Genomic DNA, 72,089 nt, shown 5'->3' on the forward strand with positions numbered 1-72,089 from the left:
TTTTTGTTCTCTCATGCATCTTGTCAACGCTTTTTCTTTTTCTTTTGTTCAGCAATAAATCATTCTATATCGTTTTCCACTTAAAACACTGGGTATAATCATTACGGACACCTGACCAACCGACGAGCTTTATCCGGTCCGCTCCCGAAGTTCCCGCACCGCACCGAACCGACCGAAACCGCGTATCGTTACACAAGTATTGAATTTAAAAAGTTATGATAAAAATTTCAATTTTATATGAAATTTTAGTACAGTTCTGAGCTTAATCGTTTTGTAAATAAATAAATAAATTTTATCTATTTATAGAACAGCATTAATCTCTGTATCACAACAAAACTTCATCGAAGTCATCTTGAATACAAAAGTACTTTCATAGAAACATTTAGATTTTTGTCATTAATACATTTCTAAAGTACGTTTCTAATTCTATTAAAATAATTTTTTATTCATCCGAAACTACAAAATTACAAAAAATCAGGAAGGAGGCTTTCTAGTAACCCGTGAAATGAAAGTAGCCTCCTAATAGCGTTTTCGATTGGGAAAAAGTTAGTGCGCACCAGTGCTCACTCAGTTCACGCCAACACTGGATAAGTTCCATGAGTTGCACTGAATAGTGCAAATGCAAAAGAACACGCCCAAATTTTCAGTGCAAGTGTCACTTGAGTTAATTATAATAAATCACGCAAAAAAGAAAAAAGTAACATTGAAAAAGTAATCTCGTGCTCAGTAAGTAATGATTTTTACTATATGTAATTAAATAGTATATAATCATTAAAAAAATGCTATTATATTACATCAAGTAATTAATTATATTTTAAAAAAGGTATAAAATTGATGTACTTGTATAAAAGATATAACACTTACAGTGTTATTATCCATTTTTTTCACACATGCTACAAAATTTACAGTTTTTGGAATTATTCTTCTAGTTCGGAAGATTGCAATTACTTCTTCTTCCTCGCTTGAACTAGAAGATTCCAAAAATGTCTCCAAAATATTAAAAAGATCCAAATCCGGATTGCTCATTTTTTCAAATTTGAAACTTCGTTCGTTATTGCTTACAATAATGCACTGATGCTTGCACGCATCCAGTGCACTGAACTGGCACGGTCAAAATAGGCTTGTTTTCTATTCCTGCACTAGACTGCACTGGAACGTTCCTTCTTGCTTTCGCTAACTTTGAAACATCTATCTATTTCATTTCAAGTGTACACTTATTTAGAGAGTTCAGGAACAGAAAACAAACGGAATATCTCGTGCCACTTAGTGCACACTATGCGAGTGTCGTGCGTTCAAACGAACACGTAACACTAGCCAAGTGCGCATTGCCAACCGAACACGCGCCTGAGACTGAGTGCAGCCAGTGCATCCCAATCGAAAACGCTATAAGATGGCTGCCAAATCATTAAGCACCATTGTTTGAACCTCTATTCTCGTGACCTCTACACGAGATTTATATGTAGTAATATTTAACATGTAAAGTTTAATATTGCATTTTCTTAGATAATTAATTCATACATATATACTTTTGCAAAACATAATATTTAAGGCTCTTTTACTTCTGAGATAAGCTATCAGAAATTACTAAATAGCAATTATTCTATATTGTGAAATAAATAACCAAAAAATATATAATTTTTGTAAAATATATTGAAATACGTTTCAATAAAACAATGCTAACAATTGATTTATTGTCAATAAACTTTATAATATAAGTATAGGCTATAGAAATGAAGTTATGAATAACTATTGCAAAGGCAATCGGCAATCTAGAAACAAAAAATCCCCCTATTTACTGAAGTTACTAGAAGGCTTCTTCCATTTCAAGCGTAACCATGAAATTCTTGCCAAATGCTCCTCCTGATTTTTTTACTTTTTTGGAAAAAAGTGTGTGTGTGTGTGTGTGTGTGTGTGTGTGCGTGCGTGTGTATGTACACCCAAGGACTTTGATTCTGTCCATGGGGAAATTTTCCAAACTGAGAAGTCACCATCCTTCTACATACTCGCAATTCATGATTAACGTAACGTCAGGCTTACGATCGATCCCGGCCGCTTACGACCGCATTTGACACAATTTGACATGAGGTTAAGTAATTTGACATGAGGTTAAATAATTTGAGATTTGCGACTTGAATTCACTGGGCAAGAAGATACTGACGAAATCTCAGATCTGGCTGCAGTGCAACAAGTGTAAATACACCACGCATCATGATTCCTTTATGATGCATCGCATGAAAGATCATAACGAGGAAAGGGCAGCTGACGAACACATCTTCGAGAGCTAGGAGGAAAGTGAAAGACATAGTTACAACAAAGTGAATGACTTGGAGAACAAGGAGAATGAAACAGGTTGAGTAGCGTTAAATCCAAGAGAAATTGTTCAGATGCATTCTTGCTATCTGTTACAATTTTTATAATTATAAGTGACACTGTTGATACGTTACAAATAATTCTGACATCGTTATCAAGGATGATAAAGCGATGGAGGTAACACTTTTGGAGCCGATTCAGTCAGTTTTTCCTATTACTCAATCCACCCCACTACCACTGTTGGATTTATCAAATTGTTATCAAATCATCTATATGCTTCCGCTACATTACCAGCGAGTAGGTATTATTTACTGATTAGTTAATACATTATTGTAAATCTGTCTTAAAAAGGAATTTTTTCTTACGAAAGGTGTTTCCACGTTGTCCCCAGAACAAATGTATGTTCTGCAGCCGATTGACACGGCTAATATTGAAAACTTGAGGAAGATGATAAGATTGGACTTGGATCTTGAGCAGAAAATGGAAGTGAAGAGCGAAAGTAGAAAATGGATAACCTTGAAAGAGGATGGAAGTCTAGAACTGGTAGAGATGCCTTGGAACGAGACAGAAGGATCGAATATTGACGATGGTGTTTGATTAACTGTGCAAAAATCAAAGACACTTTTGTATTACATTTGATTGCTTTAACTTGAGATGTTACTAATTTCAGACATTACGCCATACATATATCAAGATACTAATTACTATCAAGAAAAATGATTTTACCTAACAATATTGGTGACTGGGTGGAATTTATTCTGATGCTAGAAATATGGATGTTTTTCTTCGCCAATAAATATACCGGCAATTTATATTAAAGAAATAATGCTTTATTTATTATTCTCTTAATTGTTGAAGCTTCAAAAATGGCAAGTGTTATGCCTATTATATTTTTATATTAACAATAAATAAATTTATAAGAAATGACATAATATGATAAAAAATATTATAATATTAAAATTTACTACAACTTTTAATTAGAATACTATATCGAAGATTATAAAATTAATATTGTAAAACATTATGCATGAAATGTTAAAAGATAAGAATAAATATACATAGTCAAAATTACATAACTCTTTTCTCTTAGTTTCATTTAGAAACTTGTTATAATTTAATTATATAGTAATTAAATTATTTTCTTTATATCATCTTAATTTAACAATTAATAAATTAAAAAATTTATTGTAAAGTTATTTTTTATATATAAATAATTTAGCTTTATTTAGAATCAACGGATAAATTTATTATAACAAATTTTTCTATTTAACAAAATTAATTCATTAACAATGGATATAATTATTTATTAATTACAAATTATATTTTTCAGAAAATATGACATCACCAACGAACAACACACTGGATACTGGTCCGTGCCGGTGCCTGGTTTGATTAACTGTGCAAAAATCAAAGGCACTTTAGTATTACATTTGGTTGCTTTAACTGTTGAAAAACTCAATGTAATATACAGAAATTTATTATAATTCTAATGTTATAAATGAAGTAACTTTATTCGTCATACTTGAATTTCCGCATGACACTCGCAATGATGTTTATTTTGCTGATCAAAGCTGTGTCATGTTGACAATACATCGATGTCAATTGACTCACTGTTGGAAAAATCGCAGTTTCGCTCTTTCAATTTTATTTATATTGCTAATTGTTATTCCTTTTAATCGTATGTTACTTCGTAAACAACCGTCGTTGTTTGAATAATGCATACTTTCATTAAATGTAATTTAAGGAAAAGAATTATAATAAAAAAATTGCATCATAAAGGAATCATGATGCGTGGTGTATTTACACTTGTTGCACTGCAGCCAGATCTGAGATTTCGTCAGTATCTTCTTGCCCAGTGAATTCAAGTCGCAAATCTCAAATTATTTAACCTCATGTCAAATTACTTAACCTTATGTCAAATTGTGTCAAATGCGGTCGTAAGCGGCCGGGATCGATCGTAAGCCTGACGTTACGTTAATCATGAATTGCGAGTATGTAGAAGGATGGTGACTTCTTAGTTTGGAAAATTTCCCCATGGACAGAATCAAAGTCGCTGGGTGTACATATATGTATGTATAAACCTAAAGAAATCACATCCTATTCAAAACGATACGAAATGATAAAACCTGGTCAGAAATTTCTTATTATAATATATTAATCCCAAATTGTTCTCGTTGTTTGATTAAATCTAACCAAATCTAATAGCTTTTTATTTAGTTATTTCAGTTAGATTAATTATATATCATGAATATAGAATTTTATTGAAATTGGTATGATATTAAATGGAATTGGACTTTTTCAACAGGGCGGCCAGGCAACCTCGTGGTACACTTTGAGTTATGCTAGATATATTTTAGAGTTATGAGAAGAGAAGATTTTGGTCTTTAACTGTTTTTATTTCGTAAAAACGTATCACTGTCTTCTGAACGGTGGATTTAGAAATAAAATTGTGATCAGGATATGTAGCATTGAATTGTAGATCAGTTATCTCTTCGTATGATCTAATACGGTGCACTTTGGATTATACTAACCCTTAAACACATAAGTGGGTCTGAGAGACTCCATATGAAGTTTCAAACGCTTGTTGTGTGAAGACGGAATGAGATAGAAGGCTCGGACCAGGACGTAAAAAAAGTTTAAAATCTCTTTCGATTGATATGGTTGATCAACTTTTCGGTCAATTAGAATTCGAACAACAAGGCAGCAAAGTTTTGTTAAGGTAAATGCGATCCATATAGTGAATGAACGAAACTTTTTTGTGAGTAATCTTATGTAAAAAAAACTGGACAAAACACGTTCAAACAGGTCCATTCGCGTATATTACTCTGTCTAAAATTAAAATACTATAGTGCCGTGAGAGAGAAGATTTTTGCGTAGGGTCCAAAATATATTATGAAACACATCAATTTTCAATTTTAGACACCAGTTTATGAAAAATACCTCATATTTACCTTGTTACGTAAATATATTTTTTAATAGAAATAGCAGTGACATAATTTTTTAGAAAGTATGACACTTTAAAAGTTGTTTGTTGCAAAAATGATTTTTTTTAAAAAAAGTGGATTTTTAGACACCCAAAAATACCTCATATTCTTCTTGTTATATAATTCTACTTTTCAAAAGGAATGACAATATCATTTTTTTTTGAAAGTATGACTTTTTAGCTTTAAAATGCCATATTTTGAAGTCCTTAAAGTTTTTTATTGCGGAGATATGATTTTTTAAAAGTGGATTTTTGAACAATTTCTAATTTTTTCTTAATGGTTTTTCTTTTATAACTTAACAATAAGTCATTTTTCGACAATATCAATTATGCAGTCACATTTTTGAGATTCTGAATTTTTATATAAAAAAAAAAAAAATGAAAAATGTTGATTAGAACCAAAGTTATAACTTCTCAAAGTTGAAAAAGTCTCCCAGATCCAAAAATGTGTTTATGTATTTTACGGAATCGGTGTGTTTAAGGGCTAATGCTGGCGGTACTGTAACTTTCAAGTCTTGTAACTCGAAAAATACATAACAAAAAAGCATTTAGTTATAGTGTTCTAGAAAAGTCTCAAAATAAGCTACAAGAATATGCAATAAAAAATAGGCAGTTCCATTTAAAAAATTGAAAGTGACCTTCACGTGACCTTCAAGCAACTATTCAAAGTCAAATTAATGACACCATCTTATGTCCCCCTCAAAACCCCTCATACAACTTTTATCTGAAACACGTTTTGCTAAAAATGCTTCATTAAAGAATTATCGAGGTCCGTTTTTTTAAATAGGACACCCTGTATATGTATAGTGTTACGCTCGGTCCGGCGCGTGGATAGCTGGCTTTCCGAGTATCGATGGTCGACGATCGGTGGTCGTCATCCGTTGTCTTGGTTCTGTGTTCATGTTTCTTGTTTTACACGGTGTTTGACGCTTAATTAATAAGACCGTTACTTTTTTAAAAGCAAGCTATTTATTAGACGTGCCCGAGCGCGCATGCAAACAAGCTAACTTTCCCTCATAACATTATATATATTTTTAGTAACTTTTCTTTTTCAAAGTATCCAGAAATATATACATACATACACTGCACATGTTAATGAAAATGTATGCACCAATCAGAATACATCAATGTAAGGTAAAGTCGCCAATTATGGGATAGGTTCCTAATATGAGGTAGCGAGGTTTCTGCTGCATTAATAAACGCATACAGTTGGTACCATCATAAACTTATTACTCTTAGGGTAAAATCTATTTAATAGCAAATTCATTATTAGATCATGCGTGCAGTCGTTAAAAAAATTTTTTTAATTGGGTGTTGTCAAGTTTTATTGAGATAAATCTTTAAACCTTGTTTATTATAAAACAAATATTTGACAATAAATTCTGCATGCAGTGATAGAGTAAAATCGTATTAATAGAAAAATTCGGAATGTAATGATTTGCTTAATTATAAATATTAGATTTAGTGATCGTAAAACCGCAAAGCGTGGAACTCGTAATATGAGACACTTAAAAATCCTTATTTATTATTGCATATTCTGACTTCGAGAGCTTCCCAAAATGCTATAACAAAGTTTTTTTTATTGAGGCCTTTTGAATTATGAGATTTAAAAGTTATGGTTTTCAGCATTAGCACTGAGACTTTAAAATATCTCTAATAAAATTGATTTTGGAGAAAAATATTATGTACAAAAGTATTTGAGTATTGAAAGAGCTATCCGATTGTGTTAAGAATCCAATATAATGTATCATTAACGGAAATTTCTCGTTCACGTTGATGACTTGTTATCATACACGCTAGATTCACGCGTTTTGCTTCATAACAATACGCCTTGTTGATCGTAATAATATTATTGTAAGGTTTGCCCATTATTGAAACTTTCGGTATTATTCTTCGTTTACATTCCTCGTTAAATTCAGACAAGCTTATTCGTATTCAAAAGCTGCTCGTTCGCATGATTTACTCAAAAATAAGCGCGAACATTTTCACGTTATTTCCGAGTAGACATCACCAGCCCATAGGCTATCGCCTCTCTCAAAAGGCAGATTCAGGAGCTCCGCAGCTTTCCATCGCTGCCGATTTTCAGATTCGGTCGAGAGTTCATGCGAGCAAAACGCAATTAAAAGAGTTGTAAACTACGCGGAAGCGTTTAGAGATTTTGTAAGTTAACGCGAGTGACCAGCAAATTCCGTGCCGTGAATGCTAGTTAACAGCGAAAGAACAGACATTTGTTCGCTTGCCTGCTCCGAAGTGCACGTGAAGCAGTCGTAGCTGCATTAAATAAATTGTGCTCGCGAAGTATTTGCCGTTGTATTGAGGCAACAATCTAGTTGCATCGAGAACTTATTGACATTGTGTGTACAATTGTTTATAATAAATACGACTTTAACTCAACCTCATTAAACTCTCAGTAGAAATTAATCAAACTCGCCTGCTCCTACACTCATATCGTTCTCTCGCTTCCACTCTCTTACTTCTTCGTCGCTCTCGCTTTTTCACATGCATGACTCCCATTCGTCCACGCACTCTCAAGATACCTCACGCATTCTCGCGCGGTCGTCTCCACTCTTTCCGATAACAATCAAACAAGGGAACTCATTTGCGCATCGCGAACCACGCACTCTCTCTGAGTGATACTGGCGCTCTGTTCAACCAATCTCGGTTCTCGAACAGATTGGTTAACTAGATTTTAAGTCTGGAGTCTACTATGAACCTAATAATATCCAAGTCAATAAGACCAATTTTATATAAAAATAACCTTTATGTCTCATATTAGAAATGCTTTTTTTAAATCACCAAAATCGGTAATTTTGACAAAAAATTTCATATACAACAAAATGTAATTATTATTGATTGCTAACTTTTGGTGATGAAACTTAAATATATTTACTATAATTTGGTTATAAAAACAGAAGTTAATGGTATAAATTAAATAAATTATAAGCCTTTAAGAAAAGGTATCTCATAGGCAACTTTACCCTATATGTGAAATAAACTTCTGGACACTTGTAGAGAGATAAGTACGTATCTATCAATTTACTTGTATTATCAAAATTTAAAAGATTTATGGTATATTCTTAGAGTATTTAATAGTCCAACATGTATTAAGCTTTTTTTATCATGTTTGGTCTCTTAACATAACTACATAAAGGGGGTTTCACATTTCAGGGTCAATTTTGGGAATTTTTAGACTCTCTCCTTTAAATAAAGAAAGAAAAATATTCCTTTACGGAATAAACAACTTCTCAATCTTTTCTATTTTTCCATAAAAATTGTAGTTAGATTTCATTTTGACTTATCTAGATGCATGCCTCGTTTTAACACTAGAACCGCGGCCGCGGTCAAAATGACCGTTTCAGTAGTAGTTATATAAACGATTAAATAAAGGTAATTTATTATTTTTAATGTCCGTTTAATATCTGGGCATGTACCTGATAATTATTGTTAAAATTATAGTTTAAACGCTAATTTTTAATGAGCGATAAAGTTGACCTCTGCCGCGGTTTTAGATAGAGTTTACCGCGGTTCTAGCGTTAAAAATAATTAGTTAGAAAACTGATAACCAGATAAGTCTTTTTGATTCAAATTTACAGAATATGTGAATTTGATGGCATATGGCATATACAAAACAAATATAAAGCGAATTAGTGGTGCGATTTTAATAAGAATACCAAAGATGATGACAACATGGAAGAATTTTATGTTTCAATTTATTCGAATAATTAATCTTAATATTCATAAACAATTAAAAAGTAAATTAATGCCTTCATGAATATATTTATTTAACAAAAGCTTCGTTGAAAATTGATATCGACATCAATCGATTTAAAAGAATAACAAAATAAAATTTGTTTGATACAACTTTCATATAAAACAGATAAATGATGTGTATATATGCTCTTGCAACCATCTCGCGCGTAATATATTCTGAAGAGCAGTAGGCAAATTATCTTGTCTTGTGCAGTCCTGCCCAAGGCTTTTACAAATGTAACATTCGCTCTAGTTCAAGAATCTTTCGGCTATGCTGATTCATTTGTTGATTCAAACTCTTACTCTCTAGTAGTCAGCATCTCAATACTTAAATGTCACTAAAAGACATGGTAATAAGTAGTATTTATTCAGATACTTCATCTTCATCGCTTCCTTCCACGGCAATACAGCGTACGCCGTTTCTCAGCAAAGGCGTACCCTTGCCTTTTGCTAAAACACGTGCATTCAGCACAATTTTCAATGGAGTACCCAACGGACAACACATCACTTCGACATCCTCCTTTAATATTTTCTCCTTATATGCCAATAGCTCTACTTTTAACCTAATGAAAAAATTAATTACTTTAATAGCTGGATTAAGCTAAAAAGAAAATGATATACTCTTGATCAAATGTAAAAAATACTAAAAAATATATTGTGTTATTCACAAGTCTCAATAAATGCTATTTTTGCAAAAAATATGAACTTGCTAAATTGTTTACCAAATGCATGTATCTATTGACGTTTTTATATTTTAACTACAGAAATGTTAACGTACTATATTTTTATTTAGTTTCTATACATAGTAGTCAAATAAACGCTCTATGTTCCAAAACTCTATTGTGTTAACTCTGAAGAACTCATAGTGTGAAGATTAGAGATATAGAGGATCAGAATAGCGAAATTGATTACTTATGTTACACCAGACTAGTGCACACTAAAAACTACTATATATGAAGTTAGAAATGTTAAATGTAAAAACAGATACATATTTTAAGTAATTAAATACCTAATAATGATATTGTCACATCATTTAACAGAATATACATGTAGTATCATTATCAAAGTTGATTACATTTAAATTATAAGAATGACTATACTAATCCAAAGTAGATCTTAATACTCAATAAAATACTAGGTGATTTTACAAAGATTTACAAGATTCTCTAAACTGCAACCGGTATAGCCATTTTCGTTATTTTAATATTGATACTTCCTAATCATATTAGGATTTAGTTTATAAAGATAATTACATTATGCCATTGTATTTAAATATTTTATATGTAGTAGCCTTTATATTAATCCAATGTAGTGCAAATAAACAAATTCATTAAAAATACTACACCAAGTAAAGAAAAATTTTGAAAATTCTGATTTTTGCTCCTCTATGAAATCTCAATAAACCAAAAAATTATTTAGAACTCACATGAAATAGTGAAAACAATTTATAAATTTATCCCAAAAATACGAGAAAAGTAGATTTTTGAAATATTATATTGAATCTTCTTTTATAAATGAAATTTTCGTATATCTAGAACTTATCATGAATTGCAAAAGTTTCTCATAATAAATACTTAACCTTCAGTTGACAATTATATGGATTCGACATTTTGCCACACATGTACGTTACCCGACTATTTTCAATTGCGTATATCTCTGTACCTAATGCATAGAATGTTTTGAACAATTTTTTTTAATCAATACGTCAGAAAGTCAAAGGAAAAGACTAAACAGGTGCAAAAATTAAGAAGTTGAATATATTTGAAATATTCAGAAGAGAACGAGTAAACGATTTATAAATGTAAAGTATTTTTGTAAAATAGCCAGGGTGTACGATATCCTGTATGTCAACTGAGGTTTTAAGAATCGCTGTTCATATAAAAATCTATTCTTAAAAATGGCAAATTATGAAAATAGGGGAACCCCTGAAAATGTTGCCTTAACATCCCAGATAACAATTCGTGAGTTCACGTTATTTTCACGACGTGATAATCACGCTGTGAGTGCAAAAGTGCATCACAGTGTCCTCACAATGTAATGGGCGCACACGTGTACGCGTAAAAGGTCGCATGGTGCAATCACGCGTGATGGGAACATTTCACGGTGTGAGGGTAACGTGATAATTCCGCCGAGCGCACAAGAATGTATCACGCTGTCCTCACGGTGTGATGGGGGCTGTGGTCAATCGCAATGTAATCAAACAAGACCCTCCCGTATATTATATTAAATTAACAAATTTACAAAAAATATTGTAAATAATAATATTATTAATCTTTAATTATAAATCATAAAAAAATAAAAACATTGATATATAATATAATTAAAAGTACCCCAATCAGCACACAATATTTAAAAAATTGTTTTTAATATTTATTTAATATTAATTTTTCATTGTACAATTTATTATAACAAAAATATTTATTAAACATTTATTAAATATTTATTTAACATTAATTAAATATTCAAAATAATGATTTAGAGAAAATATTCATTTAATACTTATTTAACGTTTATTTAATGTTTATGTAACGTTTATTTCACGTTTATTTAATATTTATTTCACATTAATTTTTTATTTAAAAAAACATTTTTTAAAAACATTAATTCAACATTTATTTAACATTAATTTAATATTTATTTTACATTAATTTTTCATTTGAAACAATTTCAAAAACATTAATTTAACATTTATTAAATATTAATTTAATATTTTTTTTTTAATGTTTTTTAAATGTTTATTTAATATTGTTTTACTATTTATTTTTAATGAATTATTTAATTTAAAAAATGGTTTCACTAAGCATTTTTAAATGTTTATTTAATATTATTTTATTTATTTTTCATCTCTATAAAATTTTATTTATTTATTATTTATTTAACATTTAAGCTACTTATTTTTTAATTATTATTGATTTTAAAATTCGTTTAAAAAATGTCTCAATAACATCTATAAAAATCAGTAAAAAATTAACTTAATTACATATATTTATATAAATAATATACTTTAATTATATATATTTCGTCTTTTCGATAACATATTGTATATTGACTTGATTTATCAGTAATGTACATGTATTAGCATAAAGTGTTTACAGGTGATCACGAGGGATCAATTCGCAGTGATCACAGAGATCAAGCAACATTCACCGGGGTCGCAACTTGGATGGGTGATCGCGTAGAAATTTCAGAAAAAAAACTTTTAAAAAAACCTCAATATTAAAAAAAATTTTGTTTAATGTAGAAAGGGGCATGAATCCATTAATTTTAACGTTTTTAAAAACATTTTTTAAATATTGTGTGCTGATTGGGACGTGAAAAAAATGGACAATGATTAGAATTTTTGAGTGCTGTATGCATGCATGCTAGCAATATGAGTCTCATTTGGAGAACGCATTTGAGGTTCATATCGCTCGCATGCATGAGTACCGCACGCGTGCGACTGATATGATTCTCATATGATGACGCATCTGTCGGATACTGTGAGCTGACACCGTGCGAATAATTCGCACGGTATGCGCGCTCCGTGAACTCACTATGCGCGCATTTTGTTATCTGGGATGTGGCTTTATACATAAGGTTACAGTAATCGAACTTTTTATCAAAATAAATCTGCGCTTTAAGACACGCCAATTACAAATCCATTATATGGAAAAATCAATGATAGCGGATTCAAAATGGTCGATCCAAAATATTTGTGCCCGATTAAAGTCACATTTAATATATTTCATACTAAAAAAAATAAATACACTATCATTCGAGGTCTTCTATTATACATTGCTAAAATAGGATTGACAAAAAATTCAAATTAAAACAAATTTCAAAAAATGGTGAATACTAAGTGGATACTATATGTAAGTTTAATTGTTTGCTTCAGCCGATGAAAAGGATCTATTTGATCACTCTCAGTGGCCCAATTTACACCGAGCACTTGATACACGTACTAACTAGTAACTTTGTATTAAATTATCTTAATTTCGGCAATGAATTTAAAGAGTAGTATACTAAGCCGGTACAATATGAATCAAGATAATTAAATATATGTATCATGTATATACGCATCGTCAAAAGTAAGATAATTTAATAGAAAATTACGAGTTAGTACGCGTATCAAGATGCTCGATGTAAACTAGGCCAGTCAAATCCAAAGACTATAGCAAGAACGTGATAGTCACTACCTCTATTCTATTCTTTAGATTTTTTTCTTTTTTAATATTTTTCTATTCTTATTTTTACATTTTATATATCTTTTATTCATGAATTTTTTTCAATTTATATTTAATTTATAATATATTAACAGGTTTTTTTTTAAGTTTTTTCATTGCCTATTTATTATCTGTAGGATCATCAACGGATGATAATTCAATTAAAAAAAATAATGGCGACAATAATCATTCTCGCTGTTGTTTTTGAATGTGATAAAGAGTGATCAAGTAATTTTAGATCCTCTATTTTTATAATTTGGCATTTTTAATGACAGATTCGATGATCCTTAAAACTTTTAAGCATCAATTATCATAAGAAATTTTTTCATTAAAGTTCTATCGTGGTAGGTATTCGAAAAATCGATTTGTAAAGAAAGACACAATATAACATTTAAAGAATCTAATTTTCTTGCAAACTTTTGGAATATAAAACTAATTGCTTTATTTAATGTAAGTCCCAAACAATTTTATAGCTCACTAAGATTCCGTAGAAAGGCCAAAAAATTGGACTTTTTTAAGATCCTCCTTTAAAAAGAATTACAGTAATGAACACTCTCTTAGTATAAAATATAATTATGTAAGAAAGATAAAATTACAATCTTAAGCTTTAGATCAATCGATTGCAGATTGATACTTATAACATTTTATAATAAAAACGAGAGAAAAAATGCCATAAGAACTAACACCGGATGTTGGTGTGTAATTAAAATATGTATTAACAATCAATTATTAACAATTACAATGACGTTTCAATCTGCAATTTGGATCATCTTCAGTATAATTTTACAAAATTATTGTTAGCCAGCAAAAATTAAACAGGTGTAGCACAGTTACAAGTGTTTAGTATGTCCAGGGACGAAATGCCAATATACAAAATAACATTTCTGAAAAATTTAAAAAACTTTTCAAGCATGACTCAAATGTTCGCATGTCTTATACGAGCTTAAATAAATTAAACAAATTCATCAAAATTCAAAAAGACCAATTCCCAAACAGCTCTCAATCTAGGGTTGTTTATAAAATTAACTGTAAAGACTGTGAATCCTCATATGTAGGGCAAACAGGCAGGATTTTTAAATACCAGAGTCTTATAACATATGAATCACATTACTAAAAACACGACTCAACATTTGGTCATTACAGACCATAGAATTAGCTTGTCACACAAATTTGACTGGAACAATGTGGAAATCTCAGAGAAAAAGTTTCGAATAAAAGGTTAACATAAAATAATGATTTTTATATGAAAACAAAAACAGCCACTAAATTTACAGACTAATACTGATTTTTTAGACTCTTTATGTACTAATCTGTTTACTAATGGTTGACGTTTCCACCTCTCACCTAGTTTTCACTGTTATTATACATCTTCTGTCAGCATCATTATACCGTTTAGTTTTCTAAAATCAATCTTACCATTCACATACTGTTATTCTCAACTTTTACTTATTTAACAACGCTCATTCTCTTACGTAAACCAATCCATTTCTTCCAAAAAAATTTCTTATCTTTCTTTTATTATTTCTTATTACATTCCTTTCTTTTATTATTTCTTTTTTATACACTATTGTTCTATACATATAGTGTTATTCAGATAATCTTTGTACATAATTTTAGTATGAATGTTCAAAATCTTTATCATTCAACGAAACGGACTATATATGTCAACACAATTTCATGGCATTTTCGTCTGGGCATACTAAGGACTTGTAACTACGCTACACATGTTTAATCTCCGCTGGCTAACAATATTTCCGTAAAATTATACTGAAGATCCAAATTGGGAATCGAGACGTCTATTGTAATTGTTAATAATTGATTTTCAATACATATTTTAATTACACACGAACATTTAATGTTGACTCTTATGGCATTTTTTCTCTCATTTTGATTTACGTCTTCAGAACCTTTCAGTGTTAATTTTATAATAACTAACATAATTGTAATAAGTATTATTGTACATTAAAACTATGTGAGTGTAAATGCTAGTACTAATACTGACGAAATTTAGAGATCAATTCTGTAATCCTAACGATGTTGTTATGGCACTGTTGCGCAGCTATTATATGATACAAAAAACCTATGCACCAATCCACCAATACCGACATCGTTAAGGTTAAGGTTGCAGAATTGACCACTTAATAGAAAGATTTCGTGTATCACCAAGAGTGTAATTAATTTTTGTAGCTTATTAGTTATTTAATCTAAGAATATTATAAATATTAAAATATAAATATAAAAAATAAAATAAAGTATGTTAATATAATAAATAAAAAAATACTTGTCTAAATAATAAAATTTTACTAATAATATATCATATTTAAAAAAATATTATTTATCATATTTATACATTTCAATAAAAACCATTTATATATTTATATAATTATGTTTAAATCGCATAAATCAGTATAAATATATAAAATTAAATATTACTTTTCTTATTCATTATTCAAACAATTTTCTTTAATTGGAGAACCATTGCACATATAATTATTAAAACGTAAACCCTTTCGTCAATCAGCTTAGTTGAATTTATTATAAAATGCCCTTAAAATCAATTAAAAATTACAAAAATTTCTAAAACTTCAAATTTACATGATTTTTCTAAAATTTATTCTTTTAACCAATCTTGATTACATTCAAAAACATTATCCAGATCAATCCAAATTTGCTATTATCATTTTATCTTTGTTTAACATTTGATAAACAACAAGGATAAAATGATAATTCTGTTTCTGAATGCAGCTTTTGATAGCAAGGTTGTGAGATTTGATTCTCTACATTTACAAGTTTTGGAATGAATAGGCTCTGCTCATATAGTATGTTACTTCACATTTTAAAACACAATCATGAATTAACTCTAGGTTTGTTTTCTGTTCCTGCACTAGTTGCACTAATTCAAGAAATGTACACTAAAGCGTTTTCTGTTCCTGAAATGACGTCAACAATCCATTTGTTTTCTGTTCCTGAACTCCCTGAATTAGTGTGCACTTAAAATGAAATAGATATATATTTGAAAGTTAGTGAAAGCAAGAAAGAACGTTCCAGTGCAGTTTAGTGCAGGAATTGAAAACAAGCCTATAGATATATATTTGAAGCAAGAAGAAACGTTCCATTGCAGGCTAGTGCAGGAATAGAAAACAAGTCTATATATTTGAAAATTAGTGAAAGCAAGAAAGAACGTTTCAGTGCAATCTAGTGCAGGAATAGAAAACAAGCCTATTAAATTCAGACACAAAACCATGGTTCATGTTCGGACATGTTATCAAACTATTCAAAAATAAACTCAAATTCACTCATTCACAAAAAATATCTTAAAATAGTATGTAGAAGCAACCATTAGCATTAGCATTAAAAATAACATAAAATTGATTAAATTTTTTAAATAATCAGAATTATGAAACATTAAATTTGTAAGGTTAGAAAATGTCATAAGCATAATTAATAGTAAAATATTAAGTATATTTATTATTATATTTATTATATTCTAATGAATTATATTAACATTTTCATCTTCATTGAATGAATCTATCATTTCACCGTTAAGATAAATATTAGACGCCATTTTAACTTGCACTGACTTGCGCTAAAACGTTTTCTATTCCTTGACTGCACGTTTACACTCGTCAGTTCTGACTTACACTAGTTCAGTTCAGTTCAGTTCTAACGCAATTCTCTTATGCCTATTTCCACCAACGCAGATTACCTTTGATCTCAGTTTAACTTAATCTTTATCTTTCTTTAGTTCTAAGAATTGGAAAAAGATAAGGAGTAAGTTAAACTGAGATCAAAGTTAATCTACATTGGTGAAAATGGGCATTACAGGAACAAAAAACAAACCTTCTCTTAGAGTAAAGTTTTGAATCCTTGATGAATGTACTAGCATTAGTTAAATTCATTGTAATTGATACAATCTAAGACATTGTCCAAGAAAATTATTTTATTTTTTGAAAATTATAAAAAAAATATTAATTTCAGCTAATATATATTTAATACAAAATGTGAAAATAATGTTTCTGTTTCATCTATTTATTCTACAAATTTTGTTATTAAAACTTTTGATGATATTGTCTACATGATAAATTTTATACCTTAAACCATCTTTTTCTTGCACAAAATCGACAATGTGACAATTTGCATTGTGATTTCCTGCAATTACTGCTGGAGCAACTGTTTTCTCTTCTGGATGAATACATGTGTCCCATGGCACTAAAAGTTCTATGTGATATCTGAAATAAATATAAAGAATATTTAATGTATTTATTTCTTTTCTTTATATATATTTTTGTATATATAATACATATTTTAATTAATATTTTCAATGATATTATTACTAAAAATTAAAGTCTATTTTAACATTGATAATAGTAACTATTGGATTTAGGGGACAAAATATCATATTGCTAAATTTTATGTAGCAAATAACCTGTGATACAATTGCAAAAACCCTAAATAAGCATCTATGTGACCATGTCGCTGTGGTTGTATCATAATATTGTTATCTTTTCCAAACCCACTTCCGCTAAAGTGAACATGATGTTCTAAAAATATAGTTTACTTATATTCCACAATACATAAGAATATATAAATATCTACAGCTATATTATATAATGTATATGCAAAACACATTTTGTTTTAAAGTAAAATATTGAACAAACACTTATTTTATTCACTTGTACATCACATCTATTGGAAGCACGAATAAGGCAATAGTTTGTATAACCAAAAAGAAAATAATCAAATACCTTTATCTCCCATATTCTATAAAATAGGCAAATTTGGGAGTTTTGTGTGTGTGTGTGTGTGTGGATTTTCATACTGTTCGCAAATTGACGAAATTAATCATCAATTCCACAATCATCCTGATAACTATCGACATAAGTCCAAAATATAGGTTAAGAGTTAAGCCTAAAGGGCCTCGCACATGAAATGCATAACATAACATAAGCACAACATAAGACTAAAGGGCCTCACACATGAAATGCATAACATAACGTAAGCACAACATAAGATTCGTATGTACTTGACCGAAGCAAAGTTCCGGATGAAGAAATGACTATTTTAAATCGTTTGTATTTCGTTTGAAGAGTTATGAAGTGCATTTGAAAAGGTTTGTGAGTCCTTCAATTAATTGTAATTAATTTTTTATTTTTACACCGTGTATTTGGCCGAAAAAATTAACCGGAGCTAAATTAAACAAAAATCTTGTATGGATTCGTTTGTATTTCGTTTGAAGACTTTTGAAGTGTCGTCAGAAACGTTTGTGAGTTATCCAGATAATTTTAATAAAATATTTTAAAGTCATGTAATTGACCGAAATATAGATTCCAGGCGCTACTGGTCCTGAAGTACCAGAAGGCGCGTTCGGTGTAATCTCTAGTATTTCGGTACTCCTGGTTCTTTCTTGACAGTAAGGATAAACAATGTGCAGTAAGTCACATATTTCCAAAATATCTGGGGAGGCTATTACGGTTTCTGAAACGAGGTGAAAATTACAAAAGTGAGCAAATTCATTAGTTGTTGATCAATAAAGTTATAGATATTCTAGTAAATTTGTTCACTTTTGTAATTTTCATCTCGTTTTAAGAACCGTGATAGCCCCCCTGAGAAGGTGCAATTGGTGTTGCAAAAGCGAATTGGTATTTAATCAACGAGATTCAGAGACGGAAGCACAAGCCCAGGATGATCCTTCCCGAGAAAGCAGTCTCCGTACTTCGTCTGGAACCAAGATTCATAACTCCAGCGATTAGAACCTGTTCGGATGCACTCAAATGCAAAGTACAATAGAATTAATTTTTTCAGAAAGATGAAAATGTATTTAATATTTACACATAAAATAACATTGGATCCAAGATCCTTGACGATAGTTGATGCATCTTTATTTATTTTTGCAAGTAATTTTTTTGGATGCTGTATTGATTTTATGTTCAACGCACTATATTTTATTGCAGGTTTGTCGTGCCATGAGATATTTTCCTCCTGAACAATGCAGTATGGTCAATGTTAAAGTGATCGGGTGTTTACTGTTTGTATGTGATGGCGACACACTATAGTTAAACAAACGTCCGTATCTCTCATTATTCTAATAGAAATGTACAAAGCTTATTGATACGTAAGAGAGTCTGATACTTAGGAGAGATAGTTACAAAAGTGAGAAAATAATACATATACAAATAGCAGGATTCTTAACTTATGTCTATGGCCGCGATAATAACATCTTATTTGTTTATATATATATATATATATATATATATACACACACATATATATATATATATATATGTATGTATGAAAAACAGTGATACAGCCGAATAATGAAAAGTACAATTGTGCAATATGTATCAATGGTTCTAACTGCGTGATAGAAGTACTTTGAACGATAACATTAAGTACATATTTTAAGTAATAAATGTGTAATAATTTGGATAATCTTTACACTACAACAAACGTCCGTATCTCTCATTATTCTAATAGAAATGTACAAAGCTTATTGATACGTAAGAGAGTCTGATACTTAGGAGAGATAGTTACAAAAGTGAGAAAATAATACATATATAAATAGCAGGATTCTTAACTTATGTCTATGGCCGCGATAATAACATCTTATTTGTTAATATCTATATATATATATATATATATATATATATATATATATATTTATTTGTATGAAGAACAGTGATACAGCCGAGTAATGAAAAGTACAATTGTGCAATATGTATCAATGGTTCTAACTGCGTGATAAGTGCTTTGATCGATAACATTAAGTACATATTATAAGTAATAAATGTATAATAATTTGAATAGTAACGAGGCTACAATCCGTTGTCTTTTCTTCTTTTCTGAAATGGCAAATGCTTAATGTATTTCAACGTGAATTAACTAATTATTTACTATGTAATGCCGTTAACTTTGTAAGACGTCGAACGATATAGCAACGGATTGGCTTCAACGCCTGATTTTAAATAGCGACCTAAAAATTCTCGGGGTAAATGTACAAAACAGTCGGCTAAAATTAACTAGAAGTCAATTTTTTTAATTAAATGGAAGATTTATTGATTATACAATTGTAACAATAGCTCTTTGCAGTAACAATATAATTTTACCTGTATTACAAATAGGTTTTTTGTATGGTACAAGGTATTTTGCATAATGGAAATTTTATTATGTACAGTTTCAGATTAAAACATGGTTAGAATAAATTATGATTAGTATATTTATCATAATTGACTCTATTCCCTTCTGACAGATATTCTACTCCAGAAATCATACCCTAAGAAATGCACTCCATCAACGTTGCTGGTTTGGCAACGTTGATGGAATGCATTTTTGGAGGAAAACATCGCATTCTTTATCGCAGAATCATAAGATCTTGATCAAATTTTTTATCCTTTGTCCTACCGTGGTTTAGATATGTTTCTAATTGCGTCGAGTCTACAAATGTAACCAACTATCCGCAGGACTCAGTATAATTTTATCTTGAGCTTAAAAAAAACCAGTCTAGCTAAGTGCAAGATTCAATAATGTGGAAATTATCTGTGTACTACTTGTTAAACAGTAATTAAAATATGTAAATAACAAATTATCATGCATTTCAATGGCATTTCTCTGTATGTTCTCCCATACTTCTAAGACATTTTCATACAAACTCGTTAGATTATCAAATAAAGTCGAATGCATCAAGAAATATCCTTTCGCCAAAGAGAGCAAGTCGCAGATGGAATATTCCAATCTGTTCTTGAATCACCGGTATAACTATAGTGTGTCGCCATCACATACAAACAGTAAACACCCGATCACTTTAACATTGACCATACTGCATTGTTCAGGAGGAAAATATCTCATGGCACGACAAACCTGCAATAAAATATAGTGCGTTGAACATAAAATCAATACAGCATCCAAAAAAATTACTTGCAAAAATAAATAAAGATGCATCAACTATCGTCAAGGATCTTGGATCCAATGTTATTTTATGTGTAAATATTAAATACATTTTCATCTTTCTGAAAAAATTAATTCTATTGTACTTTGCATTTGAGTGCATCCGAACAGGTTCTAATCGCTGGCGTTATGAATCTTGGTTCCAGACAAAGTACGGAGACTGCTTTCTCGGGAAGGATCATCCTGGGCTTGTGCTTCCGTCTCTGAATCTCGTTGATTAAATACCAATTCGCTTTTGCAACACCAATTGCACCTTCTCAGGGGGGCTATCACGGTTCTTAAAACGAGATGAAAATTACAAAAGTGAACAAATTTACTAGAATATCTATAACTTTATTGATCAACAACTAATGAATTTGCTCACTTTTGTAATTTTCACCTCGTTTCAGAAACCGTAATAGCCCCCCCAGATATTTTGGAAATATGTGACTTACTGCACATTGTTTATCCTTACTGTCAAGAAAGAACCAGGAGTATCGAAATACTAGAGATTACACCGAACGCGCCTTCTGGTATTTCAGGACCAGTAGCGCCTGGAATCTATATTTCGGTCAATTACATGACTTTAAAATATTTTATTAAAATTATCTGGATAACTCACAAACGTTTCTGACGACACTTCAAAAGTCTTCAAACGAAATACAAACGAATCCATACAAGATTTTTGTTTAATTTAGCTCCGGTTAATTTTTTCGGCCAAATACACGGTGTAAAAATAAAAAATTAATTACAATTAATTGAAGGACTCACAAACCTTTTCAAATGCACTTCATAACTCTTCAAACGAAATACAAACGATTTAAAATAGTCATTTTTTCATCCGGAACTTTGCTTCGGTCAAATACATACGAATCAACATAAGACCGATGGGTCAAGGGCCTCGCACATGAAATGCATAACGTAACATAAGCACAACATAAGACCGACGGACCAATGAAAATGCTATGTAAATCAATATGGCGACTTTATGTTAGATGCTCATTGGCCCATCGGTCTTATGTTGTGCATATGTTATGTTATGCATTTCATGTGCGAGGCCCTTCAATGAGCATCCAGCATAAAGTCGCCATATTGATTTACATAACATTTTCATTGGTCCGTCGGTCTTATTTTGTGCTTATGTTATGTTATGCATTTCATGTGCAAGGTTCTTAACGGACCAATGAAAATGTTAGGTAAATCAATATGGCGACTTTATGCTGGATGCTCATTGGCCCATAGGTCTTATGTTATGCTTATGTTATGTTATGCGTTTCATGTGCGAGGCTCTTTAGGCTTGTTTTCTATTCCTGCACTAGACTGCACTGGAACGTTCCATCTTGCTTTCACTAGCTTTCAAATATATATCTATTTCATTTTAAGTGCACACTAATTCAGGGAGTTCAGGAATAGAAAACAAACGGCTTGCGTATGTACATACAGTCGTGAGCTAAAAGGTTGCAACACATTTTCTTCGATTGTTTTTAAAATATAGACTTGCTCATCAAACGGCGAACATAATTGGTTCCTACCTGTGGATCCAACCAATTACGTTCGCCGATCAATGAGCAAGTCTACATTCTAAAAACCATCGAAGATAATGTGTTGCAACCTTTTAGCTCACGACTGTACCACGAACTTAGGAATAGAGGGACGGAGAATAAAGGGCCTCGCACATGAAATGCATAACATAAGCACAACATAAAACTGATGGACCAATGAGCATCCAGCATAAAGTCGCCATATTGATTTACATAGGATTCCCATTGGACTAGAGGCCTATGCTTATGCTCTGTTATGCATTTCATGTACAGTGCGTTGCATTGATGCCTGGGGTACCGATTATAAGGACCACGTTTTTTTCTTAGTTATTTTTACGTTCATGACCAAATGCTGCTATCACCACAGCATTCAGTCATGAACATAAAAATAATCAAGAAAGAAACGTGGTCCCTAAAATCAGTACCCCAGGCATCAATGCAACGCACTGTACACCCAAGAACTTTGATTCTGTCCATGGGGAAATTTTCCAAACTGAGAAGTTGCTATCTTTCTACAGTCTTACATTTCATGATTAATGAAACGACTAGAGCTTATTGGTCGTTACGTTAATCATGAACTGCGAGTATGTAGAAAGTGGTGGACTTCTTAGTTTGGAAAATTTCCCCATGGACAGAATCAAATTCCATGGGTGTACGAGGCCTTTTAAAGTCCTACTTCAGGGGGTCAATCATGAAACTTTTTCCCTAAGGCGGAAACGTGAAAAGTAGAGTCCTATATAAAGAGAGAAGCGACATCGAACCCCCACTACAACCTTCAGTATCCAATTGAGTCCTCCACCGCCATTTTGGGACCGCTCTAACGTCATCTAACACCATTCGTATCATTCTGCAACAGCTGTGTTCACAATATGGCTGCTCGCTTAGCCAATCAAGTATCAATCAGATTACCAATCAGAGCTTCGGACATCAATGTCGCTTCTCTCTTTATATAGGACTCTAGTGAAAAGTGAAAAATTTCTCTATTAACTTCAATGGTAAAGGGTGTTTACGATAATTAATCGGATCTCGGATTGGATTGAACAATGGTACTCAACGTAAGTATAGAAAATTTCCCTAGGCTAATCGGATTGACGATCTCTGTCTCAAATGTGATCCGATTGATGACGAAAGCGTGGAGACGCAGAAGCATGCTTGAAAAGTAAGTCTCTTTATTTTTTTAAATAATCACACAAAAAATCAAAGATAAAGTTAAAAAGAATGATTTGAATTTAGATTTATTGTAATATTTTTTGTATAAACAATAAATTTCGTTTAAATTTCTATTTGTAAAAATTAATTAATCTATCCTAAAGTTTGTGGTTATATCGGAAACAAATCAAAATTAATAAAACAATTATTAATTGTTAGGTACAAATTAAAGCATATAATATTTTAAGCACATCATATAAAATTCCTGTTTATTATAAACTTAGTAAAAATAACTTTGAAATCATTCAACTACATTACACATTAATCAATATTAATTTATATGTTAAAAATCAATAATGTTTCTAAAAATGTTCTTTTTATTCTTTTCCAGATCGTAAATAAACTTCAATTCCATGAATAAATAAAAATTACTGGAAAATGTATTTATATGAAGAGGGCATTATTGAACAATATCAATTTGTGCTAACTTAAAATTTGTAAAATCTACTTTTTTTTATTAGTTGTTTATTAGAGAGTAATAATATACGCATCATATATGCATACAATTATATTAATTTTATTTATGTATATTCCGTTCTTATATTATTACTCTCTAATGAACAACTAACAAAGAATAGCAGATTTTACAAATTTTAAGTTAGCATATTGTTCAATAATGCCTTTTTCATGTTAATCCATTTTCCAGTAATTTTTATTTATTCTTGGAGTTGAAGTTTATTTACGATCTGGAAAAGAATAAAAAAAACGTTTTCAGAGACATTATTGATTTTTAACATATAAATTATTATTGATTAATGTATAATGTAGTTAAATAATTTCAAAGTTATTTTTACTAAGTTTATAATAAACAGGAATTTTATATGATATACTTGAAATATTATATGCTTTAATATGTACCTAATAATTAATAATGTTTTATTAATTTTGATTTGTTTCCGATATAACCACAAACTTTAGAATAGATTAATTAATTTTTACAAACAGAAATTTAAACGAAATCCAGTGTTTAGACAAAAAAAATTACAATAAATCTAAATTCAAATCATTCTTTTTAACTTTATCTTTGATTTTTTGTGTTATTATTTAAAAAAATAAAGAGACTTACTTTTCAAGCATGCTTCTCGGTCTCCACGCTTTCGTCATCAATCGGATTACATTTGAGACAGCAATCGTCAATCCGATTAGCCTAGGGAAATTTTCTATACCTACGTTGAGTACCATTGTTCAATCCAATCCGAGATCCGATTAGTTATCGTAAACACCCAAAGATTTTCACTTTTCACGTTTCCACCCTAGAAAAAAAGTTTCATGATTGACCCTCAGGCAAGGGAAGTATTCTCTAGAGTCCCTAGAAGTAGAGAGTCTGGACATCTCGAGGTTCCACGTGATTGGACTGCACCTAAAATGGCAGCAGCAATACAATCCTTGTTTAATCCTCTTTAGCCAATGCGATAACAGCATACAACACGTTCAAGTACTATACAATGCACACAATCCGTTTGTTTTCCGTTCCTGAACTCTCTGAATTAGTGTGCACTTAAAGTGAAATAGATATATATTTGAAAGTTTGTGAAAACAAGAAAGAACGTTCCAGTGCAGTCTAGTGCAGGAATAGAAAACAAGCCCAACAATAAACATACACACACATAAAGCTCACGTACACCCATGGAATTTGATTCTGTCCATGGAGAAATTTTTTAAACTAAGAAGTCACCACTTTCTACATACTCGCAGTTCATGATTAACGTAACAACCAATAAGTTCTAGTCGTTTCATTAATCATAAACTATGAGTATGTAGAAAGTGGTGACTTCTCAGTTTGGAAAATTTTCCCATGGACAGAATCAAAGTCCTTGGGTGTACATTAGCTTATCCTGTTAACGCAATGCAATACCAAAAAGGTTAACCCCTTCAATAATACCTCTTCAAACTGTTACCACACTGTTACCACACTTTTATTCTAATTTTGAAATACATACAATTTATTAATTTCCTAAATTTTCACCTTTTCGCTATCACGGCTGACGGCGAAAAAGTTCACGTGAAAAAGTTCATATTTCCGCTCATGAGTGAGTTACATAATCCCGTGGAATCGTATATGATCGTGCAGTTCACGTGAAACTTTTCACTTTTCACGTATCCACTCTAGGGAAAATGTTACATGATCGACCCCCAGGTTCCAAATTGACCTCAACGGATTCTTGTCTCTTGTGTTGTTTAAAAAGATAGTACAATCACACCAGGGCTGCGATCCGATTCACGCTCACAGTGCTCACTGTCCTCACGATGCTTATGACCGGTCCGATTCGTTAGCATGCTTAAGGCAAGCTGACAACAATAAATGTTTCGGACCACTTGTAAACGCTACTCATAGGACATAACCCAAGTAGAATACCTAGTCTAAATAAAGCTAAAATTATTTTATTTTTTAAAACACTAATAAAGTTTTATAATAAACAGAATTTTAAAAAGTACATTTAATAATTTTCAAAAAATAAGATTATATAGTTACCTAGACAGTATACAATATTTATTTTAAATATTTATGAATATTTATTAAAATATTTTTTATATATTTTTGTGCTCTCAGATGGAACAAATCATAAATATAATAAATGTTTATATTTTGTTTGTCTATATTTTAATACGAGGTGTGTTCAAAAAGTAACGGGAATTTTTAAATTTCGCGGGTTTGGAGAGTCCGACAGTCAAACTTTTTTTTGTTTATGTTGGTATACATGCCCCTGAAGTATGCTAAAATGTTGAGCTGTATTCATTGTTTACTTTGTCTGTGGCAGCCGTTAAGGTTACACGTGTTTTTATGAGCTCGGCGATTTTCGTTTCTGAAAAAAAATGGATCAAAGAATTTGTATCAAATTTTGCGTAAAAAATAACAAAGTGTAACAAAGTGTGTGAAATGTTAACAAAGGCCTATGGTGAGTCTGCTATGAGTAAAACAAGAGTTTACGAGTGATATAATCGTTTCCAAGATGGCGGTGAAGACGTTGAAGATGACGAACGCCAAGGACGCCCCAGCATATCAAGAACCGATGAAAACGTCGAAAAAGTGAAAGAAATGGTTATGAACAATCGCCGAATCACAATCAGAAAAGTCGCTGATGATATTGGCATATCAATTGGCATATCAATGGAAAAACAATTCATGGCTTTTGCACCACGATAATGCACCTCATACTTCATTGCTTGTTCGTGAATTTTTGGCCAAAAACAATACTGTAATGATGCCCCAGCCTCCATATTCGCCAGACATGGCTCCGTGTGACTTTCTCCTATTTCCAAAAATAAAGAGAACCTTAAAGGGCCGTCGTTTTACAAGCATAGATGACATTAAAAGCGCATCGCTGAAAGAGCTAAAGGCTATCCCAAAGATCGAATTTGAGAAATGTTTCGGGGATTGGAAGAAGCGCTGGCATAAGTGCATAATATCCAATGGTGACTATTTTGAAGGCGACAACATTAATGTAGACGAATAAATAAATATTTTTTTCAAAAAACGAAAATTCCCGGTATTTTTTGAACACACCTCGTATTTTATATAATATTTACTGTTAATAAAAAATAAGTATGGAAATATTTTTTTCACTTACCATAAATATTGTATAAAATATTAAAATATAAATTAAATATTTTATACAATATTTATTATAATATTTATAATAAATATTTATGATCTGTTGAATGTAAGATCATAAAAATATTTATCAAATATTTTGACAATTATTTTTATAATATTCACATAATTATTATAAATATTTTATAACTATTGTGTGCTGTGATGCAATCAACGGTTGCAAAAATATTTTCCGCTATCGAAAAAACACGCCCGAACACATTGACGGTCCCAACAGATTCTACACGCCTAGTCAAAGTGTAAACTTTAAACATATTTCCCGCACAAATGACGCAAACGCTCACGCCAACCCACCTTCGAAGCAAGGTCAGCACGCGCGCCGTCCGTGGCGTTCGGCAACGTTCCCACTCCGGGCCAGCCGACCTAACGCACGGATTGGTCCGCCCAACCGCGCGTTCGGATATATAAGCCGGCAGTGGGAACGCCGAGAGGGATCTTCCCGGTCCACCGAACCCGACAGGTCGAGAATCCTCGACCGCAACTCCGACTCCCAAGAGGACGAGAATACTCGCCTCATCTAGACCCCTCGACGAGAATCCTCGTCGTCCCAACTAGCTGAGGTTCCTCGGCTAATACCGATATTCCGAACACCCGCTCCGCAACCAATCACGGCGAACATTCTCGCCGCGCTTCGTAGCCGAGTATCCTTGGCGAATCGCCGTCCATGACGAGCATCCTCGTCGAGTCCGCAGACTAGGTGTCCCTGGCCAATCACCTCCGTCCTCTCCCTCAGGGAAGACTCACCAGTAACCTAGAGCATCCGCGCTCTGACGATATCTTCGCCTCACTTTACACGAGGCGGCTCGGGCGAGGCGCGGAATCGCCACCGTCGCTCCAATCCCGCGTTTCGCGGCTCCCCGATGGGGTGCGCACGATTGGACACCGCACGATTGGACACCACCACTCACAGCGGCCGATGCCTAGAGTTTTTCCGTTGGTTTGGTTAAATAAGTTAAGATGATTGGTTGGTGTCCAATCGTGCTGTGTCCAAAAGAGTGTCACCCCTCCCCGATCACCCCGGACACCGTGTCCATTTGAAACCACGCGTCCATCGCACAATTCTCCGATTAGTTTAAGTTACATTATTAGCTCTATCATTTCGTCAGTATTATCGCAGTTATAATTATTGATTCTTATTTTGTATTCTTTTCGGTTCTCACCTAACATTCTTGTTACACCGAGCGGCGCCGTACATTTTCCGTTACTAGAGCTAGCGTTTTGGACCGCTCAGAGGCGATTTGTCGTCGCGACCACCGAGAACCAATCGCGTTCCCGCTTAGGCTAAGTCCACTTGTCGCGAGGCGTTCAAGTCAACAGACTATCTGTTTACATGTAGCTATCAAGTTTTGAATAAAGATCTAGTGTTTTTGTCATCTAATTCCAAGTGCGATTACTCTACCGAACCCGGCCAATCCGGCGAGCTTATCCGCAACCGTATCCTGACTCCTACCACACCGCACGAAAACCACCAGCGTTACACCATAATATTTATCATAATAATTAATAAACATTTTCAAAATAAATAATAAAAAGCATAAGGCAAACGCTCGTAATGTGAATAAACACAAGTATAATGTGAAAAAACGGTCAATTTAACGAGCAAAATTGATTTAATTCAGGATTTATAATTACATTAATATAGTCGCTAATAATTGGAACGTTTCGGCTTTACTTATCCTTCATCAGCCTATTAATACAGTTAAAAGTTCATCTCTTTACAAAAGAATTTTCTTTCTTCTTAGATTTAAATTTCTACAGATAACAATTTTCTATAAACTGTCTTTTTTTTTATTTATATAAAACAACAAACAAACGGACTAAACTCACAGAATGACATAGACCTTCTTCACGATTCCTATTTCTGTTTACTTGACTTGCTTAAAGATAACACGAACATACGTTACTGACTTCTACTCTAACGGTTCTGCCTCACTTGCGCTCTGTCTGTCTCGGCAACAAGACCGTCGACGATGGCGAACGTCTATATAATTTCTGTTCAAATACTCTTCCAAGTAAGCCTTTTAACTGATCTATGACAAAAAATCTTACAATTCATACAAAACAATAACTCCATCGTCAACACAGAGAACAAACGTGGCAAATACTACGCTTGAAAAATAAAACCTGTATGTGAAGCCGTGAGTGATCTTGTGAGTTCTTCATCATGTAAGGAGGGAGGAAAAAAAAGTTATGACTGCTTGGAGGACTCAATACCTACACACACACACACACACACACACACACACACACACACACACACACACACACACCCACACACACACACACACCCACACACCCACACACACACACACACACACACCCACACACACACACACACACACACACACACACACACACACACAACACGCACGCACACAAACACGCACGCACACACACACACACACACACACAACATTTGATGCACGAGATTACCCGTTCGCCATCAAGAAAAATCACAGACGGTATGCGACACATACACACGATAATTTAAAAAAAAAAAGACAGTTTAGAGAAAATTGTTATCTGTAGAAATTTAAATCTAAGAGGAAAGAAAATTCTTTTGTAAAGAGATGAACTTTTAACTGTATTAATAGGCTGATGAAAGCTAAGTAAAGCCGAAACGTTCCAAATATTAGCGACTATATTAATATAATTGTAAATCCTGAATTAAATCAATTTTGCTCTTAAATTGACCGTTTTCAACACTATATTTTCAAAATGTTTATCATAATATTTATCATAATAATGAATAAACGTGTTCAAAACATTTACCATAATATTTATCATAAATATTTTTATTTATGATAAATATTTATGATAAATATTTATGATCAGTCCAATCTACGGCCATAAAAACATTTATTAAATGTTTATGATAAATGTTTATAAAATATTAAAATAAATATTATAATTATTTAGTAAATGTTTTATAAATATTTTGTGCTATTTGGGTAGTTTAAGCAGTTCCAGCAATAAAGAGATAATGACAATATTAATGACATGTGAAAATATTCCAAAAGTAAAAAATATGATGGAAATTATTAATAAATAATCTGACAAGGAGGTATGCTACACAAAATTTCAACATATTTTAAATATTTGTTATTTTAGATTTAAAACATCTGTTATTAGTTTCAGCGACATTTTTGTTTGAAACGAAGCACGTACGTTCGATATATTGAATAATATGTATTTAAATTTGGAAATTTATAATACAACAACAGAGTATGGTGAGCGTAAAACAATAAATAGTGATGTATAGCTATTAACCCTCTTATGGTATGTTTTTTATATATTTATGTAATTAATATGTATATACATAAGTATTTAATAATATTATATTTACAAGTTTGCAGGAAACAAATGTGTGATACGGGACATTGCATCTAGATTTAATGTAGCAGAATCTACTTTTTATTCTATCATAACAAATGTTATGAAATATTTTAATTATATTGCTCCAAATATGATAAAGATGCCAGATACAGAAGATAAAAAAAGATTAGTTGCTCGTAAATTTGAAGATGTGCGTAGTTTTTTTATGTTTAAAAAAATGCATAACAGTTGACTAATAATTTATTAGTGGTAGTAATCAATAGATTAATCAACTAATAATTATCAATATATAGCAATAGTTATAATTCAAGTTACCACTTGCACTGAGTTGGGTCAGAGTAAATAACTTCACCTAGGTTAGTGTAAATACCCGCACTCAGTTCAGTATAAAAATACACATTCCGAGCAAGTGCGCCTAGTAACAAAAAGTTACCAGTCACTGGAACGCGGCGAGTGCACGCCAATCGAATTCGCTATTAGTTTACACCGAGCACTTTATACGCATACTAACTAGTAATTTTCTATTAAATTATCTTAATTTCGGAAATAAATTTAAAAAATAGTATATTAAGTTGGTACATTATAAATCGAGATAATTAAATATATGTATTATGTATTGTGACGGTGCAACTTGCGTTCGTTGTCAGTCACAAAGACCGTATGGCCGGACCGCGAGGCGCGACATGGATGCTGCGTCTTTCCGGCTCGGGAGCAGACGCGGTTCCGTTGGCGCGACCGTTTTAAGGGCCTCGCACATGAAACGCATAACATAACATAAGCATAACATAAGACCTATGGGCCAATGAGCATCCAGCATAAAGTCGCCATATTGATTTACCTAACATTTTCATTGGTCCGTTAGTCTTATGTTGTGCTTATGTTATGTTATGCATTTCATGTGCGAGGCCCTTCAGTGTGTGTGTTCGTCTCTGTGCTGTCCCTGCGTCCGCTGCTAATTTCACGTGAGCGATAGACCCATCGAGGAGAGAGACGGTGACTGCGGGAAAAACACCTTGTACGGGTAAAACGTCTCGTCCACCCAGAGGTCGAGAAAGAAACTAGAATCCAGGAACGTCACCGAGGGATTTACGGAGCACCCCGAGACGCGGGGGCTCGCAGGTTGTACCGCTCACACTGTCCCTTCCGTTTACCACCGAACAAGAGACCCTGTTTGTTAAGAGTTAATTTTTCAGGAACGGCAGAGTTATGGTTCCGCAGGCGGAAGTTGCGCGAAGCTAACAGGCAAAACCGAAAACGAGGCGAGATCGAGAGTTGAGCAGAGGAGGCATCACGGGCCTGAGGCGGCGGCCAGCCGCTACCGGAGACGAGCCGATATCAGTTCCCGGGAAAGTCGAGAATTGCCTGCCGAATTCGGGCCTCGCGCGCTATCGACGTCAGAAGCGCAGAACGATAGAATAATTAGCGCACCGCCAGGATCTAACCGCCTGATAACAGCCAATGCGGAAGCGGCAGCGGCGATAAGTGAGGCGCGACACCGGGAGCCTCCCGCAGGATCGAGGATCGATGCTCACTTGTGCTGTAAGCGTGCCCCGAGCCGGAAACTGGTGCCGAAGACTCTACGGCCAACTCCCGGAGAAGACGCAGAGAGAGGTTCCGTGCCGCGCCCAAGGGTGAGAAGAGCGTCACGAACGAATTGTAAAGTCACCGATTTCGCGATCGAAGGCGGGTGGCGTCGCGACTGACAGAATTAAGTGGAGTTCGCTCCATAACTGTCTCGTATTCGCGTGCGATGTTGTAACGCCGTTAACGCATTCGTTGTCGCAGCCGCGACGTCGCTCACCCGATCCCGCCGCATTAACGCAGTTTCTTTAGTTCCGGTATTCGCGCCTGTATCGCCACAGCCAAGCCGTCGTTGTATCGTAAGTTCGTGTAAGTGTGCGTGTGTGAGTCTTGTCTGATTTTGAGGGTTGAGCGTAGCTTGGTCACGGTAGTAGCGGTGAGAGACATCACGAGACCCTTCGACTAGCGTGTGCACCTTCTCCCGTGGCGATCACCTTGCCAAAGAGATTAAACGTTACGCTGGTGACTGTCCCGCGATGCCGTGCGATTACTGAGTCGCTTCGAGTAACATTCCGCGAATTTGTGCCGCATTCCGCACGCGGATGGACCGCGTGCGAGGTCTTGTAGTCTACTAACCCGACAATTCGAAATACACGTTGTTATTTTCTCTTTGTTAATTCTCGTCTCATTATTCTGCGATTCTCCTTCGCTCTCTCTATCACCACCTGCCCGCACCAATACCCCCCCTCCGCCTCTACTGACTTAGCGGAAAGCTGCCGGACGGTTGTATCGTCCCCGCTTATGGCAATTAGCGCTAGCCTAACCTTGAAAAATTAGTAAACCGAAAGAGAGGCACGCTTTCTCGTGCCTGGCGCCCAATTCTGTACGCTAAGAATTATTTGGAAGAAATAAAGATCGCGGTCCGGAGATAAGCCGTGAGCGGGCGACTCAGACTTGTGTTAGGTGCATAAAAACCACCGTTACAGTATACACGCACTGTCGAAAGCAAGATAAATTAATAGAAAGTTATGAGTTAGTACGCGTATCAAGTGCTCGGTGTAAACTAGGCCTATATAGCGCTATAGTCGAGATTGTGAAGTTAGCTCGAGTTAGTTACTGAACTTTATATCTTTTTATACTTTATTGTGATAAAGGTTATAAAAATTACAATTTTTGATGTCCAATGTCACATTAACCAACATTCATCAACTATTTATAAGGAAATAGTTGACTACTATAAAGTGACTAGTATGCAAAAATGAGACAGGATGCATTTTTCTGTTCAAGGTTTTTATTCGAGATTTTCATCAGAGTTCCTTTTGTCCACGATTCGAGTTTTAATAACTTTTTCTCGGATCGAAAACTCGGACCGATTTCTAGCATCGTGTACACAAGGCTTAAGACAAGGGAGTGAAACCTACATATGAAAAGTGGAAACAGATATGTGCAAGCGAAAACGGGGATAAATGCATCCGCGCGCATGACGTCATGCAGTGGTGGGACTATTTCCACTACGGCATAATGCTATTTTTTAATCATCATTTTGAGTGTAGCAAAGTGTAAAAAGCATGTGATTAGGATTGTTAATGCAATTCTTCATTTGCAATACATATTTTATACAATTAAGATTTTGATTATCCAAGTTTTTTGTTTCCTATCCAAACGAACAAACTTTAGACTGAGTTTCTGTAGGAAGCCAAATCATTCAAGATAAAATTGTATTACTGAAGCCGGACCGAACAGTACAGTGCGCGTCAATAAGTCGCTGGGTCATAGTAGGTAGCTTGATTTACCGACACTGAGTCGATAACAATGTACGCCCGCGCGTGTGCGTTTATTTAGAAGGGACATAAATAATAAATATTTGGCACAAAGAATATATGTTACTGATTCTCTTAGTTATCCATGAGACATAAGAGAACTAAAGAACAACTGGTTGCACATGCCAAGAACTCGGAAAATTTGAAGCATAAATCTCAATATTTTGTACGTTTAAACGATTCGGTAGAAAGGCGATTACAGCAAGTGATTGCACGGGAAGGATACTGGACCGACTATTAGCTGGTGCCAGTATTATTTCAAACGGTTCTTTTCAGAACCACCAAATTATTTAACGGTGTAACATTTATCAAAAATGCAAAATTTAATTAAAAAAAAATATATTAAAAAACCAATATATTTTTAATTTTAATAAATAACTTATTCTTTTATCTTTTCTATCTTTTCATACACGTTTATCTTTGTTGTTATGTATATCTTTGTCTGTGCAAAAATAACATAATACTGAATCAAATTTATACGGATAGATCTACAAGCGGTGTAAACATAACGTAACAGAAATTATTCTACGTGCATTTCGGCGTTAACAATTTTGCGTATGTAATTATATGAATACATTATTGTTTATACGCAATAGAAAAAAACATAATTACATTAAACTAAATAAATTAATATTTAAAATTGAAAACAAAGTATCAATGTCGTGTGTTAAATTTTAATTTTACTATTTATTTTATTATACAGCTCAACATGTAGACATTTTAACATAAAAAATAAAAATATTTAACCTAAATTAGACTAAGAAGAAAGAAGAGGATAACTAAGAGAATCAGTAACGTATATTCTCCGTGCCAAATATTTATTATTTATATCTCTTTCGAATAAAACGCGCACGCGCGTTTATCGTTATCAACTCAGTGTCGATAAGTCAAGCTATCTACTATGACCCAGCGAATTATTGACGCGCACTGTACACCCCATGGTAGAAAGACAAGGGTATGCTCTTCCGGGGTTCGAGCCTTAAGACTTCTCTGCGCATCACGTGATGTATCAAGCTGACGTCACATTCGCGCGAAAATTGAACGAACGCTTCGACTCTATAAGTCGATAACATGTGGCTGTCCGCTATCGAAAGTGTGATCATGCGTGATACATATGACATATGACATGTGTTATTGTCGAAAAATCAAGGAGCAGGTACGAATAACGTTGTAGAGTTACTGTCGGAAAGCATTAATACTTTTCGGAAAAAATGTATTGTGCAATAAAAGGTTGCACTAATTCATACAGGAAAACTAAAAAAGAAGGTTTAGTGATTAAATATTTTTCATTTCCGAAAAATGCACCGTTTGCTGAGGAGTGGCGTAAAGTATGCAGAGATGGAATAAATGTTACGACCGGTAAGATGACATTGATTTACATTAACACATTAAAAATCCAAGGAGAACAGAAAAGTAAATAATGTCAATTTGAATAATGTAAAATTAATTAAACTTAATTTTTCATCATGATTTGACCAAAAAATAACAAATTTGATCTAATTGACATTATTTTTATTTTTCTATGTTTTTTTTGGGAAATTAATTGCTCAATCGTTCAGATTAATTTATGAAATATAAGTATTTGTTTACTTAACAGTTTATATGTAACATAATATTTCAAAATGTAGAATTTATAGCGTTTTAATATTTTTAGTACAATAAGTTGTATCATAAGAAATATGCATAAAAGAAAAAAGAAAAAAAAAAGAAAAAAGAAAAAAAAAAAGAAAAAAGAAAAAAAGAATTGAAGCATTAATTCATCCAATAAAGATACCCGAGGAGATGATACTGTGCTTAGTGCGTACTCGAACATTTATTCGAGTACGAGAAATTAATAGAACCATTGCCTTACAAAACAGAAAAAAACAAAATAAAAAAAATGTCTAAATTTATAAATAAAAAAATTGATTAGTAGGTCAGTTTCTTTCTGTAAGCCTTACAAGCAACAACTATTATACTTGTGTATATTGTTTCTTCAAAATAAATATGTATTGATTGCCACATCATTTAATCTGCTTGTTAAAGACCAATTTATTTACCTTTACTATTATTTGATTAGTATAATTATTAGATGCTCTTATATGTACTTGAATATTTTTGCCAAAATTTAATTTTTCGTATTATTATGATTTAAAAAATGATAAGTAAATTTAATTAATTTAACATCAAATTAACATTATTTGGACTTTTTTGTTTTCTTTAAAATATTAATACCTGCAAAATATGTAAATAATATGCCAACAAAACAATGCCACTCGTGCTTATTATCTCCCTGGCGAAAATAGTATTTCTTAAATATTTATTAAACATTTATTGCTTGTACATTGATTTCTCGTTATAATATATAAATACTGTGAATTGTAAAAATATATAGTGTTAAAAATTTTGTTTTTTAACACTTTTTAGTCTAAATGTATAAATTATTATTTTAAAATAAATTATTACACTGTATAAATATATATTAATTAATTAAAAATAAATTTTTAGTTATAAATAAAAATCACGAAAGTTAACAAATATCTTAAGATATGCACTTTTCCGTAATTTAATATTGAATTAATATTAAACTGAGCAAAATTTATTAATATTATTAAGTTAATTAATAATAAAGTTAATTAATAAAAAAGTTAATTAAGTTTACTACTGAACAACAACGATAAAATGATTTTCTGTGTTATGCTGTATCAATTGTGTCGCTTGTTGGAAAATTCCCATTATTAGAACAGTTCAATTTGCCGCTTAATGTGACCTAACTTAGCGTGAGCAAGATACAGCTTCTCATTGGCTAGCCGTCTTACGATGCGCAAGAGCATACCCTTGTCTTTCTACCATGGTACACCCAAGGACTTTGATTCTGTCTATGGGGAAATCTTCCAAACTGAGAAGTCACCACTTTCTACATACTCGCAGTTTATGATTAATGAAACGACTAGAGCTTATTGATCGTTACGTTAATCATGAACTGTAAGTATGTAGAAAGATAGCGACTTCTCAGTTTAGAAAATTTCCCCATGGACAGAATCAAAGTCCTTGGGTGTACATAAATTCATCATAATTCATCATGATTACAGATACACTTTTGTAAATATGAATTTGTAATTATTATGGTACTGTAGAAAAGAAAATATTCATATGCTATAAATATTCTATAATATTTTATGATATTGTGTACCGTTGGGAATGTGTAACTATATTTTGGAGATTAGGTTGTAACAAAACGCCCCTCCACCTCGCGCGCACGGCCACTCCGCTCCGTCCACCCGAGCAATTCACCGGCAGAACGCCACGTGCGCGCACCGAGCTAACCTGCCGTCGCGATCACGCGGCAGCACGCGCGCCGCCCGTGGCGTTCGGCAACGCTCCCACTCCGGGCCAGCCGACCGAACGCACGGATTGGTCCGCCCAACCGTGCGTTCGGATATATAAGCCGGCAGTGGGAACGCCGAGACAGATCTTCCCGGTCCGCCGAATCCGACAGGTCGAGTATCCTCGACCGCACTCCGACTCCCAAGAGGACGAGAATACTCGCCTCATCCTGACTCCCCTCGACGAGCATCCTCGTCGTTCCGGCTAGCCGAGTATCCTCGGCTAATCCTGTCATACCGAATACCGTACACCACCAATCACGGCGCGCATCCTCGCCGTAGCCGAGTATCCTCGGCTAATCCTGTCATACCGAACACCGTACACAGCCAATCACGGCGAGCATCCTCGCCGTGCTCCGTAGCCGAGTATCCTCGGCGAATCACCGCCCACGACGAGCATCCTCGTCGAGTCCGCAGGCTGGGTATCCCTAGCCAATCCCATCCGTCCCCTCCCGCAGGGAAGAGTCTCTCGTAACCAAAAACTCGTCAGGGCATCCGCGTCCTGACAAGAACTTCGCCTCTTTTTTGCACGAGGCGGCTCGGGCGAGACGCGGAATCGTCGCCGTCGCTCCGATCCCGCGTTCCGCGGCTCCCCGACCACCCCGGACACCGAGTCCGTTTCAAACCACGCGATTTACTTTAAGTTATAGTTACTTGTATTCTTATGATTTCGTAGTTCTAGTACTTCAGTTCTTATTATGTTTCATTCTAAGTTCGAGTTATCTTTTGACACTGTACCGACTCAGCTGTACTCTCGCGGTTATTGATTTTTGTTTCGAACTTCCGTCTTGGCTCTCGCCTAGCGCGCTCGTTAGCCCACGCGTCACCGCGCGCTCATCGTTACCACCGCTCGCGATTCCGACCGCGCAGCGGCAATTGGTCGCCGCGACCACCACGAGCCAATCGCGCCCCCGCTAAGGCTGGGTCCACTTGTCGCGAGGCGTTAGACTCAATCTGCGATTGAGGCTACTTGTAAATACTATATTCAAATAAAGATCTCATATGTTTGTCAGCTAAATACCGAGTGCAATTATTCTACCGAACCCGACCAATCCGGCGAGCTTATCCGCCACCGTGTTCCGACACCTCCCGCACCCGCACGAAAACCACCAGCGTTACAAGGTCGATTAACTCATAAATGCAGTTATAACTGTATTTATTACTTTTTTAAATATTTACCATATTAATAAGGGAGAGTTTCGAGAGCGCACATCCCGATAGCCCACCAACCAATCATCTTGATTTATCTAACACAACCTACGGAAAATCTCTAGGCATCTGCCATTGTGAGTGGTTTGTGTGCTATCGGGATGTGCGCTATCGGGACCCGTCGTATTAATAATTGAGCAATAATGCCTATAATTATTCAAATGTATTTCTATTTTTATGTTATCATTTTTATTCTACTGTAAATTGTAACGTTTTCCACGTTTTTACAGGAGTTGCACAAAATTATCTGTACACCCAAGGACTTTGATTCTGTCCATGGGGAAATTTTCCAAACTAAGAAGTCACTACTTTCTACATATTCGCAGTTCATGATTAATGAAACGACTAGAGCTTATTGGTCGTTACGTTAATCATGAAGTGTAAGTATGTAGAAAGATAGCAACTTCTCAATTTGGAAAATTTCCCCATGGACAGAATCAAAGTCCTTGGGTGTACGTGTTGGGCTGAGTTCAGATTCCCCACCCGAGTGCACCCAGGCACCTAAAGAGCGTTCAGATTTCTTTAGAGTGCCCCTACCGGACATTAGGTGGGTCGTTCACTTTATCACTCTGTCTATCCCGAGAAAGTGGAAAAACCACATGGGTCCTTGAGCCGGGTGAAACGGGTGGGTGACGTAAAGGTGCGTTCCAAAATGTATCGCTATAAAAATTTCTATATATTTGTGATAAAGCTCGTATATTTAAAACAAATTTAAAATAAAAAAATAAATTTAATTTAAAATATTATAGTAAATAAAAATTAAAATGTATAAATATAATAAAGAAAAACGTTAATAACCAAGTAAAGTTTAAACGTTTTGTTTATTATTCTGTTTATGTAATTACAGATTAATAAATATTAATCTTTTATTCTATTAATGTAAGGTTTCTTGGTCTACAGTCTCACAAAACCGTTATATAAATATTTATATTTAAGATTAGTATGTTAAAGATTTTTAGTATTATTAAATATTTTCTGATACTAATAAAATATACTGTTTGTTTTCTGTTCCTGAACTCCCTGAATTAGTGTGCACTTAAAGTGAAATAGATATATATTTGAAAGTTAGTGAAAACAAGAAGGAACGTTCCAGTGCAGTCTAGTGCAGGAATAGAAAATAAGCCTCTAGATATAATAGATGATATGCGCAATATATATCTTCATCTAATTTGTTAAAATAAAAATTTATTTTCATTGTTTAAATTGATTCGTCCTATTCTACTAACATTTAATTTTCATCTACTTTAGTTATATTGATAAAAATATTCATAGTAAAATATTTATGTATTATCTTTATCGTTTATCTTAATTTATTATGTAATTTATTCTGAATTTGAGATATTTATGTTACTATTTCTCAGCGTTATTTGCTAAACACACCCAATGTTTGAGAGTGCGTTCAGATTCCATAAACCACTAGGGAGCTTTTCATTAGCTCCGCCCATTTAGCCAGTCACCCAGAGATCACTCACCGGGTGGAGAATCTAAACGCAGCTTTGGATGGTTTATTCCATAGACGGATCTGCCAACTGTTTAGGCAATGCTGTGATATGCGTAAATAAATAGCGAGATGTGACATATAGTATACAGGGTGATTCAAAATAACATATTAGTCCTGAAGCATATTCGTAATTGAATTCTGAGACGATTTTTCCTTTTGCAAAAATTTGTCCGGAGCTTAATTTTCAAGTAACAAAAAGAATTAGTTAGCGTATGACGGGTCGGATACAAGTGATAGACAGGGCGGCGCGACTCACTGTTACACGCGGCTGTTTCCGTGAGGCACCTCCTTCGCTCAAATGACTGACAAAAGTACACGGACAGCACATTCTTATTTAAACTTTCTCTCTGTCTCTCTCTCTCTCTCTCTCTCTCTCTCTCTCTTTGTCACTTTAATTATGCTACATTTAACTTGTCAAATTTCGATTTCTGTCATCCGGCCGTCAAATATCGGGCTGACCGTAAAATCTTCAATTACATATTTATAATGAATGTACGCCCACAAATAATAAAATTTAATGCAAATAAGATTCTTCAATATCATTTGCAAGTTAAAAGTAGTACTTTTAAAACGCACAAGAAGGAAGGAGAGAGAAAAAAAGAGAGAGAGTGTATAAGACGGCAAGGGGCGGGGGAGGCTTCAAACAAGTTTAAGTACGTTTACTCACGCACACGGCGATCAGCGTATTTTTTCCACGATGCAACAGTTCAATTTAAATTTGTCCTTTATCCAGATCTATCCCTCAAAGTTGTTTCGCATTTTACCACATTTACACTATTTACTCTGCACTTGATCGATAAACGCGGACCTACGGGACGAACCAATCGATCGACTTTATTAATTACTATTAATCACTACTCTAATCACTACAATCATTCGATGCGTTAAAATTACTCGAAGAAACATGTGTTTACGTTACGATCACACAACACGTGTTCACTCGACGATATCAAGCAGTCGACTGGATGTTATTGGTTACGTCGTTATAAGAGTGTCGAACGATTGGTTAAAGCCATAAGTCAAAACGCGGCAATTCAAAATGAAAATATTGATTAATACGAATTACATCAATCCAATTTATTAGAAAAATGTTGCAAATGCACATTTATCATTATTTGTTAAAAATTATATGATCCATAAGTGACTTTATCAAGATAATTATTATAAATTTGGGCCAGGTATTTTAGAAGACATATTGCAGCTGTTAAAGATGAAAGTTAGTATTGTTTTTAATTAAGTTTTTCATATTTTTGTATATATACACACAAACATACATATATATATATATATATATATGTATATATATATATATATTTATTTATTTATTTATTTTTATATAAGTACATTTTAACAGAAATTACTTTCATCAAATCAGCTGAATATAAATAAAAGTATTATATATATGCATTTTAATGTAAAATGCTTATGATGTATTTTGTTATGTTATTTTAGATAGAGACATTTAAATCAGAAGAAAAACCTGCAATACTATTTATAGATGAAATGTGCATAAAACTGGTCTGCAATATGATAGAAGTACCAATACAATTATTGGCCGACCAACAATAAAACTGTCAGGAGGAATGGATTTTTCTAATCAACTAGCTACACATAGTACGGTATTTATGTTGTGCGGCATTATTACTAAGTGGAAACAAACCATTGGGTATGAATATACAGCTAATTCATTTTGTCCGCAAGAAATGACGAGAAAGATTTTAACAATTATTGAAAAGGCACACAATATTGGATTAATTATTAAGGTAGTACTTTTGGATATGAGAGCGCAAAATAGGAGTTGGTGGAGACTTTTTACAGCTGGTAAATGTAGTCAGATAAAAAATAACATTCAACATCCATGTAACAATGAAGATAAACTATTTATTACACCAGATCCAGTTCATGTTTTTAAAAATACTGCATGTGCATTAACTGCTGGTAACACCTTTTATTTAGATGAAACAATAGTGAAAAAGTATAACTTACCGCACAACGAAGTCTCTATCAAACCTATTCGCGAGGTATATATGCTAGACCAAAAAGATATTTTAAAACTGTGTCCACACTTAAAAGAAAAATCAATAAATCCTTCTCACTTCAATAAAATGAACGTTGCCTTAAGTGTAGGATTATTAAACAACAACGTTGCTGCAGCCATATTATATCACATAGATACAAAAAGTATTGATTACGTGCATAAAACTAGCGTGGTTTATAAGCACAATACACAAATGGTTTAAGCTTATGACTAGTCGTTATGAGAAACTTGCGCTATCCCATTTTCAGGAAAATATATACACAGAAAATATCATTTTTTTAAAAGAATTTAATGAAATTGTTTATGGAATAACAGTAGTTGGAAATGGAAAGTGGAAACCATTCTAAAGCGGTTTGATACATTGTACACAAACTGCTCTCGATATACAACATGAATATCTAAACAAACAAAATTTTAAATATTTATTATTAGGCAGGTTTACTCAGGATGCGTTAGAAAATTTATTCTCGACAATACGTGGGCAAACATCTGTACCAGACGCACGAGAATTTAAACAATCATTGCGTCTTGTTTCTCTGTCACAATTTCAGGCAAACATTAATCGTGGTAATTATTCTGTTGTTGATACCGATCATCTTGTACAATATTGTACAGAAATAAAACTATTAGAAAATAAAAATAAGTCTAGAGACATACAATGTCTTGAGAGCATTGAGAATGAAATATGGGATGATTGGGATGAAGAACTACACACTCCACTAATGCGAAATGAACCTTTAAATAATGAAACGCAAACTGCATATTATTTGACGGGTGCATTATTACATAAAATTAAAAAAAATTACAAACATTGTACTACATGTTTTAATGCACTTGTAAATACTGATACAAATTCGAATGATGCCAATAATAATAATTTAAGTCTTTTCACCAAATTAAGAGAATATAAGAAAAATGTATTATATTTTCCTACTATGGATGTGTATAATATCATATATAAACGCGAAATATTATTTCGGCAATATGAGACTGATTTATTATCTAATAAGTTAAAACCTATAGAATTAGTCAATAAATGTTTACAAATGTATTCGACAGATTTTATTCCTGCATGTCATAATTTTATATATTAACTACTAAAAATATTTGTTATTTCATACATTTTGTTTTAAAAACAAACTGTGATAACATTACCAAAGCTATTCCTTCTTCTAGTCGTAGTGTCGCAATGAAGAAATCGGTGATAAATTATAAATGTTACGGAAAAAATAAGACTATATGTGATAAAAACAAATAAAATATATTTTATATTTAATTTTTAGTATTTATTTGTTTTTTCTTCTTTGTAATATTAATACATATAAAAATGTCATTTGAAATTGCCACGTTATGGAACAAAATGGCGGACAATTGCGTTACTTTATAGATCTAGTGACTTTATTAAGTACGGTTAAAGTTGCCCTCTAGATTCATAGTCATGAATCAAGCAAATGCTTGAGTAAAATCTCAAGTCAAGACTTGTCCAAGACGATCTTGTTTGGAAACGTCTTGTTCGGTCTCGACATGATTCATAGACAGGCTTGTTTTTTATTCCTGCACTAGACTGCACTGGAACGTTTCTTCTTGCTTTCACTAACTTTCAAATATATATCTATTTCATTTTAAGTGCACACTAATTCAAGGAGTTCAGGAACAGAAAACAAACGGCTTATTCGAAATAAGAACAAACTTTTAGATATACCAGCTCCGACACTCCACTTTTTTCGATGAGACAAATTTCCAACGCGCATGCGTCAGTTTGTACCACAGAGAAGATAGCTGCTCTTATAAGTGTATAACATAGGCTGCGGTCCGATTCATGCTCACAGTGCTCACTGTCCTCACGATGCTCATGATCGGTCCGATTCCTTAGCATGCTTAAGGCACGCTGACAACAATAAATGTTTCGGACCACTTGTAAACGCTACTCATAGGACATAACCTAGTAGGATATATACATAGTCTAAATAAAGCTAAAATTATTTTATTTTTTAAAACACTAATAAAGTTTTATAATAAATAGAATTTTAAAAAGTATATTTAATAATTTTCAAAAAATAAGATTATACAGTTACCTAGACAGTAAACAAGATTTATTTTAAATATTTATAGATATTTATTAAAATATTTTATAAATATTTTTGTGCTCTCAGATGGAACAAATCATAAATATAATAAATGTTTATATTTTGTTTGTCTGTCTATATTTTAACATTTTATATAATATTTACTGTTAATAAAAAATAAGTATGGAAATATTTTTTTTTACTTACCATAAATATTGTATAAAATATTAAAATATAAATTAAATTTTTTATACAATATTTATTATAATATTTATAATAAATATTTATGATCTGTTGAATGTAAGATCATAAAAATATTTATCAAATATTTTGACAATTATTTTTATAATATTCACATAATTATTATAAATATTTTATAACTATTGTATGTTGTGATGCAATCAACGGTTGCAAAAATATTTTCCGCTATTGAAAAAATACGCCCGAACACATGGACAGTCCCAACAGATTCTACACGCCTAGTCAAAGTATAAATTTTAAACATACTTTCCGCAAAAATGACGCAAACGCTCACTCACGCCGACCCACCTTCGAAGCAAGGTCACCGTGAGCGCGCGACGTCACAAATTCATTACGTCACTTTGCTTACAGAAAACGCTCAGGAAGTGAATCGGACCAACCGGGAGCGCACTGATAGCGCTGTGAGCGTGAATCGGACAGCAGCCATAAATGAATTTAAAAAACTTCGATCACAGTCAAAAGCACAAGAATAAAGAAAATAATATCAATTAAACAAAACGTGTTATATAAATTTATAACGATACGCCCCTCCAAAGTCCGTGCGCCTCCGTTTCGTCCACCGAACACCAAACGCCGAGTGCAGGCAGTGCAGCCGAGGACCACGTGCACGCACAACCGAACTTCGCCGTGCAACCACGCGGCGACACGCGCCACGCGCGCCGACCGTGGTGTTCCGTAACGCTCCCACTCCGGCTCAACCGACCGAGCGCGCGGATTGGCTTGCTCAGCCGCGCGTTCGGATATATAAGCCGGCAGTGGGAACGCACAAGTCAGATCCGTCCGACTATCCGACCCGTCCACAAGACCGAGCATTCTCGATCGCTCCTTAAAGACGAGCATTCTCGTCGCACTCCGATATCCTCGACGGGCATTCCCGTCGCTATCATCGGCCGAGTATTCTCGACCAGTCGTCTCAGATATCCTCGACGAGCATTCTCGTCATCATCACCGGTCGAGCATTCTCGACCAATCACGTCCGAGTATCCTCGACGAGCATTCTCGTCATCATCACCGGTCGAGCATTCTCGACCAATCACGTCCGAGATCCTCGACGAGCATTCTCGTCATCATCACCGGCCGAGCATTCTCGATCAATCACGTCCGAGATCCTCGACGAGCATTCTCGTCATCATCACCGGCCGAGCATTCTCGACCAATCACCGTCGTCCTCGAATACCTTTACTGTCGAACCGACAAATTTCGTAACCCATTCATCGGCAGGGCACAAGCAACCTGTCGATCGAGCGCCCCACTTGCACTGGGCGCGCTCGGGCGAATCGCGGCAGCGACCGCGCCGGCAACGACCCGCATTTGCGCACACGCCAACACGACCGCGTTAGCCAATCCCGCCGCGCCCCGCGACTCCCCGACCGTACGGGCAAGCAGCCCGCATAACTCACTAGTCTAGCCAAAAACATTGTAAATAGATAGTTCTAGCATTAGATATAAACCGCGTAAAAATACCTTTACAGGCACTCCGCCGCGCAACTGGTAATCCGAATACCAGCTATACCATTATCTCTTTGCGATCTCTATACTATTATCTCTATCATTGTCTCTTTGCGATCTCTATGTTATTAGCTCTATCATTATCTCTTTATTTTGATATCTCTCTATTTCGTTAGATCTTTTATTTTCTTTCATGTTCATTCTGTCAACTCTTTTTGCAATTGTTATTTTTAATAAATCATTCACTATCTTTTGCTACGTAAAACATTGGGTATAGTCATTACGGACACCTTTTTTTTTTTTTTTTTTTGATAACGGAGAGGAAATGCGTTACCGCATACCCCAGGCCTCGGGGGAGGCCTGGTGGTTATGTGGGGCTCTTCCCCGCCGACGACGTGTCGGCGGGGACATACCCACTAAAACCTCTCCGGGTGTCCTGCCCTGGTCCATGACTGGGGGGCTCCGGGAACGCGTGCAGCATACTTCCGGAGCCCCCCGGACCCGATCGGCCATGGGCCGATTCGTCACGCCGGGTGCGCTCTGGGCACACCCGGCAGGGCTCTTGGGCCTGGCAGCCCTAGGGGGAAGTGGGGACACCAGCCCCCCCCCGCCTCTTCCCCTGTTGGTTTGGGGGTAGAGCCCGGGGTATCCGGCCCCCGCCGTAACCCCGGGCCTCTTCGCGCCGCCCTGTGCGGCGGCGCGGCCCTCCTAACTACCCTAGGGGGGGAGGGGGAGAATCCTCCCACTCCCCCTCCCCGGCGAGGCAGGGGGGGGGGTACGGCTCCGCGTTACGTCACGGAGTCGACCCCCCCGGACCGTCAGGTCGGGTCTGCCTCGCCGGGTTCACTAATACGGTGGGGGGCCCTCCTCCCACGGCTGCGCGTCCCAAAAGCTGGGCCGGCAGCCGTAGGGGAGGGGGGTCGCTCCCTTTCATCATCATTTCCGTGGCGGTCGCCGTCGTCCCTCTCCTCCTCGATAGTGGGGAGGGAGGGGGCGACCGCCACGGCTCTTCTGCCCCTCCGCCTCCGTACAGCAGGGCCACTAGGGCCCGGAGGACGGGGGGCAGTTTTTCTTCGCCTAGGCGGCCGGGGCGGGAGCCAAGTTGGGTCATGGCTCTCGTCCCTGCCGCCCCTGCCACTGTTGGCGTTGCCAGGGGGCATTCGTCCCCCCGGCCGCCTCTCTCTCACCTTCTCGGCCTCCTCCTTCTGCAGCATTACTTGCTCGCAGAAGGAGGAGACCGCTTTCCAGGCACTCTCCCTGCCGACCATCTGACCAATGATGGCCGGCAGGGTGAGGTCATCTCCCACTTCGGCCCTCAGGACTCCGCGCAGCCCTTCCCACGCTGGACACTCTTCCAGCGTGTGCTGCGCGGAGTCCCGGGCGGCGCCACAGTGATGGCACCGTGTCGTCGGTTCCTTCCTTATCCTGCACAGGTACTCACCGAAGCAGCCATGCCCGATGAGCACCTGTGTCGTCCTGTAGGACAAACCGCCAAACGGGCGGCCCACCCAATCGTCCAGATGTGGTAGGACGGCCTCCAAGATCCGAGATCCGGCCGCCGGCGGGTTGTCGATGAGGCTCCTTTTCCATGCCCTCATCACCCGCCGACGGGCCCTCTCCCGTAGCAACGCAGCGGCCCTGGGGGTAACTACCCCCCTCTCGAGGCGGATGGCTTTTGCCCTGGCGTAAGTCCACGCCAGGGCATCGGCCGTATACTCCGCCGGGGGAAGCCCCGCCAGGGCCATGATTGCCGCGTTGGGAGCGGTACTAAACGCGCGCGTTATCCTTCTCGCCAGCCGCCGCTGCACGTCGTGCAGCACCTTTTTGATGCGGCGGCTGGCCAGCGCCTCGCGGAACCACACCGGGGCGCCATACAGCGCCCCGGACATGATCGCGAGGGTGTACGCGCGTCTAGCACCCACCCTCGGACCCCGGAGGTTGGGCATCAACCCATTGAGGGCGTTTACCCTCCTGCCCAACCGCTGGGCCAGCTGATCAAAATGATCAGCGAAGGCCCAGCGACCGTCCAGGTGCAACCCAAGGTACTTCAGGGTTGCACCCACCTGGACACTGGTGTTGTCCACCAGGACGAAGGCCTGGGGCGGTACCCCGGAGGAGCCATCATGAAAGAAGATGGCCTCTGTCTTCTCCGGGGCCACCCTCAGGCCCAGGCCTTTAATGGCACCGACGACACAGGCCACAGACCAGTCGCCATTGGCGACTGCTCTTCCCCAGGAGGTCCCCCCCGCTACTATGAACGTGTCGTCGGCGTAGCCGACGACGTAGCAGCAAGGGGGGAGGGCCGTGCGGAGCACTCTGTCATATGCGGCGTTCCATAGCAGGGGGCCCAAAACAGACCCCTGTGGAACGCCGCAGGACACGTCCCTCAGCTGCTGGAGTCCGTCTTTATCGCGGAACTCCAGCTCCCTCTCCCGGAAATAGTCCTGAACGATGGCAACGAGGTAGGGCGGCAAGCGAAAGTGCTCGCTCAGCGCCGCCACTACCTCGCCCCAGGGGAGGCTATTAAAGGCGTTGGCGATATCCAATGATATCGCCAACGCCACCATCCCGTCCCCCGTTAGGGATTCCGAGAGGGACCGAACTTGACGTATCGCGTCGATTGTCGATCGCGCCTCTCGGAACCCGTATTGTTCGGGGGACAGCTCAGGACCGTTCCGGGCCATATGCCGGATGATGCGGTTAGCAATTATTCGCTCGAAAATCTTGCCCGCATCATCCAGCATACAGAGGGGCCTGAACGCGGACGGACTCTCCGCGGGCTTGCCCTCCTTTTTGAGGAGGACAAGCCGGGCCCTCTTCCACCTCCTGGGGAAGGTACCTTCTCGGAGGCACTTCGTGTACGTGGCACGAAGTGCCTCCCCTACGATGGGCGAGGCCCTGGCCCAGACCTTGGCATAAATGCCATCTGGCCCGGGCGCCTTCGCTTTGCCCCTGATGCGGGCGAAGGCCGCGACCATTTCGTGCCTGGACACCTCCAGTTCCTCCGTCCATTCTGGGGGAGGGCCGGACTTTTCCGGGATGTCCCTCCCCCGGGTGGGGAACAGTGTGTCCACCACCTTTTGGAGGAACTGGGGGTCCAGCGTCTCCGAGACTGGAGGCGCCCATGGGCGAAGCCTTTTCGTCACAATGCGGTATGGCCTGCCCCACGGGTCGCGATCCAGCTCGGAGAGCATGTCCTGCCAGGCCGCGGCCTTCGCCCGAGCTATGGCGGTCCTCAGGGCCTTTCTGGCATCCCTGAGGACCGCCGTGGCGTTTGTCAGCACTTCCTCCATGCCCCGCCGCTTGGCGCACGTGTGCGCCCGCCTGGCGGCCACGGTGGCTCGTCTGAGTTCAGCGAGCTCCGCGGACCACCAGTAGACGGCGCGGCGCGCCATGGCTGCGGGGCATGGAGGCGTCGCATGCGCGCGACATCATGTCGCATAGGCGCTCCGCCTCCTCCTCGGCTCCAAGGTCAGCCTCTCTTCCCGGCCAGGTAGATGCCAGGAGGCTGACCTCGAGGGCTTCCGGGTCGAGCTTCCTCAGAACCCATCGACGTCCATCGCGTTTGCGGCGGCGTGACTCGCGCGTCTCCGCGGGGGGGGAGACGAGCTCCATGGAGATTAGTCTATGATCAGACAGCTCTCCCAAGGAGCCCGTCTCCACGCGCCATCCCTTCACCCTGTTAAGGGCGTTGGGGGAAGCCCACGTCACGTCAACGATGGACTCCCCCCTTGCCCCCACGAAGGTGCTGACCCGGCCCCTGTTCAACAGGACCAGGCCGAGCCCCGCCGCAAACTCCAGGGTGAGGCGGCCCCTAAGGTCTGTGCGAGGGGAGCCCCAAGCCACAGCGTGGGCGTTGAGGTCTCCCCCCACGACGACCGGCCTAGGAGAGCGAGCTATAATCTCGCTCTCCATGGCATCCAGGGCCGCCTCGTATTCCCCCCTGTTAAGGCTAGGGGGGAAGTAACATTCCATAACGTCGATGGGTCCATACTCGACCATCACGAAGCCCTCTCCGGCCGATATCGGAATCATCGGCGGAGCGCCCGGCACGTGATGGCTGACCATCGCCACCTTTCCCGAGGGATCTCCAACCCAGTTGGGGTTGCCCTCGAGTATCCTATAAGGATCGGCGACGATGGCCAGCCCGCCACCTCCCTCCGCCAGGCACTGCGCAAGCATGTCCTGCGCAGCCCTGGCGTGGTTGAGGTTGGCCTGGAGGAGCCTAGGGGGCATCGTTGGCTTGCTCCCGAGGCTCCTCCACCTCCTGCATCTCTACGCAGTCTGTTGCTGCTTCCTCCTCTCTGACTCTCCTCTCCCTTTGCGGGAGAGGAGCTTCTATCTCCGGGGGGGCCGCGATCTGCGGCGGGGTTGGCGTTGCTGTCGACCCTGCCTCGCTGCGGCCCCCGGCGCTCGGGGGTGCCTTTTGAGGCTTGTTCGCCAGGCACCCCTTCGCACCAATCCGATGTTCGGCGGGCTTGCCCGCGTCTTTACAGACCGGGCAGCCCGCTTTCTCCTTGCAGGCATTGGCCAGATGGCCAATGCCTCCGCATCTGTAGCAGCAGCCGGATCTGTCGATCCGGCTGCTGCACTTGGCCTGGACGTGGCCCGTGGCCAGGCACCGGTGGCACTGGAGTCCCCGCGAAGGGAGCAGCGCCACTCGGCAGCTTGACCAGCCCACCCTAACCCGGGGGGCGGCCAAGACTGCCTTGCCCGCCTTTGCTGGGCAGCGCACCCAGCAGGTGCCCAGCCCATTGGGAGCCATACGGATATCCCCCACTTTCAAATCGTGGGGGAGCATCCTCCCATGGCTCCCAGGACCTCGGCCACCTCGCTGGAGGTGACCGAATCGTCCAGGCCGGTCAAGCGTAGCTCGACCGTCTTGCATGGTCGAGCTACCTTGACGTCGTCCCGTCCCGTCAGGGCAGCTCTGATCCCCTCGGCCAGGGCATCGGCTTTTGTACCATTATCGACGCCCCTAACCTCGAGAATCAGGGCTCCCGTGACCGCTCTGCGGGGGCGCAGGTCCTCGATTCCGAGGGAGGAGAGATCAACTCTCTCCCTCGCGGTCTTGAGGACCTGCGCATATGCTCCCGGGTCGGCACAGGTGACCGTGACTGCCGCTGTAGTCGGCGGCTTGATTCTGGTCACCCTAGCCGGGCCCTGGGAGCTGACACCGCTCGGTGGGGGTGGCCCCCCGGGACCCCCTTGGCCCCCTCCACGCCCGCCCCTTTTCTTCTTCTTCTTCTTCGAAGAAGATTGTTGGGGGGGGGGGTTTTGGGGCGGGACCGGAAGGACCCTTGTCGGCCTCTTCACCGTGGGGGCCGTCTTTGCCGCCTCCTCGACGGCTCTAGCGGCCTTCCGTCTCGACTTTTTGGAGACCACCTCCGTCCATAACTCCAGTATGGACGGGGTGGTCGTCTTCTGCGTCGGGGCGGGCTTCGCGGTCGTTGCGACTGCGTTGCCCGCTCCCTTCTGGGGGGCAGCCCCGGACTGCTTGGCAGTCTTGCCCGCAGTCGGGGGCGCCCTGGGCCTCTCTGGCACCCTAGGGGCGGGAAGGAGCCCCATCTCAGCGAGGACGGCCGGGAGAACTCTGGAAAGAGCCTCCTTGAGGCCGTCCTCGGTCAGGGCTTTCGCCCTCTTCTTCTCTTTTCTCCCGCCATCCTCCACCCTGGTCCATCCCGACGTCTCCAGAGAACTGGAGGGAGGGGGAAGGGAGGGGAAGGAGGTGCGGGAGGCGGGAGCCGCTACCCGGTCCGCCGCTTTCGACAGGGGGTTCAGCTGTTTGCTGACCCCCTGCAGCGGCGGACGGTAATAGGGCTTTTTGAAGTCCCTGGCTGATATGACCAGGGGCTCTTTTAACTTCTCCACGGACACGACCATCGGCCCTTTTTTGGGTCGCATGGTCGCGCCGCCCACCAGCTGAGGGGGTTCCGGGGCGGGAAGCTCCTCTGCTTCCGTGTCCAAATCCTCATTTGGATCTGGCACGTGGGAGGGCGATCCCACCAGGGCCCCCAGGACCTCTTCGTCGAGGTCCGTCTGGACCTCGGCGTCGGTGTATTCACCACCTTGGGCCATGGAAGGGCACTGGAGGCGCTGGACGCGGACTCTCAGTTGGCCGAGCTCTGCCTCCAGCTTAGCCTTTTCCTTGGCCCATTTGGCCCTGGCTTTCTTTAGGGCCGCATTTTTCTCCCGTTGGAGTCGCGCTTCATTACTCTCCCCTTGCCTGGCCACGATGGCGGTCAGGACAGCTGTCAGTTCCGTGTAAGCGGTCAATAGGTCCCTCTTGATGGGACCTTGGATGTTGCCGGACCGCTCTACGGACTTGGCTATCATGCCCAAACTATTGGACATGACAGCCGCCACCGCAGCCAGGGGCTGTGCCTCCAGTTCCTCTGCGCGCTCGAGGGCTTCATTTTGCGCCCTCGTGGCTCGCCCAGAGGTGGGCTTGACCTCAGGGTTTGTGATTGCCCTGTGGTCTTTCTTTAATTGTTTGGCCTTTTCGGCTTCCGCCTTCTGTGCCAGGGCCTGGGCCGTAAATTGCCCCTTATGGGAGGGGTCTTTGGCGGGTCTCCCGCGTCCTCTCTTCGTCGGACCTTCATCCGACTCGGTCGACGAAGAGATGTAATATGCGGGAGCCGTCTTCTTATGTGCCCTCTTAGTTCCCCGTCCCACCGACTCTACATCGGAGTCCACATCCATATGGATGGGCGCCCCGGCAGGTGTCGGTGAGGGCGGCAGGGAGGGTCTTTCCCTGTTTCCCTGGCTTGGCCCGGGAGTACTTCTCGGCTCGAGGCGGGTTTCATCCGGCCGGCAGTTATCGGGTTTAGCGCCCTTACTGCAGGCCGGGCCCGGCCTCGAGCCAGTGAGGCGTGCCTTCTCCCCCTTGGGGAGGAAGTCCTCCAGTGTAACTTGGAGCTTCCTGGTCTCCTCCTTTTTGTGGGGGGGGGGTTCCCCGGGGAACTGGACGGGCTGAAAAGCTCCAGCCCTCCAGTCCCCACAGAGGGTCCCCTCGCGTGTTTAGTGGCATCTCTCCCTTCTGCGGGAGAGATGTCTCCTTTCAATAGGTCAGGAGAGGACGATGATCTCGTCCCTCCCGATCCAGCACACAAGCGGGCGCTCTTGGGCGTACCGCTTTTTCCTGCCTCGTTTTTAATTTCATGATTCATCATTACGGACACCTGACCAACCGAGCCTTATCCGGTCCGATCCCGAAGTTCCCGCACTGCACCGAACCGACCGAAACCGCGTACCGTTACAAATTATTATAAATTATTATAATTATTATAAATTATTATAATTAAAAATTAATAGAAATGTTTAATTTTATAATTTTTGTTAGAGTTAATTAAATGAAATAGTAATAAATTAATTTATTGTGTGCTAGTAAGACAAAATAATCTTTAATGTTATTTAAAAATTATGTAACTTAATAATAGTGTAATAATAAAAGATTTAGTTTATTCTTAAATAATAATAATTTTTATGACAAAAAGTTATTCATTTACTACGTAAGATATGTACGTTTTCCAGTAAAAGGCGCACATTTGATATAATTTGAGACAGTTAATCATTTTATCCTTGTTGTTTGCTAATGTTGAACAAGGATGAAATAATTTGCACTGTTAAGCCTATTGCACAATGAAAAACACAGGCAATAAGAACAGGGAATAACAACAGGCAATAGATTTTGCAACTTCTGATTGATTTGCAGATATTTCTCGTGGCTTCTGATTAATTGAAATCTATTGCCTGTTGTTATTCCCTGTTCCTATTGCCTGTGCTTTTCATTGTGCATTCAGCTTTACACTGGATAAATTTTTTGTGTGGAACATGCATAATTCATTTATAGCTTATAAAGCATTCAAATGTAAGCGCGTGTACAATTTTCAATATGGCTACGATCACGTGATCTTGTCACCCGCTACATCAAAGATGCCAACGCTCAGTGTCGGAACTGGTATATCTAAACTGTGCCCATGGTCCGAAACTTTTATAATTGCTTCAACGATTTCCAATCCGCAAAACAAATCGTGTCAAAGAATTCGGTCGACATCTTGCTTCTTGTTATACGATGCAAATTAATTGATTTCCGACCGCTGATACTTTAAAAAACATAAAAACAAAAATAATAATAATAAAATTTCAACAATAGCCGTTAGAGCTATTGTTGAACAATAGAGCGTTTTTATAATCCGTGTCAATCAAATCACATATTTTGTGTAGATAGTTAAAACTTACGGTTCGTCGTTAGAATCGTTGTAAGGCATGTTCATTGCTGATCGCTTGTAACTTAACGAATAACGATCGATTTGTATTGATCGTCGTGACAAGGGAGACTGAACACTTCTGGTGTTGCGGAGCGTGCGCAACCCGCGTCTGAGTCAGATATTTCACAGCTTTACAATTATATTCCCTATTTTTTCTTCGTTACATATCGATTAATTTATTCAAAATAATGTTGTAACGGTCGCTAACAGTTCCGTATCCGTTTTTTTATTAAGTATCCATTTTTTTGTTCATTAATGTGTATCATTTTAGAAATTAAACGCTTATAATAATTTGGTTTAAAATCAAAGATTTTAACATTTTCCTAATCGAACGAATGACTCTGTTGTACTCTGTGTTCGCTAATAATGGATTTTTGCTGTTTTGAACTCTGCAAATTGTTAACGAATAAAAACATACAGGACTCCGAGACTTTGCTATCACTTGACGGGACATCCTTATTTACCAAATTTCGTTAGACCTTACGATCGAAAGGATTAGTTCTAGATAGGAATCCATAGAAAAAAAGACGATATCCCAAAAGACGAATTTATTACAGCAGTACAGTTTGTTTTAACGTCCATGTTTTTTACTGTTAATAATAAGATATACAAACAAACGTTCGGTGTCTTTATGGGCTCACCGTTATCACCGATAATTGCAGACAGAGTGATGCAAGATCTGGAGTCCAAGGTTCTTAATAACATAAAAGTGGTTTTATCGTTTTACGTACGCTATGTGGACGATATCGCTTTGGCGGCACTCACCAAAGCGGTTGATAATATTCTAAATGAATTTAACGGATACCACAATCGCCTACAGTTTACTATCGAACGGGAAAAGAAACGTAGCCTCAATTTTTTGGATACCTTGATTAGAGTTGAAAACAACACTTTATATACTGACTGGTTTCATAAAGACAATTTCTCAGGTAGATACTTATCATACTATTCACACCACTTATTTAGCCAAAAATAGGAACCATTTATAGCATGGTAGATTGGGCGTTGTTACTATCACACCCAATACCATAAGAAGAATCTAGAATTTTGCATCAACACTCTAATTGATAACGGCTATCTAATAGAGTTGATTTTTTAACAAAATCAACATAAGAAATTGATTAATACGAAATTAAATAACAGAGTTCAAAACCTAAACGACGTGCCGGACACGTTTGTGGAAAGAAAAACGTATTTGGTCTTCCCGTACATAAAAGACGTGTCTGAACAAATATCTACGTCCCTGAATAAAGATATAATTAGGCTAGGTTTCAGATGTTTAAATAAGCTAGATAAGTTTATTAAAGCACACAAGGATATGAACATAAAAACAAAACGTAACAACGTCGTCTACAAATTAAATTATAATGACTGTAATGCCTCGTACGTAGGACAAACAAAAAAAAAAAACTAAAAACAAGAGTCAAAGAACATGTAAACAACATTAAACTTAAAACAGCAAAAATATCCGTTATTAGCAAACACAGAGTACAACAGAGTCATTTGTTTGATTGGAATAATATTAAAATCCTTGATTTTGAACCAAATTATTATAAGCGTTTAAGGTGGTTTAAAAGTACACTAAAAGACTAGCCACATAAATAAAACTTTGGGAGGTTGTTCTTTAACATATAATAAATCATCTCTTAAAATTTGAGAAGCTGTTGCCATGTAAATTATTGCAAACAAGCAATATAAAAAATCACTTTTTAACATAGCTCTTATGAGAGGTTATTGAATTTTTACCGAAAATGATATGATATCTTTTAAGAAAAACTAGAGATGTTAATAAAAAATTGATCACTGAAAGATAAAATCACAAGCTTTCCAGTAATATATGAAAGGTTGTATGTTGCCATGGATTTTTAAGAAATATTTAATTGAGAAAGTGATGATGCATGCGTGTCACGCAAGTAAAATGTCTATCCTGCGAACAAGCAGCTGCTTTGTGAACGAGCAGCTGTTCGACGCGCAAAATTCAAATAGGTCGAAAGACTGCATGTCACAAAGAGTATTAATATATAAAGTTCTAGCCGTATATTGTAATTAAATTATTATTAATTTTATTATTATGAGATAAAAGGATATTATATTTAAAAAATTAAAATTTTTTCACATATTTTATTTAGTTGTCAATTCAGAGAACTGAACGAAAAACATGTTATAAAAAATATATAATTTCAATTTCCAACAAAATAAACATTTCATAATTATTGAACAAAATCTAAACTAATAATATCAATATTGAACGAAAGTTCAAACTAATAATATCAATATTTATAAAATAAAAAATGTCGATAATGCGGACTTAAATTTAAAGAACGTTAGATAAAACCAATCGCTAAGAAATAGACTGTAAATTTTTTCTAAAATATTTTTATCTTTGGTTATTCTTGGTTTGCCATTAACATTTTCAAAGAATAACATGCGTAGTCCTTCTTTTTCATTATTTTCAAAAGCAAGCTGCATAACGTGCTGAGTGATGCCAGCCTCAGCCATTTTATTTATTATTCTACTAGATAATTTATCTTTATATTGTTGCAAAGAAGCCTTCGTAGTTTTTGTCGCTTTTAACTCCTTCTCTGCGTTGATTTCCGAAATACTTTTTGCATATTTTTTTATTACAGCCTCAGACTTCATAATCTCATGAATTAATTTTTTTAAAACTCGAACATTATCTATCGCATTATGAAGCAACTGCGAATTTTCTTCGGGAAGGTAATCATGCAATAAACTGTTGACTGAGAATTTTCCTTTTTGTTTTTTTCTTTTTGGAAGAATCTGGCGGAAAATTCTCAAAGAATCAGCAAATCCTTTTACAATAGCACTAAATTCATTGTATAATTGGCATTGTTGCATCAACCTTGTTATTCTTGGATTGTCAAATCTACGTAAAAAATTCAAGTATTATAGGCAATTACATAATTAAAAATAAAAAACTTATAATAGAAAATAAGCGTACGTGAAACCGTTATGAGCAACTAGAATAAGGGGGCACTCAAAACTTCGAAAATACTCCAAAAATTGTTGACAAGCAACTCTTGCCAATTCTACACGATTTTCGTACAGATACAGTTCGCCTTGCAAAACGCGAAGCCCTGTGATCTGTGATGCTGTTTTTGAAATTGGCTTGGATGGAATAATATAAACGTTAAAAGAACGCGTATCTGTGAATGCTTTGACTGCGATCTAAAAAAGAAAATAATATATAAATTTTCATTTATTGCAATAAGCTTTTCTGAAATACACTACTCAAAAGAAAATAGGGAACACTTTCCAGACACCAAAAATTAGGCTATTTTCAAATGACTGTAACTCGGTGAAAAATCATCGTAGATAAAAAATAAAAAAAGCATTTTGAAGCTTGAAGATCCAACTTTAACGCTCTATCAGCAGATTTTCAAAATTCTTTTAACTTCCTTGTCTTATGCAGTAAAAAAGCACACCCTGTTTTGTTCCTTAAAATTTCGTATTTTTGACACTTTGCAGCTCGACCAACAAATTTTTTTCGAACAATTCAAGTAAAGCTTCATAAACTACAACATTTTGCCTACAAAATGCTTTTCTTAAAATTTCTCTACGATTTTTTTTGACCGAGTTACGCTACTTTGAAGCTAAACCTGCATTTTTTACAAATGATATCCGTACTCCGTGAAAAATCATCGTAGACAAAAAATCAAAAAACCATTTTAAAGCTCGAAGTTCCAGCTTTAACATGCTGTTAATGGTTTTCAAAAATTTTCTCAATTTCTTAGTGAGTAGAGCTTGGTTACAATATCAAGACACGGGAAATTACACGAGACGTGAAGGTAGTGGTCGTTCTCGATTAACGACAAATAGACAAGATCGAGCCATTGTTCGTTATGCATTAGAAAGACGAATAATTACCGCAAGAAACATGACATTCATTTGCGCCATGTGTGCGAACAAACAATTCGCAACCGTTTGAGAGAAGCCGGTCTTCGTTCTCGTGTTCGTGCACAAGTACCAAGACTCACACTCGTACATCGCCAAGTACGTTATCAATTTGCGCGCGATCACATAAATTGGACCGCTAGGGATTGGAGAAATGTATATTTCTCCGACGAATCACGTTTTTGCCTTTATGGCAATGATGCTCGTATACGTACTTGGCATCGACGAAATGAACGCTATGATCGACGTTGCGTTATGCCAATACGATCCTACAACGGCGGTTCCGTGATGGTGTGGGGGTGTATATCACTTACAAGACGAAGTGATCTAGTGATCCTGCCACCTTCGGCAATGACGGGTGTTCGTTATATCAACGATATTCTACGACCACACGTTTTGCTATTAAATCGAACCTGTCGGAACTTTATTTTTATGCAGGACAACGCTCGACCTCATACGGCGAATATAACGCGACGTTTTTTTCAACGACACGCAATTAGACTGTTAAATCATCCCGCCAATAGCCCGGACTTAAATCCAATCGAGCACATTTGGGATGAAATGGAACGACGATTAAGGCGTCGCGAGGAACAGCCGCGAAATTTAGAAGAATTGGGAGAAATTTTAACGGAAATTTGGCACAACATTCCGCAAGATCGTATTGCAAGATGTATAAATATGCGAGAACGCTTGCAAGCAGTAATTGATCAGAGAGGAGGAAATACACACTATTGAACTCTCATGCGCGCGAGCGCATACACACACAGCAGAGAGGGTTTGGAGTCATTAAATACTGCAGAAGTGACGAACTGCGGGGTCCTTATCTCTGCTGTGATACATACATACACACACACACACACACACACACACACACACACACACACACACACACACACACACACACACACACACACACACACACACACACACACACTCACACACACACACACGATGTGCAAAAATCCGACCGACAACCTCCACGTGGTGCACATTGGGTAATGCTAATGTCGGCGGTAGACGTCATTTTTCGGAAAAATGTACTGTAAAAAATGTATATCTTCAAAGTCTTGTAACTCGGTCAAAAAAAATCGTAGAGAAAACTTTAAAAAAAGCATTTTGTAGAGAAAATGTCATACTTTATGGCACTTGCATTGGATTTGTCGAGAAAAATTTTTTTATTGAGCTACAGGCTGTTAAAAATACGTTATTTTAAGGAAAAAACAGTGTATCTTTTTTGGGGCATAGTACTAAGAAATTGAGAAAATTTTTGAAAACCATTAACAGCATGTTAAAGCTGGAACTTCGAGCTTTAAAATGGTTTTTTGATTTTTTGTCTACGATGATTTTTCACGGAGTACGGATATCATTTGTAAAAAATGCAGGTTTAGCTTCAAAGTAGCGTAACTCGGTCAAAAAAAATCGTAGAGAAATTTTAAAAAAAGCATTTTGTAGGCAAAATGTTGTAGTTTATGAAGCTTTACTTGAATTGTTCGAAAAAAATTTGTTGGTCGAGCTGCAAAGTGTCAAAAATACGAAATTTTAAGGAACAAAACAGGGTGTGCTTTTTTACTGCATAAGACAAGGAAGTTAAAAGAATTTTGAAAATCTGCTGATAGAGCGTTAAAGTTGGATCTTCAAGCTTCAAAATGCTTTTTTTATTTTTTATCTACGATGATTTTTCACCGAGTTACAGTCATTTGAAAATAGCCTAATTTTTGGTATCTGGAAAGTGTTCCCTATTTTCTTTTGAGTAGTGTATATATATATATATATATATATATATATATATATATATATATATATATATACATATATGTATATAATTCAGAAAAAAATTTATTTAATTTTAATTTTGTTCTTCGGGATTCCAGGTGTGGAATTCCATACCTGAAAAAATCTTAGGTGTGGAGTACTCCATACCCACCACCATAAAGTCGCCGCCCCTGTATTAATGTGTGTGAAGTTGGCCCCGCACTTTTTGAATTTTGTATTTTTTTTAATTGTGCTGTATTGTTCTACATTTGTGCTAATTTGTGCCGCAATTTGCAGCTCAATAACATGAAGCATTTTTTTTATAAATAAAAAACCATATTTTTGCCAGTCCCGCATTTTTTCGCGACACAGTTCAAATTTTTTATTACAATGCTATTAACAACAACTTTTCCTAATAACTAAATTTCCGCAAAGCAACACATTTCGCAGCGCAAGCAAAATTTTGAGTCAGACTTTTAGAATTTATGAGCATGGAATATTTCAAATTTGCGAAATGTGACATTTTCGAATTTGTATTTGTTGTGTCACATTGTGCTATCAAATGCGTAACAATTGTTTGCAATAATAAAATATTGTTTGTGCATTTGTGTTAAGTAAACCTTATTGTTTGTTAGAATCTTATATATGTTTTTCAATTGTAATCAATTGTTATGTTTAGAAAACGTATTATAGTTTTTAATTTTAATATTTGATTAATGTACCGCTTTCTGCTGACATCTGGAACCAACGTCGTCGACGTAGCAGAACTCTGGTTCCTTTTTGGTTTTTTTTTGTTTTATATTTTTTACTTTTTTTGTTTTTTATAAATATATATTTTTATTTTTTTTTATGTTTTCATTTTTAGTATTATAAACAGGCGTATATTTGAAATTAAAATCGAATAAAATTTGTGATGAGTAAAATCAAATAGAATTTTTCATCTTGTTTAAATAAACTATTGTAGATTTTAAAAAAGAGAAGAAGAAAAGTGCACGAATCATTTTGTATCTATCACATGACATGTTTAATGTATTTATGTATCTTGTTTAGAAAGAATTTGTCTCGCATGCAATATAAATTATTAAATGCGGCTTTATTTTGTATTCTTTTGTTTTGTTTTTTGCATTTCTAACTAAATCATCAAATTTTATCCATTGAGATCCTTGATAGGAATACCCTACATAATGTCCGTTTTCAATACCACCGTATCGTGCTATTGTGCCCGCTAAAAGAAAAAAATTATTGCCAACTTCAATTTTCAGCGGAAATTCTGCAAGAGAATGTTCATTCTCTATATTATTATCTATTGCGTCGCATTCTATAAATATTTGTTTTCCATATTTAATGTTTTTGTTCATATGTTGTTTACAGCAGATGGATCTATTATTTGGCATACCTTCTGAGATAACCGTGGCAAGCTCGCAATATCAGTGCTTAATAATAATGTCTACATTAATAGGAACTAATACTGATTGACGCATGATGATATTAGAACATATGACGCAATTTTTTATTTCTGTATAACTGGGATTGTTTTTGAAAACATATTGTGCGACACTTCCTATGTTTGAAAGACAGTTTACAGTTATATTATTTCTGTCGATCTGTGTTTTAAAATATTCAACACTTATTGAAATTTCGGCTCTTAATTTGTACGTATTTCGGTTGCAACCATTTTTTAAAAAGCATTTGACGAATTGCATTATGTTAGTATCAGAAATTTCAACATTATTTTTATAATATTTGTTAATACATGCACATGCAATTATGGACGCGATACTGTCAAATTCACAAGTGTTGGTAACAACAACTCTTTTCTTATCAATAATCAGAAAAGAACATAGGCTATCATTTTGCAGATTTGCGACTCTAATGCGCGTTTTTTCTGTATAATTTATATCCCAATCCGGGCAATTGTTCAAATATGTTTTCCTTTTATTTGTTTTCGTCGTATTTTTGTTCCTTCAATTATGTTCTAAATTTAATACATCGGTATCGTTTGATATAATGCCACTTTCCTCAGAAGAAAGTTCTATTTTAGTATTTGTGGGAAAATTAGAATCGATTTTAATCTTTTCTGATTGATTAAACGCAACTAGAGAGTTTGACACGTCTTCAGGCAAGTTGCTTTCTTTAATAGCCGAAAAAATAGGTTTAGTTTCATTTATCGAATCGATGACGTCATTCTTTGTTTCTGACTCATTACTTTCAACAGAAAGCATAGAGTTATTTGACGACATAGACAATAATGATCTGCCTACAAACGATCTTAAATGAATGGTAACGAATTTATCCGCTCTCATTGGACGTTCCTTATTCTGTAATAAGATATGTTTAACATCTTTCATTTCAGACTCTACAGATGATGAACTAGCATTTATCTCTTCGTATCCAAAAATAGGGATCATTACACCCGAGTATAATGGGAAATAATGAAGAAATGTTTTTAGTTTTTTACTTAATTGTGGAATGTAATACGGATTTGCCATATCACCTTTTATTTTGGTTTCTGTTAACGTTTTAAGACAATCTTCAACAAGATTACTGGACCATGATGCAATATTGCAATTTGTTATTTCCAAATCAAAATCTTCATCTTGTGCATTGTTATTATCTTTGTCATATAGTAACACCTCTTCGATGCCTTTTACTATACGATTCGTTATAAGGACACGAACAGATTCAGATGGAGAATCAATTCCATCATCATCTTTCCTAATTTCCTCGTTGAGGGATAAAAAAATGTTATTTTTTGCTAATTCGGTGAAATGAGAAAAGTTTGTCTGTTTTGTTAATAAAGCCATAGCGTGTATATAGAACTTCTTTACTTTCGGATTTAATTGCGAAAAGAATTTCCACTTAGAAACCATATGCATATAATGGCAAATATTAAGCCGTATAAAACACTTTGGCGTTTCGACAAAATGTTCTGATAAAATTAGAGTAAAAGAGGTTGTTAAATAACGTTTTAAATTTGAATATTGGCCGAAAGCTTTCGCAATAGCATTAAGTAATGCCATATCAAAGTCGCATACGACCGATCGAGGAATTGGAAAATTTGCCTTTCAAATCGATCCAATACGTAAGAATTCACTTAACCAATATTGAATAGCAATGACAGTTTGCACAGCGCTCAACATTTGAAAGACTGGTATTTTGTAATTAGGTGTATTCGTTACGGCTTGATACAAATAGATATGTGATAACAGTTCTGCATTTGGTAATTGAAATTTCTTTATTAGTGAACCAGTTGCATCAATATAAAGTGTATCGTGATCACGGTCTTGTATACAGGTCAGGGCACATCGGCGAAAATATGTGAGCAGAAGTGACGCCAATATGGCGTCTACAGTGGGCCGATTACCAGGAGCGTAGACACGTTTTCGGCATCCAAAAGATAGGAATTGTTTTCCAATTTATATTTTTTATTATAAAATACATTTTAATAAAATTATTATAATAAAATTAAACATTACATTTTTTAAAAACATAACATTATAACAAAAAATAAATTTTAATTATAATATTAACTTTTATAACATTTTGCTTGCCTTTTTTTTGTGGCACTTATTTTTTTTGCATCTTTATTTATTTGTTGGGAATATTGCCTCATCCTTAAACGTAAATAATATGTAATTGCATAGGATAGGAGCTCAGAACCATGCTCTGTGCAAGGAAATGAAAATTTATAATTATTTAACATTTCATTAACTGTCTCTTCATAAACATTTGGGGAAGATACATGCTTTGAGAAATAACCTTCGACTTCTCGAAGTAATAAAAAAAAATTTATATTAGAATGGATTAAAAAACCTCTTGATTTTAAATTGACAATTTCAGCACAGGGTATCTGGGAGAAGGCTTTAGGTATTCGTATAGCTATCTTACACGTATCACAAGCAAAATGCTTTTCTGTTTGTTTGCAGACGTATCCTGAAAAAAAAAGAAAATAATATTACATTTTTAATCCTAATAAAAAACATGGAAAATCATTGTCCTTGTTTTATAAAACCTAAAAACAATTTAATAAAAAACCTGCAAATAAAATAATGTGATTAAAGTACTGACACAGAAATTTGTAATGTAAGGTTCAAATATTTTTCACAAGAAAATGAAAATTTCAATTATTATATTTCTTGTACTTTTGTACATTTAGTATATTTTAAAATGCAGCATTTTCAGCTTCTCAAAATAATTTTAAAAAATAATAATCAATTATTATTTTTTATTTGAAATAATTTATAAATAATAATTATTTTTATATAGAAATAAATTTCACAGGTCATCATTAATTAATTATCATCTTTATTGATAATTTAATAGTTAAATTATCAATAAACATGATTTTTCAAAAATAACCTGTCACGTAGTAAATTATACAGTCGACAACCGCTGCATGAGAATAATCATGTTCGACGACATCATCAAATTCCCACTCATTTTCTTCAATTAACTCATCCAATTTTGCTTTCAAATTTGTCATAGAGATTTTAGTTGGTTTGTCGTAAATGTCTTCTAACTCAGATAAGATGATGAGAGTTTTCGGATATGTTTTTGTGATGGTGCAATTTCCGCTCGCAGGTGGTTTCAAAATACTGTATATTGATAACAACTTATATAATTGGAGGAATGTTGGGGTCGAAGGATGATCGTTGGCTCCTGCAGCTTGGCGGATTATTCCGAAAAATTTCTATACAGAAAAAGTAAAAATTATCAGTAATTGTCAAAAATAAAAGTAAGACAAGACAATTCGAAATTTATGTACCTCTAATGAATCCTGGTTAATTCGTCCAGTTAATATATATTTAAAATTATACGTTGTAGTTAATGTTTCACAAATATCGATAGTAGATTGAATTGTGACACGTAGACCCTCCGCTGTGTTGCTCGTTAAGAATTCCGATCCTTTTATTTTTCCATTTCGGAAGTAATTTTCCCAACAGTTGAGCCATTCGAGAGATGATTGCAGAACCTGTCATTTTGAAGAGTATATAATATATTATGGTTATCTTTTAAGTAGGCTGGTATTTGAATATTTTCCAAATTAATGAATTACTTTAAAATCATTTCCAGAGGATGTGACTCCTTCATTCGGGATTTTGCGATTGAGTGCATCAAACAAATCATTAAGCCGTTGGCAAAAATCAATTGTGGCTTCGCAATTCTGTAATTCAGGGACACCACGTGCTTTGTAGAATTTCAAGCCATGTACAATTGAGTTACTAAATATCTATAAAAATAAGAAACTAAATAAGTGACGACTGTTAAGAAAAGTATAAATTAATAGTAGATATAATATTATAATAAATATTAAAATAAACATGTAAATATATATATATATATATATATATATATATATATATATATATATATATATATATATATATTATTAATATTAATAGTTCTCATCATCATTATATTATTATTAGTGATGAAATAGGCAACGTTTAAATAATTAACGTTTCATATATATTATACTTTCAAAGATGATGAAAAATTAAAATATTTAATGACATTTGTTTTAGAACTTTTTAGAAAAATGCATTAAAATCATTTGAATTGGTTGTTAGAAAGTTATTATTTTAACTTATTTCAAACATTGTACCTGAGTTGCCAATCTCACTTTCATCTTAGACGTATTAGATAACTCCAAATGGTTGAGAGTAAGTTTTGGGCACACGCGCAGTTGCGTTGTTGAAACTGATTTGTCTATATCATACAGAGCCTCAAAATGCTTCCATTGTACGAAGGATTTGTTAGGGTCCAGCTATAAAATATTATTAGTGATTTGTTTAAAAAAATATGTACACAGTCTACTAACGATTATATGCAATTAAAATTATTACTTACCCTCAAGCGCTTATCTTTCGAGCACAATCTATTTCTAATGCATTTTATTAAATGTGGTGTGTCAGAGAAAGCGAAAACTTTTCGTTCATCATTGACAGGATGTATGAACCAGTTTTTTAAATTATCCATTTTTCCACACACTCCTAACTCGCTCCACATTTTTCTATTAGTTTCCGCACCATCAGATATAATTCCATGAACTAAGACACCAGCATTTTCGAGGAAAATGATCGCTTGAATAACCAATTTAGCTAGTTCTACTCCTTTGACAGGACCACGAGAAGCAAATACTGCGATTGGCTGCGTGTACTTATCGGCAAGCGGTTGAAACATTAAGACTAAACCGCTTGTTGCTTTTTCGTCTAAACATTTAGCTTTCTTGCCATCTTCACCAAAATCGACAAGTCCTTTATATGTTAAGTTTGATGAGTTTACGGAAATAGATTCCCGCAATGAGATTTCGTCGATTAATAAAAGTCCGTGTTTCTGTAGTGACGTTTTTTTTTCAATGAATTTCTTAAAAATCTCACAAAAGTGTTTATCAAATCCACATTTTATATTTACTGTAGACAAATAACGCCTTATAGTTCTGACGCAGGGCAATGGTAAAATATCATTTTTTTTTTAAATTCATACGCACTCGGTGACCGAATATGCATAAGAATGCAGAGCATAATCCAGTCGTTTGTGTATCGACGCCCTTTCGAATTTGTTAGTCGAGCTGCAGCCATAATTTCCTTTATGCACGTTTTTTGTATTTCTGGCATATCTAATACCTCACATTTTTGGATTACATCTTCCTCTTTAAGCTTATTTATTTTTGCCTGTTGAGAGAGAACTAATTTTTTCAAAGTCTCAAGTCGTATTTTTGAACGTTTTAAGGCACACTGTTGGCGATGAAACTTTTTTTTCCATAGAGATGATAATGATAATGTTTGATGTTCGATCGTTGTTTTTTTGTTGCAAATCTGTGAACGCTTTCGGATTCGTTGTTTTTTTCGTAAAATACATTTTTTCACGCTCTTGCAGGCTTCACATTGTCTTCCATCCGTAATGATTGGACATCTATTATGTCGCAACTCAAATGAATTATTGGTGTACCCAATATTTCCTTTCACTAAATTTACATCATCATTCATAGAAATACCGCAACAAATATTTAAGCTTGCAAATTTTTTAACTGTGTCATTAATATTTTCTAAGTTTTCAAATTTATTAGAAAATGAGAACACTGACAGATTTACACGTTTGCCACTTATCAAGTAAAGAGTTTTCATGTTGTGATCAATGGTCAAGCTTTTTCGTGTAATAGGATATATGGATATATCATCATAATTTTGCAGATAAATCTCGAAAAGTACAATTTGTTTTTTGGATGATGTACAATACCAATTTGTCGGTATTTTTATCACAGATGGATTATTCAGTAGTTCCGTAAACAAATTATTATGTTCAATAACAGTTTCGCGCCTCTGGTACTTTTTAGTATCTTCTATCAAATTCTGTGATACTTCTATCAAAGGTTGTGATATTGGAACTATGTTAAGCTGTTCATCTGTAATATTTTCATTTTCCTGCAAGTTTTCTTTATTGCCTATATGTTGCGGCGATATTGCTATTGGTACTGCGTCCTTTACCAGTTGAGCTCGTTTATTCGGAATCTATACACAATAATTTTATATTAAAATGTTATGCATTAATTATTACATTTTTTTAAAGTCATTAATATTTTATATTATAAAATATATGTAATAGTTTACCTCGAGAAGCACATTGCTTTTTTCATCCTTGTGTTTGTAGCTTTTTATTATTTCTTCTGTGCGGAAGTGTTTTTCACACACAAAATGTTTTGCCAACAATGGCTTTATTAATTGAAGCTTTTCCTCTTTTCTTCATTCATCATCTTTTGGTGCAGAAAACACTGATAATTTTATTTTGCAAGTAGCATAACCTGTATTACAACCAGGTACTATACATTTGTTAGGCATATTTTCTTTTTATACGAAAAGACCGTGTGCTAAACAGCCACAAATATACGGCACGATGCTGTCTGTCAAAACATGTCAACTGCGCTTGCGCGTCGGCCTATTATGGTCGCCATATTGGCGTCACTTCGCTCACACAGATTATATGAAAATAGTATATGAGTGCCCTGACCTGTATACAAGACCGTGATCGTGATATTCTAGGTAAATCATCATTTGTTCAGGTGTCCAGTAGTGAATAAAAAATGGATCATAACCTATAGAATGAATGGTACCCGCATGATTTATATATTTCATATTTTGAAGATTAGTATACGCACAAGATCCTTTAATTTGTAAATTAACATCCTGCTTTTCTTGTTTTGCTTTTCTCAAGGTAGAACTTTTGTATAGATGTGGTGGTTCCGAATCATACAATTTCATTATTTTGGTAGCTTGTTGCCTTCGCCATGTTATTGCCGATAACATACCCATTGTGAGAGATTGCGATATTTCTATCCTTCTTTGTCCACTCAGAGGACGTTTCTTTGTATGTTTGATGTCTGCATTAAAATTTATTACACGACATTCTATTTGAACATCTGTGTTATCCATTGGCTTATTAATAATTTTACCAAGGAAATTTGATCGGCAATCTGGACATTTTGCATAAATAGTCGCATAAACAACACTCTCAGATATTTTACATCGTTTGAACATAAATGCACATGGCAACTTTACAGTTTTGCGTATCAACTCGAAAATGACATTTGTCCATCTACGGCGTCGTAATGTGTTATAATTTCTCTGTACCTTGCTGTTACATTTATAAATTACTGATTCGCAATCTATATCATGCCATGTTTTCAAAGGTATATTGAGATTAAAGGTTATATCTCTTTCCGTAGTTGATAAATTAAATGATTCATGAGAAGATATATCAAGCTTAGTATTAATAGGTTTATCTACATTATGATAACTCAAAACTTTTTCATATAATCCATATCTATTTTGTAACAAAATGGTGTAAATATACTTTGAAGACATTTTTCCCTCTAATAAAGAACTTAATTTTTTGTATACAGCAGATTTTGGACTAACCACTTTTCCATTTTCATTCAAAACGCACCTATTTAGAACATAATAATATTTTTTCTAATGTGTCTATTGGTGCTATGTTCCGTCCTATAAGAGAAAATATGTACAAATAAAATGAGAGTAATAAAAAAAATGGAAAAGGTATTTTATTTTATTTCATCAAAGAATGTTAAAATTGCACTCGAAGTAGACACAAGATGAATTTATTTCAGCTGATAAAGCGTATCCTAATTTGAAGTGATGTATTACTCCATATATAAATCGAGGAAATTTAACAAAACAGCAAGAACATTTTAATACATTAGTTTCGCAGACAAGACAAACAATTGAAAGAGCATTTGCGCTTTTATTTGGCCGATTTAGACGTTTAAAATATTTGGACATGAACAGAGTTGATTTAACACCCAGAACGATACTTGCGTGCTGTGTTTTACATAATATATACATAGACTTTGGTGATGACTTAATACGCAAATATGTACAAGAAGGTACAGAAGCAATAGTAATTAATCAACAGGAACAGATCGTAAACAAAAATGAAAATAAAAAACGACTTGGAAATGAGCGTCGAGATGCTCTGTGCACAGAATTAAATGGTAATTGCGATAGACTATAATAATCTCATTTTAAGTTATTAAAATAAGAATTCTTGTGTTTTATTAATTTTGTTTTTATTATTGAAAATTTTAATTTTAGTACCGTTTATCGTCTGAAAAGAATTTGCAATGGAATATTCGGAAATATTGTATGGTTAAAAGTAAATTATATTTTAAAATATTTTAGTTTGATAATTAAATTTACCGATTGTAATAAATAATTAATTTAATCTTAAATTTTTAAAGTAAACGCATTAACCATATTATATGTACATTTTGCAGATTTAAAAAATTAAAAACTATGACAGCCTTTCATTACAATTCAAGAAAAATGACATTAAAGATCTCGAAACATTTACATCACTTAATCTCATTTTTCTTGGATACTCTAATAATCTTATAATCTGCAATATATTAATGCTATTTAACAAATTATATTATTATGTTATATTTTAATAAATATATCTTTTTTTTGTATATAATATAGCAAACCGGACGAAACAAAATTAAACAATCTCACAGCTTACAGTTTATCAAGCAACTTTTCCATTGTGCGTTCATAAGAACTAATGCTTTGATGAAGAAGTTCTTGTTTTTCTTCGTGCCTAGACTTCTTTGCTTCTTTTTTTTCTTCAAGCATTACTTTTAAATCATCAAAAGTTACTGTACTTCCTCTCTTACGCTTTTCTTTCTTCTCATTGTCTTTTATATTGATTGTGAAATCTTTCTGTGTAACTAAAATAACGATGTAATTTGTAATAAATAAAAATATATTCTTAATTAAACACATTTATAAAATAACATTAGCCGTATACCTTCGGATATATTGTGTTACGTCCTGCGGAGTAACAATTCTTTTCTTTCGAAATCGATGCGGCCAAGCAACCGAAAATCGCGAACAGATGGTCTATCTTAACCGCGTAAATAAGCTAAAATTGTCCGGTCGAGTCAATACGGTTGGTCTACGCTAGACATGTGCCGGTTTTTGCGAAAGCAAACGTTGAAACGCGGATGATTGACCCCATCTACACAAAACACTTGTCGCGCAATTAATAGGTAACGATCTTCTAAGGAACCTAACCGATAGGATGGATTACCCAGATGAAAAACAGATTAGAAACCGAACGTTCTGAGAACGCTTGGGCAATAATAAAAGACAGTACACCTGCGGATTAAAATCTCATAGGAACCATAGGCAGAATCGAGTATAAAAAGGAACTCCGGCTCATTTCGGTCATTTTAGTCATTTCGTCATTTTCAGTCATTTTGTCATTTGTTGTTCGCGATTCATAATTCACTCCAGTTCGATCCGTCGCACATTCCGTGATATTATATGTCCGAGTTTGTGACGTTCGGATTCGTATTCATCACACTTAAATTTGACGCGGCGCTGTGAAAATTAAGTCAACGAGTTCCATCGCAAGTTCCGGCCAACCGTTGACTAGCCGTCCCCCATTGTAAGCTGAATCCGCTCCGCCGAACACCAAATCACTTGCACCTTCATAAATTTTAACCAATAGTAAGTCTTAGATATCCACTATATTTTGCTCTCCATAAGACTACCTTCTCTCTCTAGTAAGATTTTTCATCATACGTATAATTTCCAAAATATTTATACTCGTATACCCAGTATTATTTCACTACCCTTTCTTTCCTCCTTCTATTACTCTTTTTACTTTCCGCAAGATACAATCGAGCTCTTTCTATTGAATCCGCAACTCTCTTTTACTTTCCGCAGGATACAATCGAACTTTCTTTCGATTGAATCCGCGACTCTCTTTACTTTCCGCAGGATACAATCGAGTTCTTTCGATTGAATCCGCAACTCTCTTTACTTTCTGCAGGATACAATCGAACTCTCTTTCGATTGAATTCGCAACTTTCTTTTACTTTCCGCAGGATACAATCAAACTCTCTTTCGATTGAATCCGTAAATCTCTTTTACTTTCCGCAGGATACAATCGAGCTCTTTTGATTGAATCCGCAACTCTCTTTTACTTTCCGCAGGATACAATCAAACTCTCTTTTGATTGAATCCGCGACTCTCTTTACTTTCCGCAGGATACAATCTGTTGTGTCCCGGTGATGGCTCCGGGCACGTCGTTAGGTATATTGGGATCTTTTCAGCTCCTTAGGAGTTAAGACTCGTAGGAAGGGCCGCTCGGTGATCGAAGATAAAACACTTGCTCGTTTCAACGTTAAGATAATGTATTTCCTTCAGTATTGCTCTCGTTACACTTGTAGTATGATTATATATGTCGTTTGTTCGCTTGCTTTTCCCGGACGTCCCGGCATATATAGGTCGGCTGTTATCTCCGGATTGTGTTACAAGCTCGACGTGTAAGTCACGCACGGCGAGTAACACACCGGACAGTTGTTTGTTAAACTCTCCCGTCGCTTTCCGATTTCGTCGCGATATTTATGCGGAAATTCGTTGTTTGGTTTGGCCAATCGTGTTCTTGCGGCATGCAGCTCCCACGCTTAGCCGAAATCCGAATACCGAAAAGCGACTCAGCATTCGCTGGCGCAGCGCGATGGTGTTGCGGGCCG

General features: G+C 36.2%; 1 protein-coding gene and 2 long non-coding RNA genes across 4 annotated transcripts; 1 reads left to right on the plus strand and 2 right to left on the minus strand.

Annotated features, from left to right (window-relative positions):
• Window positions 1-3,534: 3,534 nt before the first annotated feature.
• LOC120359748 lies at window positions 3,535-5,452 on the minus strand. 2 transcript variants are annotated; one of them, XR_005576535.1, is made up of 2 exons: window positions 3,833-5,452; window positions 3,535-3,706 (listed from the first exon to the last, which is right to left on the minus strand). It is a non-coding gene; the product is annotated as an uncharacterized LOC120359748 (long non-coding RNA). The 2 variants fall into 2 exon arrangements; XR_005576536.1 differs by having other exon boundaries at window positions 3,535-3,753.
• A 3,529-nt stretch (window positions 5,453-8,981) lies between these two features.
• LOC105198911 (UPF0687 protein C20orf27 homolog) lies at window positions 8,982-18,182 on the minus strand. Its single transcript, XM_039458484.1, has 4 exons — window positions 17,991-18,182; window positions 17,672-17,786; window positions 17,337-17,474; window positions 8,982-9,606 (listed from the first exon to the last, which is right to left on the minus strand). The coding sequence occupies exons 1-4, from the start codon at window positions 18,001-18,003 to the stop codon at window positions 9,408-9,410; spliced, it is 465 nt and encodes a 154-aa protein (XP_039314418.1). The 5' UTR covers window positions 18,004-18,182; the 3' UTR covers window positions 8,982-9,407.
• Window positions 18,183-31,758: 13,576 nt separating this feature from the next.
• On the plus strand, window positions 31,759-35,911 carry LOC113005446. The gene is made up of 2 exons (XR_005576547.1): window positions 31,759-33,493; window positions 33,673-35,911. It is a non-coding gene; the product is annotated as an uncharacterized LOC113005446 (long non-coding RNA).
• The last annotated feature ends 36,178 nt before the right edge of the window (window positions 35,912-72,089 follow it).

Source organism: Solenopsis invicta, chromosome 16 (genome assembly GCF_016802725.1).
Source record: "Solenopsis invicta isolate M01_SB chromosome 16, UNIL_Sinv_3.0, whole genome shotgun sequence".
Lineage (NCBI taxonomy): Eukaryota > Metazoa > Arthropoda > Insecta > Hymenoptera > Formicidae > Solenopsis > Solenopsis invicta.

What these genes read in the sequence shown, in the direction of transcription:
- LOC105198911 (XM_039458484.1), bottom strand. An exon ending in TTTTTGCAATTGTATCACAG is followed by an intron (nt 17,475 to 17,671) that starts GTTATTTGCTAC and finishes TATTTATTTCAG; the next exon opens with ATATCACATAGAACTTTTAG. An exon ending in CAAGAAAAAGATGGTTTAAG is followed by an intron (nt 9,607 to 17,336) that starts GTATAAAATTTA and finishes TTTTTTCATTAG; the next exon opens with GTTAAAAGTAGAGCTATTGG.